The sequence below is a fragment of the Coregonus lavaretus genome, assembly GCF_964263955.1.
Source record: "Coregonus lavaretus genome assembly, chromosome: 31".
NCBI classification, from domain to species: domain Eukaryota; kingdom Metazoa; phylum Chordata; class Actinopteri; order Salmoniformes; family Salmonidae; genus Coregonus; species Coregonus lavaretus.
Window position 1 is genome coordinate 15,442,105 of NC_140018.1, and position 67,415 is coordinate 15,509,519.

The 67,415-nt window shown below is 44.9% G+C and overlaps 1 protein-coding gene across 2 annotated transcripts; it reads left to right on the top strand.

Moving 5' to 3' along the window:
* The first annotated feature begins 2,471 nt into the window (after positions 1–2,471).
* Positions 2,472–59,986, top strand: LOC311107084 (utrophin-like). 2 transcript variants are annotated; one of them, XM_084149549.1, is made up of 40 exons: positions 2,472–2,549; positions 5,272–5,364; positions 7,457–7,534; positions 9,829–9,921; positions 10,873–11,048; positions 15,900–16,015; positions 18,366–18,532; positions 24,675–24,902; positions 29,161–29,342; positions 31,147–31,297; positions 31,547–31,666; positions 31,913–32,014; positions 32,380–32,487; positions 33,088–33,267; positions 35,924–36,120; positions 36,224–36,335; positions 36,484–36,571; positions 37,351–37,592; positions 37,768–37,936; positions 39,146–39,360; positions 40,145–40,282; positions 40,421–40,534; positions 40,642–40,797; positions 45,105–45,275; positions 45,653–45,844; positions 45,995–46,129; positions 48,049–48,198; positions 48,548–48,709; positions 51,054–51,185; positions 51,341–51,514; positions 51,626–51,781; positions 51,980–52,150; positions 52,359–52,538; positions 53,719–53,847; positions 55,421–55,591; positions 55,719–55,955; positions 56,456–56,593; positions 57,396–57,500; positions 59,341–59,505; positions 59,700–59,986. In XM_084149549.1, exons 2-40 carry the CDS (start codon positions 5,281–5,283, stop codon positions 59,874–59,876), a joined length of 5,961 nt encoding a protein of 1,986 aa, XP_084005675.1. In that variant the 5' UTR covers positions 2,472–2,549; positions 5,272–5,280; the 3' UTR covers positions 59,877–59,986. The 2 variants fall into 2 exon arrangements, with proteins under 2 accessions (XP_084005675.1, XP_084005674.1); XM_084149548.1 differs by having other exon boundaries at positions 2,493–2,549; positions 59,344–59,505.
* Positions 59,987–67,415: the final 7,429 nt, after the last annotated feature.

Here is a 67,415-nt window from a genome sequence, read left to right on the forward strand (position 1 = left end):
ACCGAGCCCCTCTCCCCTCTAGCTTAAACTGACAGATTTTGATTGGGATTTTTTTATTATCTTACTTAGATTGACGCACCAGTACGTCAATTGACTCTAGGGGGTTATATAATATTGTGTGCTATAGCTTGGAAAATAAATCAATGTGACTCTGGATGACAACATAATGATGTTTGTTTCCAAAATTAGGGCTGTTTTTCTAAAGATGTTAAATCCGCTTTGTGTTTTGTTTCCTTGCCACGATACTAACGAGTGTCGCGATACTGGTATCGTCCCAGCCTCTCACCCCTCTCACCCATCCCCTAGCCTCTGTCCTCTCACCCCTTTCGCTGCTCTCACCCTTCCCCTAGCCCATGTCCTATCACCCTCCCACCCTTCCCCTAGCCTCTGTCCTCTCACCCCTCTCACCCTTCCCCTAGCCTCTGTCCTCTCACCCTCTCACCCTTCCCATAGCCTCTGTCCTCTCACCCCTCTCACCCTTCCCCTAGCCCCTGTCCCCTCACCCTCCCACCCTTCCCATAGCCCATGTCCTCTCACCCCTCTCACCCTTCCCCTAGCCCCTGTCCCCTCACCCTCTCACCCTTCCCCTAGTCCCTTCCCCTCACCCCTCTCACCCTTCCCCTAGCCCTTGTCGCCTCCCCGGGGCACATTCCTGTCTTTATACCCCTGCTCTGTGAGCCAGTGGTGCTCACACACAGTCCACACACCCTGAACAAAGGAGCTGCCGACACTTCGGGCTGGCGATCATAATCTTTGACCTCTGGTGTTCTTTCTGCTGGTTTACACCCCCCCCTCCCCAAATACATGGATGTTGTTTAACACACCCCCAAATACATGGATGTGTCTGGGTGGGGGATGGGGGTAAATGTAGGGTGATTGCACACACGATTGCACATGCAAGCACACACACACACACACACACACACACACACTAGGAGTAGGTGGTACACAGAAGCTGAGTTGAATGAACTCCTCTGACAGACAGCCTGTGGTGGTCAATATTGAGACACGACTGACAGCTCAATGAGGGGCTAATATTGAAAAGAAACTTGCAGCTGACTGACAGGTGTGGAATAGAACCAACTTAACTGATGGATCAGGGAAGTGGACTATGACACATTAGAGTGGGGTGGATTTAGCTGAGCTCCACTGTGATTGACAGCTGAGAGACCCCTGAGGGTGTAGGGATTGAACCATGTGATCAAGGACATAATATAGTCATAAAACATATCATCTGGCCTACTGCTTCTACTACACAATGAGACCTTAGTAGAAAACCTGACCTACTGCCTTCTACACAATGAGGCCTTAGTAGAAAACCTGACCTACTGCCTTCTACACAATGAGGCCTTATTAGAAAACCTGACCTACTGCCTTCTACACAATGAGGCCTTAGTAGAAAACCTGACCTACTGCCTTCTACACAATGAGGCCTTATTAGAAAACCTGACCTACTGCCTTCTACACAATGAGACCTTAGTAGAAAACCTGACCTACTGCCTTCTACACAATGAGGCCTTAGTAGAAAACCTGACCAACTGCCTTCTACACAATGAGGCCTTATTAGAAAACCTGAACTACTGCCTTCTACACAATGAGACCTTAGTAGAAAACCTGACCTACTGCCTTCTACACAATGAGGCCTTATTAGAAAACCTGACCTACTGCCTTCTACACAATGAGACCTTAGTAGAAAACCTGACCAACTGCCTTCTACACAATGAGACCTTAGTAGAAAACCTGACCTACTGCCTTCTACACAATGAGACCTTAGTAGAAAACCTGACCAACTGCCTTCTACACAATGAGGCCTTATTAGAAAACCTGACCTACTGCCTTCTACACAATGAGGCCTTATTAGAAAACCTTGCTGGAGAGAACAGAAGAGAAGAGAGGAGGGGAGGAAAGAAGGAAGAGAATGTGAAATATTTGTTCTGATGGACTGAGACACAAATAGTTGGTGTGTGTGTAAGTGCATGTAGCTTCAGCTTTTTCCTCTGCAGAGGTGAATGCAGACCGTGTGTGTGTGTCTGCGTGACTGATTGTGTGAGTGTTTTTGGAGTTCGGACGTTACAGTCTCACCTTTCTGGATCTCTCTCTCCAGACTGACATGTTGTTTTGTTCCCAACCTTTTAGTAGGTTACATGGTCATTTTCTGTACATCAATCTTCTCTCCAGCTCCTGTGGTCTCATCTCAGGTACAAATAGTGCAGCAATCACCTCAGAACGGGACTTTTAGTCTGGTTTCAAAGACTTGCAGGTACACCTAATAACATGTCAGTGAGTCTAGTCTCAGAGGTGGGGTCCTCAAATGTAGGCACAATTTATCTGCATCTGCTCTCTGCTGAGTGATGTTGCAGACCTATCTGTCCTGTTCTCCTCTGATGTTGAAATAGTGACCGGTCCAACATTATGTTTTGTTCTGTTTGGAACTAAAAACAAGGTTAGTTGCTCACCGTGTCTCTCTTTCTCTCCTCTCTTTCACAGATGAGCACGATGCAGTACAGAAGAAAACCTTCACCAAATGGATAAATGCACAGCTCTCTAAGGTAATGCCAAAGTTTAGTAGGCTATATCCGGGCTCTTCACATAAAGGTTGCTTAGTTAAACCCACCAATAACTTTAGTTAAACCCACCAATAATTTAAATTAAACCCACCAATAACTTTAGTTAAAGCAAGCAATAATTTAAGTTGAACCCACCAATAATTTAAATTAAACCTGCCAATTTATTTTATTAAACCCACCAATAATTTAAATTCAACCCACCAATAATTTTTGTTAAATCCACCAGTACCAGTAAAGAAAATATAATTGTGGAAAAGTCAAACACTCGATGCTGAAGACTGGTTGAAGTGAAGTGGTGTGAGCAGTTTATTTCTGTCCAAACAGACTGTTTTGTTTGACTGTTTCAGACTAATAACTTCCCTGGAGACCTTGAACACTACCCTTGACCTTCTCTTCCCCAGGCCCGGGAGAGTAACAGACTCACTGCAGGGAAGAATAGATAGCCTAGCAGAGCACTAAGAGGTTGTTAGCATGGCTGACTCTCCTATTACAGTTTATACAGGGAAAATGCTTAAACGCTAACTCGATATAGCTATTGTCTTCTTGATAAATTAATTGGTCATCACTTGAGTCAGGTTCATCTTCTCTGTGTTAATCAGAAACATGCTAATTAACAGCTTCCGTCCCTCTCCTCGACCCTCTGAACACATCAACAACTGTCTCCCACAAAGCATCGTTACCTATCACTACATAAAAGCCCCGGCCCTTGAAGAGCAAGAAAAACAACTACTTCAAGGTCTCAGAGCAAGTGACGTCACCGATTGAAACACTACTAGCGCGCACCGCTAACTAGCTAGCCATTTAACACCGGTTACACTAACGCGCTAATGCTAGTCTGATAATGGACCTTGTGTGTGTGGTGTGTGGTCCTCTGTAGCTCAACTGGTAGAGCACGGCGCTTGTAACGCCAAGGTAGTGGGTTCGATCCCCGGGACCACCCATACACAAAAAAAAAATGTATGCACGCATGACTGTAAGTCGCTTTGGATAAAAGCGTCTGCTAAATGGCATATTATATTATTATATTATTGTTTTAGCTGTTGCCTTACTCCCCCAGGGTAGTTAACATAAATATTCTAAACATGCTAATACAATTTCACTAAATGGGTTTTTCGATAAATACATGTATGAACTCTCTAGGTCTTTCATTCTCTTTCTCTTTCCCTCCCCTCTGTGTTTGCTCTGTGTGTTTCTTGTTGAGTTGTTCTGTTTTCAGGTCATATCTGAGGTATTTATAGTAGGTGGAGAGTGGTTGTTAGAACGAGCCAAATCCTTTCTCTTGATTTCTCGATATAGCTCGATATAGCTATTGTCTTCTTGATAAATTAATTGGTCATCACTTGAGTCAGGTTCATCTTCTCTGTGTTAATCAGAAACATGCTAATTAACAGCTTCCGTCCCTCTCCTCGACCCTCTGAACACATCAACAACTGTCTCCCACAAAGCATCGTTACCTATCACTACATAAAAGCCCCGGCCCTTGAAGAGCAAGAAAAACAACTACTTCAAGGTCTCAGAGCAAGTGACGTCACCGATTGAAACACTACTAGCGCGCACCGCTAACTAGCTAGCCATTTAACACCGGTTACACTAACGCGCTAATGCTAGTCTGATAATGGACCTTGTGTGTGTGGTGTGTGGTCCTCTGTAGCTCAACTGGTAGAGCACGGCGCTTGTAACGCCAAGGTAGTGGGTTCGATCCCCGGGACCACCCATACACAAAAAAAAAATGTATGCACGCATGACTGTAAGTCGCTTTGGATAAAAGCGTCTGCTAAATGGCATATTATATTATTATATTATTGTTTTAGCTGTTGCCTTACTCCCCCAGGGTAGTTAACATAAATATTCTAAACATGCTAATACAATTTCACTAAATGGGTTTTTCGATAAATACATGTATGAACTCTCTAGGTCTTTCATTCTCTTTCTCTTTCCCTCCCCTCTGTGTTTGCTCTGTGTGTTTCTTGTTGAGTTGTTCTGTTTTCAGGTCATATCTGAGGTATTTATAGTAGGTGGAGAGTGGTTGTTAGAACGAGCCAAATCCTTTCTCTTGATTTCTCATGGCTCTGTTCTCTGTTACGTCACAAATTACCCAGAAATCTCTCAAGTTTAATCCTATCCTCTGGTTTCCATTTCCCAACCGTTTGCCCAACTTCATATGCTATTATAAACTGGGTGGTTCAATCCCTGAATGCTGTGGTATATCAGACCGTATACCACGGGTATGACCCCAAAAATATTTGTACTGCTCTAATTATGTTGGTAACCAGTTTATTATAGCAATAAGGCACCTCGGGGGTTTGTGGTATATTACCAATATATCACGACTAAGGGCTGTATCCAGGCATTCCGCGTTGCGTCGCGTCGTGCATAAGAACAGCCCTTAGCTGTGGTTTATTGGCCATATACCACACCTCCTTGGGCCTTACTGCTTAATTATATACTGTACATGATGCACGTACCCTTCTACCCAATTGTCAACACAAACCTTGTCTACCATCCCCAGTGCATAAACTGTAGGATGTTCAGGATTTTTGAATAACTTGAAAATGTACTGTTGATTTTCCATAACATTTTGCATGCAAAACATTCCACAGCATTATGTACTCTGAATACAGGTTTGTATGTAGACAAAACGACACACTACACACACATGAGTAGTGTCCTTACACACATGACGAGTGTATTTTCTGTGTTTCAGACGGGAAAGATGCCCATCAAGGACATGTTCTGTGACCTGCAGGACGGCAAGAAGCTGTTGGAGCTACTGGAGGGACTCACAGGAAATGTCCTGGTGCGTGTGTGTGTGTGTGTGTGTGTGTGTGTGTGTGCGTGTGCGTGTGCATGCGTGTGTGCGTGCGCTCATGCCTGCCTGCGTGTGTTTACAGTTTGTGTGTTTGTGTTATGTGTGTGTCCTATACATGCTTATTCATATGTATTATCTCACCCCACTCCCCCAATTCACCCCTCATTCCCCCTACCAGTGTATCTGTTTTCTATCACCTGCAGCCCAGCCCAGTCCCCAACACCTCGCCAGCCCTCTATCTGATACCATGATACTAATGCCATAATTGGGTGCTAATGCCCTGTTGTGGTATGTAAGGCTAGGAAGGGTTTTTAAATTGGCACCGGTTCAACCCAGTCCCCATTCTTTCCATATGTCCCTTATAGAGGGTGCTGAAGGCATAGTGGCTAGATTGATTTATAGTGTGGAATGCCATGTTGAGTGATAAGTGGGAAATGTATTAAGCACAGAGACTGTGGCCCTTGGCAACGGCAAGCACTGCAGTTCAAGTCTGAAAGTCTCTCTGTCTGGATAGATTTAGCTGCCTCTTTAATTGCAGGCCACTGCCCGTCATTAGTGCAGTATTGTGCGAAGAACTGTGTCTGCGTACGTGTGGTGTTAAAAGGAACTGAAATCTTGCGAAGTTTTACCCTCATAGCAAACCTTCACATTAGACAAGAGGAACAACTAGCACTACCTCAGAAATAATGTCATATCAACTACATGAACTGCTGACCCTGTATGAGTCTCAACTCCTCTTGAGGGTTGTGTGCAGGATAGGCTACATGTGGAAAAACAACATGTTATCTTGAACCAGATACTCTCTATATACACTATGATACTCTTGATAATCTATGATAGTCTTTGCTATGATAGTCTTTGTGTGTGCTGAGGTCAGGAAGGATCCTTGCATTAATGTACAGTACAGTTTGGACACACCTACTCATTCAAGGGTTTTTCTTTATTTTTACTATTCTTTACATTGTAGAATAATAGTGAAGACATCAAAACTATGAAATAACACATATGGAATCATGTAGTAACCAAAAAAGTGTTAAACAAATCAAAATAGCCACCCTTTGCCTTGATGACAGCTTTGCACATTCTTGGCATTCTCTCAACCAGCTTCATGAGGTAGTCACCTGGAATGCATTTCAATGAACAGGTGTGCCTTGTTAAAAGTTAATTTGTGGAATTTCTTTCCTTCTTAATGCGTTTGAGCCAATCAGTTGTGTTGTGACAAGGTAGGGGGGTATACAGAAGATAGCCCTATTTGGTAAAAGACCAAGTCCATATTATGGCAAGAACAGCTCAAATAAGCAAAGACAAACGACAGTCCATCATTACTTTAAGACATGAATGTCAGTCAATACGGAACATTTCAAGAACTTTGAACGTTTCTTCAAATGCAGTCGCAAAAACCATCAAGCGCTATAATGAAACTGTCTCTCATGAGGACCGCCACAGGAATGGAAGACCCAGAGTTACCTCTGCTGCAGAGGATAGGTTCATTAGAGTTACCAGCCTCAGAAATTGCAGCCCAAGTAAATGCTTCACAGAGTTAAAGGAACAGACACATCTCAACATCAACTGTTCAGAGGAGACTGTGTCGTTTCTCTTTGCTTATTTGAGCTGTTCTTGCCATAATATGGACTTGGTCTTTTACCAAATAGGGCTATCTTCTGTATACCCCCCTACCTTGTCACAACACAACTGATTGGCTCAAACGCATGAAGAAGGAAAGAAATTCCACAAATTAACTTTTAACAAGGCACACCTGTTAATTGAAATGCATTCCAGGTGACTACCTCATGAAGCTGGTTGAGAGAATGCCAAGAATGTGCAAAGCTGTCATCAAGGCAAAGGGTGGCTATTTGAAGAATCTCAAATATAAAATATATTTTGATTTGTTTAACACTTTTTTGGTTACTACATGATTCCATATGTGTTATTTCATAGTTTTGATGTCTTCACTATTATTCTACAATGTAAAAAATTATGAAAATAAAGTAAAACCCTTGAATGAGTAGGTGTCCAAACTTTTGACTGGTAGTGTATGTTCTGCCTAACATGCCCTGTTTTTCTGTATTGTTGGTCTCAGACCAAAGAGCGAGGGTCCACCAGAGTTCACGCCCTCAACAATGTCAACAAAGTGCTTCAGGTCCTGCATCAAAACAAGGTGAGTGCCTACCATTAGGGCTTTACACAGTACCTCACTTTCATCTCTTCCCTTTTCCTTCTGTGTTCCTCTTGCATGCTCTTAAATTGTATTATGTTGATCTCTTTACCCCTCTCTCTCTCTCTCTCTCTCTCTCTCTCTCTCTCTCTCTCTCTCTCTCTCTCTCTCTCTCTCTCTCTCTCTCTCTCTCTCTCTCTCTCTCTCTCTCTCTCTCTCTCTCTCTCTCTCTCTCTCTCTCTCTCTTTCCCCCTGTGTCTCCATACAATGGCAAGTGTTCATGTTGTGACCTTGGCTGTGGGAGATAAGACGGGGTCTTTGCATGAGGAGCTCACTGGGGTAGGGGTGGCATGCTAGTTGCTATCCTCCTCCACACTGGCAGAAAAACAGCAAGCCATCGTATGTGTGTGTGTGTGTGAGAGAGAGTTTGTTAGTGACCTCTTCTGTATTGTGTGTCTCTCTTTGTCAGCCTGACATATCCACAGTTGTGTCAAGTTGGCTGGATGTCCTTTGGGTGGTGGACCATTCATGATACACACAGGAAACTGTTGAGCGTGAAAAACCCAGCAGCGTTGCAGTTCTTGACGCACTCAAACCGGTGCGCGTGGCACCTACTACCATATCCCGTTCAAAGGCACTTAAATATTTTGTCTTGCCCATTCACCCTCTGAATGGCACACATACACAATCCATGTCTGAATTGTCTCAAGGCTTAAAAATATATTTTTAACCTGTCTCCTCCCCTTCATCTACACTGATTTGAAGTGGATTTAACAGGTGACATCAATAAGGGATCTTAGCTTTCACCTGGTCATGTCATGGAAAGAGCAGGTGTTCCTAATGTTTTGTACACTCAGTTTAGATCTCTGCGTCAACCTATGGTCTTGTGTGGCCTCTCCCCTCTCCCCCCTCTGAGCGTACATGGCTTTAAGGCGTCTGCATGCTTCCCAGCCGAAAGAGTTTGTATATATATTATGATGATATTTTGTGACTTTATTTGTTTGTTTTGTTCGGGCACACAACATTTTTACTGGAGGCAAGCCGAAGTTCGGAGCTGAAGTCTACGCCCCTTCGTCGCTGATTGGTCAACAGTAGGGATTCTTCAATAAAGTCTTTGTTGTCATTCATCGAGAGATGACTCGTTTTCATGCACGTTTTCATTGAGGAATTCTGCACCAAATAGTTTAGCTATGTAAAATTGCGCGACTGAGATTTCCTCTGCAAAAACGTCAAAATTAATGACAGATTTCTTGAGTTATTTTGGATTAATTCTGACTATTTTGAGGAAGCTGGCTACGGTGTCTCAAAATGGACAAACAGTACTATAGCCGCTTTTTTCTCATTTTTCAAGCAGACTCGTTCGGTTTACCTAGCCGACTTTGGCTAGCCACCAGCCGAACTGAAGCATGCTGACTGAAGCATGCTGACGCCTTTACAGAAGCCCCCAAGCCCTTCAAGACACTGCCCCCCCCCCCCCCACACACACACTCTTTGCGTAATGACAGGCTGTGTGATTGATGGTTGGGTGTCACTAACACGCAACGCTCCCAAGGCCCTTTGGAGGAATCCTTAAAAGAAGGTGTGACTGTTTAGAGAGGTTTATATGGCCAGGATTAGTAGCTCTGGGGTCGACACCGTCTCATAAACAACTAGCCACCCAGACAGTAGAATGATAGAAGGTATAGTTTACTGCTGCTTTATTTTAGTTACAGTACTTCACTTTTGTGTGTGCGTGTGTATCTCTATCTGTACTGTGGCGTGTGTGTGTGTGTGTGTGTGTGTGTGTGTGTGTGTGTGTGATAATGGCAGGCGTGATTGGGTTAATGGAGGGTGTGGTTAAGAGTTTAAGGGTCATGTTATTGGCTGAGAGGTCACTCGTTGCCACCCCTGACCCCAGGAATAGTGTTCCAGAATGTTCCATTCTACCCCCTGTGTGTTTGTAATCACTCCTTCACTCCATGAATGGAAGCTTTTCACATGATTAGGCTGGTGTCATGGGGTGTTGGGGATATCGTTAGACACTTTTAATCCACTTTAGCACTTTTTACATGTGGGGTTTCTGGGTTTCACTTGGTCACACACAGCAGCCTACAGCAGTAGAGGTGAGGACAGATAGCTGTGGGAGACTGAGATCAGTTATTGTATCATAGGAAAACCCCTAAAGCTGTTTAAGGGTACAAGTTGTTAATCTTCAGTAGTACAGCATGTTGAACTTTCTATAAGGGAAGGTAATAAAAAGTATTCTGTCTTTACTTTAATATTTCTACTCTCTCTCTCTCTCTAACTCTCTAACTCAGGTGGATCTGGTAAACATAGGAGGAACAGACATTGTTGATGGAAACCACAAGTTGACCCTGGGTCTCATCTGGAGTATTATCCTCCACTGGCAGGTGAGCACATACACACACCACAAACCACCCACACACACACAGATGAGTTTGCTTTGAGTGTACTGATGCCGTAGCTATGAACGATCAACAAAAGAGCTGTAGAAAAGGCGTAGATTTTTCTGTGTCTCTGTCTTTTAAATAGTAGGCCTGGTTAGGGTTTCAGACGTGTGACAGGACTTGTATAATTGGTGTTCTACTTACAAACCCTCATATTTTGCCTGTCCCTGTGTCTCTACCATGTCCCTGTGTCTCTCACCTGTCTCTGTCTCTCTTGCCTGTCTCTCTTGCCTATCTCTGTGTCTCTTCCTGTCTCTCTCTCTCCCTTGTTCCTGTCTCTGCCTGTCTCTCTCTCCCCCTGTCTCTCTCTATCCCCTGTCCCTGTGTCTCTCCCTGTCTCTCTCTCCCCTGTCACTGTGTCTCTCCCCTGTCTCTGTGTCTCTATCTGTCTCTGTGTCTCTATCTGTCTCTGTCTCTCCCCTGTCTCTGTCTCTCTCCCCTGTCTCTGTGTCTCTATCTGTCTCTGTCTCTCCCCTGTCTCTGTCTCTCCCCTGTCTCTGTCTCTCTCCCCTGTCTCTGTGTCTCTATCTGTCTCTGTCTCTCCCCTGTCTCTGTCTCTCTCCCCTGTCTCTGTGTCTCTATCTGTCTCTGTCTCTCCCCTGTCTCTGTCTCTCCCCTGTCTCTGTCTCTCTCCCCTGTCTCTGTGTCTCTATCTGTCTCTGTCTCTCCCCTGTCACTGTGTCTCTCCCCTGACTCTGTGTCTCTATCTGTCTCTGTCTCTCCCCTGTCACTGTGTCTCTCCCCTGTCTCTGTGTCTCTCTGTCTGTGTCTCTCCCCTGTCTCTGTGTCTCTCCCCTGTCTCTGTCTCTCTCCCCTGTCTCTGTGTCTCTATTTGTCTCTGTCTCTCCCCTGTCTCTGTCTCTCTCCCCTGTCTCTGTGTATGGTCCGTCTCAGGTGAAGGACATCATGAAGGACATCATGTCCAACCTGCAGCAGACCAACAGTGAGAAGATCCTGCTGAGCTGGGTGAGGCAGTGTACCCGCTCCTACCAGGACCACGTCAACGTGCTCAACTTCACCACCAGCTGGGCCGACGGACTGGCCTTTAACGCCATCCTGCACCGCTTCAGGTCAGGGATCAGGGGGCAGGGGGGACAGGGGAAGTTCCGGTAGCAACAGTGTCACCCTAATTGTTGTATATCTATCCAACAGTATACTGTCTAGATCAGGGCTCTCCAACTCTGTTCCTGGAGAGCTACATTTCTGTAGGCTTTCACTCCAACCCCAGTTGTAACTAAACGGATTCAGTTTATCAATCAGATAATTATTATACTGAACAAAAATATAGGTGTGGCATATCAAGAAGCTGATTAAACAGCATGATCGTTACACAGGTGCACCTTGTGCTGGGGACAATAAAATGCTACTCTAAAATGTGCAGTTTTGTCACACAACACAATGCCACAGATGTCTGAAATTTTGAGGGAGCGCGCAATTGGCATGCTGACTGCACGAATGTCCACCAGAGCTGTTGCCAGATAATTTCATGTTAATTTCTCTACCATAAGCCGCCTCCAACATCGTTTTAGAGAATTTGGCAGTACGCCCAACCAGCCTCACAACCGCAGACCACGTGTAACCACGGCAGCCCAGGACCTCCACATCCGGCTTCTTCACCTGCGGGATCGTCTGAGACCAGCCACCTGGACAGCTGATGAAACTGAGGAGTATTTCTGTCTGTAATAAAGCCCTTTTCTGCAGAAAAACTCATTTTGATTGGCTGGGCCTTGCTCCTCAGTGGGTGGGCCAGGCTCCCAAGTGTGTGGGTCTATGCCCTCCCAGGCCCACCCATGACTGTGCCCCTGCCCAGTCATGTGAAATCCATAGATTAGAGCCTAATGAATTCATTTCAATTGACTGATTTCCTTTATATGAACTGTAACAGTAAAATCATAGAAATTGTTGCATGTTGCATTTATATTGTTGTTCAGTATAGAATCAGGTGCTCTAGATTAGGGTTGGAGCGAAAACCTACAGGACGGTAGCTCTCCAGGAACAGGGTTGGAACAAAAACCTACAGGTCGGTAGCTCTCCAGGAACAGGGTTGGAACAAAAACCTACAGGACGGTAGCTCTCCAGGAACAGGGTTGGAGTGAAAACCTTCAAGATGGTAGCTCTCCAGGAACAGGGTTGGAGTGAAAACCTACAGGACCGTAGCTCTCCAGGAACAGGGTTGGAGTGAAAACCTACAGGATAGTAGCTCTCCAGGAACAGGGTTGGAGTGAAAACCTACAGGACGGTAGCTCTCCAGGAACAGGGTTGGAGTGAAAACCTACAGGACGGTAGCTCTACAGGAACAGGGTTGGAGAGCCCTGGTCTAGATGTTGTCTCGTTCTGTATGCCAAGACCTGGAACAGTGGCCATGTTGACCTTTTTGTTTTGTGGACATTTTCAGTTTAGAGTCAAATCTGTACAAGTGAAATTCTAAACCTTGCCCCTAAAAGCTACTGCTTTCACGTCATTCCAGCAGCAAGCAGCTCATTCAACACAGTGATCAGACCATGCTTACCTCAGCATTTAGATAAGGCCTATTCCACCTCACTGGAGTTGAGAAAGAGGGTCTAAATAGCAGTCTATGAGGCCCTATCTGGCCCCTTGGCTGTGTTTTCTCTGAGGGTCTCTCTGTGTGTGTGTGTGTGTGTGTGTGTGTGTGTGTGTGTGTGTGTGTGTGTGTGTGTGTGTGTGTGTGTGTGTGTGTGTGTGTGTGTGTGTGTGTGTGTGTGTGTGTGTGTGTGTGTGTGTGTGTGTGTGTGTGTGTGTGTGTGTGTGTGTGTGTGTGTGTGTGTTGGCCCGGGGCTGTGTCACTGGGGAAAGGTCACAGCAGCCATTGGCGGGGTAACTGCTTGCCTGGCGTGTGTGAACACTGCTCACCTCGCCATGTTTACGCCTGTCATGTCACAGATTGTGTGATTTTGACCCTGTGTGTGTGTATCAATCAATCAAATTTAATTGTTGCATGCTTCGTAAACAACACGTGTAGACTAACAGTGAAAATGCTTACTTACGGGTCCTTTTCCATCAATGCAGAGTGTGTGTGTGTCTGGAAGAGCAGGGAGCATGGTTATTCCACCTTACCCCCTAGACACACACACACACACACACACACACACACACACACACACACACACACACACACACACACGGCCAGCCCAGGGGCTGTGAAAGGGGGCCAGTGTTGGTTTTGACTCAGGGTTTAAGTGGATCAGTGAACACACACACACATTCCCAACAAGATCTCATAGTTTCAATTAGAAATTCAATGTATTATGGATGAACGTCTATTCTTGACACATTATTTTTGTGTGGTTACATGGTTAATTCAGCGTTGTTACAGGGTTAAAAAAGAAACAACTCAAAGGGTTAAGTTTAGGTATTAATTCCAAGTGGTTAAGGTAAGGGCTATGGTTTGGGGAAGGCTTAAAACAAAATAATTAAAAACAATGCGCTGTTTCCATCAACTATCATCAAGTATTTTCCTGACTTTCTAGAGCATTGTGAACTGCTGTGGTGCAGTTATCAGAGCAGCAGGCTTCGCCCCCGAGCATCATGAGTTCATGCCAGTGCTGGACAATGGTTTCATTTTTTTGGTGAGCACCGAGAAAGGCATTCTCAGGACCTTTTCAAACGTCCAAAATCAAAGTCTATTTTTGGTGATCAGCCTGCACATTCCACACCCATCAATGCTATCTGACTCAACAAGGCCCCCTGAACCAATGGAAGACCGATCCATGTAGGCCTACATGAAACCTATTACATAGCCCATAGATGCATTATGATGCATACCCTAAATGAGGCTTTTGTACAACAGACTTGAAAGTCCATAACAAATCAAATCAAATTGTATTGGTCACATACACATGTTTAGCAGATGTTATTGCGGGTGTAGCGAAATGCTTGTGTTCCTAGCTCCAACAGTGCAGTAATATCTAACAATTCACAACAATACACACAAATCTAAAAGTAAAAGAATGGAATTAAGAAATATATAAATATTAGGGTGAGCAATGTCAGAGTCCGGAGTATAAATATATATACAGTGGGGAAAAAAAGTATTTAGTCAGCCACCAATTGTGCAAGTTCTCCCACTTAAAAAGATGAGAGAGGCCTGTAATTTTCATCATAGGTACACGTCAACTATGACAGACAAAATGAGATTTTTTTCTCTCCAGAATATCACATTGTAGGATTTTTAATGAATTTATTTGCAAATTATGGTGGAAAATAAGTATTTGGTCAATAACAAAAGTTTCTCAATACTTTGTTATATACCCTTTGTTGGCAATGACACAGGTCAAACGTTTTCTGTAAGTCTTCACACACTGTTGCTGGTATTCTGGTCCATTCCTCCATGCAGATCTCCTCTAGAGCAGTGCTGTTTTGGGGCTGTCGCTGGGCAACACGGACTTTCAACTCCCTCCAAAGATTTTCTATGGGGTTGAGATCTGGAGACTGGCTAGGCCACTCCAAGACCTTGAAATGCTTCTTACGAAGCCACTCCTTCGTTGCCCGGGCGGTGTGTTTGGGATCATTGTCATGCTGAAAGACCCAGCCACATTTCATCTTCAATGCCCTTGCTGATGGAAGGAGGTTTTCACTCAAAATCTCACGAGAAAAACAGCCCCAAAGCATGATGTTTCCACCCCCATGCTTCACAGTAGGTATGGTGTTCTTTGGATGCAACTCAGCATTCTTTGTCCTCCAAACACGACGAGTTGAGTTTTTACCAAAAAGTTCTATTTTGGTTTCATCTGACCACATGACATTCTCCCAATCCTCTTCTGGATCATCCAAATGCACTCTAGCAAACTTCAGACGGGCCTGGATATGTACTGGCTTAAGCAGGGGGACACGTCTGCACTGCAGGATTTGAGTCCCTGGCGGCGTAGTGTGTTACTGATGGTAGGCTTTGTTACTTTGGTCCCAGCTCTCTGCAGGTCATTCACTAGGTCCCCCCGTGTGGTTCTGGGATTTTTGCTCACCGTTCTTGTGATCATTTTGACCCCACGGGGTGAGATCTTGCGTGGAGCCCCAGATCGAGGGAGATTATCAGTGGTCTTGTATGTCTTCCATTTCCTAATAATTGCTCCCACAATTGATTTCTTCAAACCAAGCTGCTTACCTATTGCAGATTCAGTCTTCCCAGCCTGGTGCAGGTCTACAATTTTGTTTCTGGTGTCCTTTGACAGCTCTTTGGTCTTGGCCATAGTGGAGTTTGGAGTGTGACTGTTTGAGGTTGTGGACAGGTGTCTTTTTATACTGAAAACAAGTTCAAACAGGTGCCATTAATGCAGGTAACGAGTGGAGGACAGAGGAGCCTCTTAAAGAAGAAGTTACAGGTCTGTGAGAGCCAGAAATCTTGCTTGTTTGTAGGTGACCAAATACTTATTTTCCACCATAATTTGCAAATAAATTCATAAAAAAATCCTACAACGTGATTTTCTGGATTTTTTCCCTCATTTTGTCTGTCATAGTTGACGTGTACCTATGATGAAAATTACAGGCCTCTCTCATCTTTTTAAGTGGGAGAACTTGCACAATTGGTGGCTGACTAAATACTTTTTTCCCCCACTGTATAAATACAGTGTATATATATGTGATGGGATGTATAGACATTGTGGATAGAATATATAGTATATCTGAAGAATACGTTGATAGAAAAGTATATGTACAGCAATAGTTGAATAGTATATAGACAATAAGTACTCTTATGTACAAAACACTGTATCTATCACACAGAGTATTCTATGAAAATAACTGTTCTTTACAAGGCAACTACATGGGGAATGTTGTTCACACTTTCTAGATACCTCTCTACCATATGGATCCTTTGGAGCTCAGACGCCTTGATTTAATGTTGATTTCATGTTGATTTAATGCTGATTTGATGTTGACTTGATGCTGCTGGTGTGTTGTTTCTCCAGGCCCAATGTGTTGAGCTGGGACAGGGTGCTGAGCCTCAGTCCAGTGGAGAGACTGGACCATGCCTTTACTGTAGCCAAAGACCAGCTGGCCATAGAGAGACTACTGGACCCTGAAGGTACTAATAAAAACAGAGGAGAGTGTATACAGTACCAGTCAAAAGTTTGGACACACCTACTCATTCAAGGGTTTTTCTTTATTTTTACAATTTTCAACATTGTAGAATAATAGTGAAGACATCAAAACTATGAAATAACACATATGGAATCATGTAGTAACCAAAAAAGTGACAATTTCAAGAACTTTGAAAGTTTCTTCAAGTGCAGTCGCAGAAACCATCAAGAGCTATGATGAAACTGGCTCTCATGAGGACCGCCACAGGAATGGAAGACCGAGAGTTACCTCTGCTGCAGAGGATAAGTTCATTAGAGTTACCAGCCTCAGTGATAGGCCACACAAGCTCACAGAACGGGACCGCCGAGTGCTGAAGCGCGTAGCGTGTAAAAATCGTCTGTCCTCGGTTGCAACACTCACTACCAAGTTCCAAACTGCCTCTGGAAGCAACGTCAGCACAAGAACTGTTTGTCGAGAGCTTCATGAAATGGGTTTCCATGGCCGAGTAGCCACACACAAGACTAAGATCACCATGCGCAATGCCAAGCGTTGGCTGAAGTGGCGTAAAGCTCGCCGCCATTGGACTCTGGAGCAGTGGAAACGCGTTCTCTGGAGTGATGAATCACTCTTCACCATCTGGCAGTCCGACTGACAAATCTGGGTCTGGTGGATGCCAAGAGAACGCTACCTGCCCCAATGCATAGTGCCAACTGTAAAGTTTGGTGTAGGAGGAATAATGGTCTGGGGCTGTTTTTATGGTTTCGGGCTAGGCCCCTTAGTTCCAGTGAAGGGAAATCTTAATGCTACAGCATACAATGACATTCTAGACGATTCTGTGCTTCACACTTTGTGGCAACAGTTTGGGGAAGGCCTTTTCCTGTTTCAGCATGACAATGCCCCCGTGCACAAAGCGAGGTCCATACAAAAATGGTTTGTCGAGGTCTGTGTGGAAGAACTTGACTGGCCTTCATAGAGCCCTGACCTCAACCCCATCGAACACCTTTGGCATGAATTGGAACGCTGACTGCGAGCCAGGGCTAATCGGCCAAAATGAATGTCCGACCTCACTAATGCTTTTGTGGCTGAATGGAAGCAAGTCCCCGCAGCAATGTTCCAACATCTAGTGGAAAGCCTTCCCAGAAGAGTGGAGGCTGTTATAGCAGCAAAGGGGGGACCAACTCCATATTAATGCCCATGATTTTGGAATGAGATGTTGGACGACCAGGTGTCCACACACCTTTGGTCATGTAGTGTATATATTTAGACATTTCACAGACATACGTATACAGTGCATTCAGAAAGTATTTAGACCCCTTGAGTTTTTACACATTTTGTTACGTTACAGCCTCATCTACACACAATACCCCATAGTGAAAACTGGTTTTTGACATTTTTGCAAATTTATAAAAAATATTCAGACCCTTTGCAATGAGACTCGAAATTGAGCTCAGGTGCATCCTGTTTCCAGTCCTTGAGATGTTTCTAGAACTTGATTGGAGGCCACCTGTGGTAAATTCTATTGATTGGGCATGATTTGGAAAGGCACACACCTGTCTATATAAGGACCCACAGTTGACAGTGCAAGTTAGAGCAAAAACCAAGCCATGAGGTCGAAGGAATTGTCCATACAGCTCCGAGACAGGATTGTGTCGTAGGCACAGATCTGGGGAAGGGTACCAAAAAATGTCTGCAGCATTGAAGGTCCCCAAGAACACAGTGGCCTCCATCATTTTTAAATGGAAGACGTTTGGAACCACCAAGACTCTTCCTAGAGCTGGCCGCCCGGCCAAACTGAGCAATCGGGGGAGAAGGGCCTTGGTCAGGAAGGTGACCAAGAACCCGATGGGCAAAATAACGTAACAAAATGTGGAAAAAGTCAAGGGGTCTGAATACTTTCCGAATGCACTGTATCACAGTCCTATGTTTTTACCGGCAAGTGATGGGTTTTGTCTCTTTACCAGTTCTTAAATTAGCCTCCTATTCTCTACATGTGTGGATACACACGGTTTAGTGTGTAGTTCTGGGTATACACACACACACACACACACACTGTTATGTCATTCCAGAAGAGCAAGCTGACCTGAACCATGTCAAAGCTAGCGTGGAACTACACAGCATGCCTCGACCTGCCTGACTCTCTCTCTCTCTCTCTCTCCCTCTATCACACTCCATCTCTCTTTCCCCTGACATTCTTCTTCTCCTACTGTTCTTTTTCTCCTTCACCTCCCTTTCCCTCTTTAATTTACCTGTTCACCTTGTCTGATCCTCTTATATCTGTCTCGCTCCTCTCCTCTCTCCTCCCTCCCCCTCCCCCTCTACCCCATCTCCTCCTCTCCTCTTCCTCTCTCTCTCAGACGTGGCAGTGCAGTTGCCAGATAAGAAGTCTATCATCATGTATGTGACGTCCCTGTTTGCTGTCCTGCCTAAAGACGTGACTATGGAAGCCATCAGAGAGGTGGAGACCCTGCCCCGCAGATACAAGGTGGAGCCTGACGAGAGCCAGGCCCTCAGCAGAGCACAGGTACAATCAGTTCAACAGGCTAGAGCTTACATTAGCTGTTTACCGCAGATGGTATTACATGGTAATATAACATGATAATAAACTGACACGAGCCATGACCTCAGTTTTATAACATGGCAATACACTACTTAAAGGGTCAATGAGCCATGACCTCAGTTTTATAACATGGCAATACACTACTTAAAGGGTCAACGTGAGTAGAGGTAAGGCTAATGCTAAAACCTACCTTCATACATCGTATAACATGCGCTTCATAAACTAGAGTTGTATTACAAAGAACATGGTGTGAATCCACCACTATCAGTCCCAGCTTCTCTCAGTGTCTCTGGCTGTATCAGAATGAGTGAGTTCAGCTGACAGACCCCGCCTCTCTCTCTGTGTACTGTAACTGGCTAGAATGAGTCACCCTTCTGCTTCAAAGACCCACTCCGCCAGTCCTCCAGTCCAGTCCACTCCCAGTTACTCTGCTAATGAAAAGCTCTGCTGGAGCTCCCTGGCTAGAGTAGGAACGGGGAAGTGACTCACCCCTCTCCCCTCCTCATTCTAAAAATGGCCTTCAATGTTGAGAGAGAGAGAGAGAGAGAGAGAGAGAGAGAGAGAGAGCGAGCCTGCATTGTGGGAATGTCTCCAAAGTAGTAGGGAATAATATATAATTTCTCAAAATTCGATTGACATGCATTTCTAGTGCCATATGTAACATACAGTGAGGTACAGGTGTAGACCTTACAGTGAAATGCTTTCTTACAAGCCCTTAACCACCAATGCAAATAGTCTGGGTAGCCATTTGATTAGATGTTTAGGAGTCTTATGGCTTGGGGGGTAGAAGCTCTTTAGAAGCCTCTTGGACCTAGACTTGGCGCTCTGGTACCGTTTGCCGTGCGGTAGCAGAGAGAACAGTCTATCACTAGGGTGGCTGGAGTCTTTGACCATTTTTAGGGCCTTCCTCTGACACCGCCTGGTATAGAGGTCCTGGCTGGCAGGAAGCTTGGCCCCAGTGATGTACTGGGCCGTACACACTACCCTCTAGTGCCTTGCGGTCGGAGGTCGAGCAGTTGCCATACCAGGCAGTGATGCAACCAGTCAGGATGCTCTCGATGGTGCAGCTGTAGAACCTTTTGAGGATCTGAGGACCCATGCCAAATCTTTTCAGTCTCCTTAGGGGGAATAGGTTTTGTCGTGCCCTCTTCACGACTGTCTTGGTGTACTTGGACCATGTTAGGTTGTTGGTGATGTGGACACCAAGGAACTTGAAGCTCTCAACCAGCTCCACTACAGCCCCGTCGATGAGAATGGGGGGGCGTGCTCGGTCCTCTTCTTTTTCCTGTAGTCCACAATCATCTCCTTTGTCTTGATCACGTTGAGGGAGAGGTTGTTGTTCTGGCACCACACGGCCAGGTCTCTGATCTCCTCCCTATAGGCTGTCTCGTCTTTTTCGGTGATCAGGCCTACCACTGTTGTGTCATCGGCAAACTTAATGATGGTGTTGGAGTCGTGCCTGGCCATGCAGTCATGAGTGAACAGGAAGTAATAGTTTGCAAGCCCTGCCATATTCGACGAGCGTCGGAGCCGGTGTAGTATGATTGGATCTTAGTCCTGTATTGACGCTTTGCCTGTTTGAAGGTTCGTCGAAGGGCATAGCGGGATTTCTTATAAGCTTCCGGGTTAGAGTCCCGCTCCTTGAAAGCGGCAGCTCTACCCTTTAGCTCAGTGCGGATGTTGCCTGTAATCCATGGCTTCTGGTTGGGGTATGTACGTACGGTCACTGTGGGGACGACTTCAACAATGCACTTATTGATGAAGCCAGTGACTGATGTGGTGTACTCCTCAATGCCATCGGAAGAATCCCTGAACATATTCCAGTCTGTGCTAGCAAAACAGTCCTGTAGCTTAGCATCTACTTCATCTGACCACTTTTTTATTGACCGAGTCACTGGTGCTTCCTGCTTTAGTTTTTGCTTGTAAGCAGGAATCAGGAGGATATAATTATGGTCAGATTTGCCAAATGGAGGGCGAGGGAGGGCTTTGGACACGTCTCTGTTTGTGGAGTAAAGGTGGTGTAGAGTTTTTTTCCCCCTCCGGTTGCACATTTAACATGCTGGTAGAAATTAGGTAAAATGGATTTAAGTTTCCCTGCATTAAAGTCCCCGGCCACTAGGACCGCCGCCTCTGGATGAGCGTTTTCCTGTTTGCTTATGGCCGTATACAGTTCATTGAGTGCGGTCTTAGTGCCAGCATCGGTTTGTGGTGGTAAATAGACAGCTACGAAGAATATATATGAAAACCCTCTTGGTAAATAGTGTGGTCTACAGCTTATCATGGGATACTCTACCTCAGGCGAGCAAAACCTTGAGACTTCCTTAGATATCGTGCACCAGCTGTTGTTTACAAATATACATAGACCGCCACACCTTGTCTTACCAGAGGCTGCTGTTCTATCCTGCCGATACAGTGTATAACCCGCCAGCTGTATGTTATTCATGTCTTCGTTCAGCCACGACTCGGTGAAACATAAGATATTACAGTTTTTAATGGTAGGATATACGTGCTTGTAGTTCGTCCACTTTATTATCAAGCAATTGTAAGTTGGCCAATAGTATCGATGGCAAAGGCAGGTTAGCCACTCGTCGCCGGCTCTTTACCAGGCACCCCGATGTCCTTCCGCGATATCTCCTTTTCTCTCTACTGCGAATGATGGGGATGAGGGCCCTGTCGGGTGTCTGGAGCAAATCCCTCTCGTCCGACTCATTAAAGAACAATTATTCGTCCAGTTCAAGGTGAGTAATCGCTGTTCTGAGGTCCAGAAGCTCTTTTCGGTCATAAGAGACAGTAGCAGCAACATTATGTACAAAATAAGTTACAAACAATGCGATAAAACACACAAAATAGCACGGTTGGTTAAGAGTCCATAAAACGGCAGCCATCCCCTCTGGCGCCATTTTATCCTTCTATCATATCAGTCATTTCTCCGACATATCACTGAATTTAGCAGGGGAATAATGCATTTTTTTGGGTAAGTACCCCTGGCATGCACGTGTTATGGAGGGGAGACTACCTCTGTGGAACCTCCTGCTCTTAACTTCCACCATTTAAGTGTTTTGTGGACTAGATCTCTCCCAGGTGGACGTCGAATGGCCCTAAACCTCAGTCTTTATTGCCCTCGGGTGAAAACTTCCCACGCTTGGAGAGAGCGCTGGAAAATTATATTTTAATAGGGCTAGAGTGGTCCAGTGAGGGTTGACTTTCCTGGCACACATGCTGTCCCCACAGGAAGTGATGCGTAATATTGTTGGTTGGATACAGAAGGAAGGATGAACAGGGAAAACCTTTGTGCTTTTCTGTGTATGTTTTACCACATCATAGTGACTTTTTATGTAGTTTTAGAGTCTAGTTAATGCTTTCAATGCAGAGCTTAAAAATTAGTTTAGACTTTTACTGCCATAACATTGTTTATTTCTCATCAGAGGTTATTTGCTTGCTGAAAACATTGAACAATCTATGCACCCTGGACTGAATGTCTTACAGTGAGCATTGTGATGCATTACAAGCTATATTAACACTTCTATATTACATTAAGCTATGAATGCAGCAACACAGTTGAAGAATATCATATGGAGATAACTAAGTGTCCTCCACAGCCAAACCACATATATTTTATAGCCATTAAAGTGAATAAGTAGAGCCAGGCTTCATAGACTCTCTCTCTCGCTCTCGCTCTCTCTCGCTCTATTTCTATTTCAATTCCATTTCAATTTAAGGGCTTCATTGGCATGGGAAACATATGTTTACATTGCCAAAGCAAGTGAAATAGATAGTAAACAAAAGTTAAATAAACAATTAAAAATGAACAGTACATTTTACACTCACTAAAGTTCCAAAAGAATAAAGACATTTCAAATGTCATAATGATGTTATAATGATGTGCAAATAGTTAAAGTACAAAAAGGAAAACAAATAAACATAAATATAGGTTGCATTTACAATGGTGTTTGTTCTTCACTGGTTGCCCTTTTCTTGTGGCAACAGGTCACAAATATTGCTGCTGTGATGGCACACTGTGGTATTTCACCCAATAGATATGGGAGTTTATCCAAATTGGATTTGTTTTCGAATTCTTTGTGGGTCTGTGTAATCTGAGGGAAGTATGTGTCTCTAAAATGGTCATGCATTTGGCAGGAAGTTAGGAAGTGCAGCTCAGTTTCCACCTCATTTTGTGGGCAGTGTGCACATAGCCTGTCTTCTCTTGAGAGCCAGGTCTGCCTGCGGCGGCCTTTCTCAATAGCCAGGCTATGCTCACTGAGTCTGTACATAGTCAAATATTTCCTTAATTTTGGGTCAGTCACAGTGGTCAGGTATTCTGCCACTGTGTACTCTCTGTTTAGGGCCAAATAGCATTCTAGTTTGCTCTGTTGTTTTGTAAATTCTTTCCAATGTGTCAAGTAATTCTCTTTTTGTTTTCTCATGATTTGGTTGGGTCTAATTGTGTTGCTGTCCTGGGACTCTGTGGGATCTGTTTGTGTTTGTGAATAGAGCCCCAGGACCAGCTTACTTAGGGGACTCTTCTCCAGGTTAATCTCTCTGTAGGTGATGGCTTTGTTATGGAAGGTTTGGGAATCGCTTCCTTTTAGGTGGTTGTAGAATTGAATGGCTCTTTTCTGGATTTTGATAATTAGTGGCCTAATTCTGCTCTGCATGCATTATTTTGTGTTTTACGTTGTACACAGAGGATATTTTTGCAGAATTCTGCATGCAGAGTCTCAATTTGGTGTTTGTCCCATTTTGTGAATTCTTGGTCGGTGAGTGGACCCCAGACCTCACAACCATAAAGGGCAATGAGTTCTATATTTATTTCTCTCTATTTCTCTCTCTCTCTCGCCCTCCCTCCCTATACTCCTGTACTCCCAGGCTCTGCACTAACAAAGACATTTAAAACATGTGGGCGCCTCTTCCAAATCTCCAAATGCCATGGAATATTTTCAACAAATGACCTTTTCCTTTCTGCCGCAGAGATTTCTGGGTAATTTCATGGGGATAAAACAAAGGTCTGTTTGAGTTGGGGCGATTCGAGTCCTAGCATCTATTAACATCTCTCTCATCTTTGTCTTGGCACGCCCGGCGGCTGTACTGATTTCTATCCATCTACTCTTCCATTCATCTCTGGTTACAGATGAAAGTGTTGTTCCGTTATGGCTCTTCTCCCCAAAGTATATTAGTTAGAATCTACAGGTGCCACTTGGGACATAAAGTACAGTACATTGGTAGGAACTAGAAAAGTACAGTACATTGGTAGGGACCAGAAAAGTACAGTACATTGGTAGGAACCAGAAAAGTACAGTACATTGGTAGGGACCAGACCACCACTTCTCACCTCTCACTCCTACTTTCTCACTCTCTCTTTCTTGTTTGCAGTTAATTGATCATTTACCATTTCTTTATATTCAATCTCATTCTTTCTAACTTTAAGTGTGCAGCTTTTCCTTTTCTTCTATTGTGTCTGAAATGGCATCCTACTTTTGACTACAGCCCTATAGGAATAGGATGCCATTTCAGACGCAGCCCATGTCTACCCCAGCCAGCTCCAGTACAGTGTTTGTGTTCAGCCCAGTCAGAGAGTATTATTCCTGGAATGAGGGTTGACCTGCCCGGCTGGCCAGGCCAGTGGCACCACACCTTCCAGTGTCTGGCTCTGGGCTGGGGCCTTTATTTAGCTAGGCTGCCTGCTGTTTGTCTTCCAGGTCCTGGGTAGATCACTGATCCCCAGTCTAATCTGCCTTCCTCTTATGAAGCAGAACCAGGCTCCTCCCAGTCGTCTGGGCCTATTTTAAGACCAACAGTAACACTGATGGTGAAGATGACATTCACACGGAAGGTGTTTTGATCAAGAGTTTTTCACTTTAATTGGTTTTGATGATAATGTTGTGAAAATGTCATCCGAAAGGGATCATAGCATTTATGGGTCTTGTGATTGATTTAGAGTTTTTACCATTGTGAACAGCCAGTACTGTAGAATATTTTAACCAAACCCACAATTCAGTTTATAAGAGAAAGCACCGTGCTCTTACCTACTAAACCACTATATAACCTATGAGTGTTTGGCCCTTAACCCACCCTCCCACTCTCTTCCCCTCTCTCCCTCCATCTTTAGGCTCAGGTTGAGATGGAGGAGGCCGGCTCCCCCCGGGCAGAGACCCCCAGCACGCTGACGGAGACGGAGGAGGAGGTGGGCATGGAGGTGGAGGTGGATCTGGACTCATACCAGGCCACCCTGGAGGAGGTGCTCACCTGGCTCCTCTCTGCTGAGGACTCCCTGCAGATGCAGGAGGAGGTGTCGGACGACGTGGAGGAGGTCAAGGAGCAGTTCCACACACACGAGGTGAGGACGGGAGAAATATGTGCATGCAGACATAGATACATGAAGCAGGTCCAGACAAGACAGGCACAAATGCATGAACAAGGTAGGCTGGGACAGACAGATGCATGCAAACACACTTGTAAGGTCGTCATGCTCTGACGCACACAAAACACACATATGGACATGCAATCTTGCATGAAGAACGCAATGCCAGTCCACAGACATTAACACAGATATTCACATACAGTACAACTCTCTCAGAACAGTTGTCACTCAGTAAGTAAAATCTCACGGTATCTCATGTTTTGAGATGTATTCTGACAACAGGTTAAATTAGTACTCTAATAAGGCAGTGTGTCTGCGTGAGCTTCTCCATGAGGAGAGTATGGATAGTTCTATCCCAGGGATGGTGCCTCCCTCCCACGTCCCAGAGAACATGCTCCGTACATGTCGGGAATGTCAGGAATTCTGCCAAGCAGAGCACATCGCTCCATGGAGCTGGAGCCGTGTCCTGGCTGGGTGCTTACTGCTCCAAATCCTGGCATGGCAGGGAGTTACATGGCAGGGACGGGTGTGTGTATGTCTGTGTGTAAGAGGTGGGGCTTTGGCTGTTGTTGCTTGGCAGAGATGTGAATATTTGAAAGTTTAATGTTCTAATGGAATCCAGGTCAGAAGCAAAAGCTGGTAGCAAAAACAAGTAAAGGCCCAAAGCCTCTTTAAGGAATACCCTTTCATGTATCCAGGTAATTTCCACAGTTAAGCTATAACACTTCAAAACAATTTGTTTCAAGTTTCAAAGTTTATTTGCCACGTGCACAGGAGATAACAGGATTAAAAAAGTACAGTCAAATTTTTCCTTGAGAGCTTTTTCCCAACAATGCAGTGATAATAATAATTATAATAATATAGGTAATAATAGAAAATAGAATAACAAATAAATAAATAAAAACACACAAGAAGTACGATATAGGTTGAAGAAACACGAGAATGCAACTATATTATCACAGCTCAGGCTAAGACCCAGATGCAGACACAGGAGGCGGATAGTATGAGTCTCAGAGTTTATTACAGTAAAAGGGGCAGGCAATCGGTAGGTCAAGGCAGGCAAGGGTTGTAATCCAAATCAGAGTCAGGCAGGTACAGGACGGCAGGCAGGATCAGGGTCAGGACAGGCAGAAAGGTCAGACCTGGGACGACTAGAAAAAGTAAAACTAGAGCACAGGAAATACGGGAACACGCTGGTAGGACTTGACGGGACAAGACGAACTGGCAACAGACAAACAGAAAACACCGGTATAAATACACAGGGGATAATGGGGACAAATGGGAGACACCTGGTGGGGGGTGGAGACAAGCACAAGACAAGTGAAACAGATCAGTGCGTGACATATATAAAGGTCAGTGCCAATACCTTATTATAAAAAGTGACTGGTAGTAGGATATACATGTAAACAGGGGTAATAGTGACCAGTAGCAGGATAAATAGATACACTGAGTGTATAAACATTTACATTTTAGTCATTTAGCAGACGCTCTTATCCAGAGCGACTTACAGTGCATACATTTTTCATACTGTAAACATTAGGAACACCTACTCTTTACATGACATAAACTGACCAGGTGAATTCAGGTGAAAGCTATGATCCCTTATTGATGTCACTTGTTAAATCCATTTCAATCCGTGTAGATGAAGGGAGGAGACAGGTTAAAGAACGATTTTTAAGCCTTGAGACAATTGAGACATGGATTGTGTATGTGTGCTATTCAGAGGGTGACTGGGCAAGACATAATATTAAACGGGGTAGGTGCCAGGTGCACTGGTTTGAGTGTGTCAAGAACTGCAATACTGCTGGGTTTTTCACGCTCAACAGTTTCCATGTGTATCAAGAATGGTCCACCACCCAAAGGACATCCAGCCAACTTGACACAGCTGTGGGAAGCATTGGAGTCAACATGGGCCAGCATCCCTGTGGAACGCTTTCGACACCCTGTAGAGTCCATGCCCCAATGAATTGAGGCTGTTCTGAGGGCAAAAGGGGGTGCAACTCAATATTAGGATGGTGTTCCTAATGTTTTGTACACTCAGTGTAGGTACTAATGGTGATGGCAATCAATAATCAATGAACAGCAGCGTAATGGTAGTAATAAATCAAATCAATAATAATTTTACCAACAGCATAGGTGTGAGGGGGTGTGTGCATGTCAGTGTAAGTGTGTGGCGTCAGTAATGAGAGCCTCCTGAGGTAGAAGAGGCTCTGCAATGCCTTTTTCACAACTGTGCTGGTGTAAGAGGACCATGTAAAGTCCTCAGTGATGTTGACACAAAAATTTGCCTGGCAGTACCAAGGCAGAAAGTGCTTACTCATCCCAGTCAGAAGAGAGAAGAGAAACAGACAGTAACTCTCAGGCCTGCTCATGACTCCCACCAAGAGCTAATGCGATTCAGCCTCCTACATCTTTCACTTTTTTAGCTCCTCTAAGTTCTGGCAACGCCACCCTAGTTTTGACTATCTTCCCTTTTCATTTCATAGTAGCCTCAACTGGCAAGAAGCTAGAACCCATGAACTCATGCTGTTTGTCCTATACAGCTAGCTTAACCGTTGCTACGGCAACCACTCAAGTCCAAGGGGCTGAGGTGACCCAGAATGCATTTGGGGAGCAGAGCGCTACTTGCTACACTGTTAGCTTTCACCACTGTGAGAAGTGGATGAGAGAAACAGGTCCAGATGTGCGCGCGTGTGTGTGTGTGAATTCCAAGTCTTCCTGCCAACTCCAGAAGCCCAGCCAGTGGGTGGTTATGGGGTTTTGTTAGGTCCTCTATAGAACACTGTGGATCTTCTCAAGGCTGCAGAAAACACTCTACTACTGGAAGATCATAGCAGAGCAGAACTACCATGTTATGCTGTACAGCAGAGCTGAACTACCATGTTATGCTGTACAGCAGAGCTGAACTACCATGTTATGCTGTACAGCAGAGCAGAACTACCATGTTATGCTGTACAGCAGAGCAGAACTACCATGTTATGCTGTACAACAGAGCAGAACTACCATGTTATGCTGTACAGCAGAGCAGAACTACCATGTTATGCTGTACAGCATAGCAGAACTACCATGTTATTCTGTACAGCATAGCAGAACTACCATGTTATTCTGTACAGCAGAGCTGAACTACCATGTTATGCTGTACAGCAGAGCTGAACTACCATGTTATGCTGTACAGCAGAGCAGAACTACCATGTTATGCTGTACAGCAGAGCAGAACTACCATGTTATGCTGTACAGCAGAGCAGAACTACCATGTTATGCTGTACAGCAGAGCAGAACTACCATGTTATGCTGTACAGCAGAGCAGAACTACCATGTTATGCTGTACAGCAGAGCAGAACTACCATGTTATGCTGTACAGCAGAGCAGAACTACCATGTTATGCTGTACAGCAGAGCTGAACTACCATGTTATGCTGTACAGCAGAGCTGAACTACCATGTTACGCTGTACAGCAGAGCCGAACTACCATGTTGTTATATTGTGCAGCAGAGCTGAACTACCATGTTATGCTGTACAGCAGAGGTGAACTACCATGTTGTTATATTGTGCAGCAGAGCTGAACTACCATGTTATGCTGTACAGCAGAGCTGAACTACCATGTTATGCTATACAGCAGAGCTGAACTACCATGTTGTTATATTGTACAGCAGAGCTGAACTACCATGTTATGCTGTACAGCAGAGCTGAACTACCATGTTGTTATATTGTACAGCAGAGCTGAACTACCATGTTGTTATATTGTACAGCAGAGCTGAACTACCATGTTATGCTGTACAGCAGAGCTGAACTACCATGTTATGCTGTACAGCAGAGCTGAACTACCATGTTGTTATATTGTACAGCAGAGCTGAACTACCATGTTGTTATATTGTACAGCAGAGCTGAACTACCATGTTGTTATATTGTACAGCATAACACACACTGTCCCTTTGTCCTACCATAGAGAGCTGCTATCATCACTGATCTGAAGACCAATATCTTGTCCTTTCACTTTAGTGTCTATGTAGTGCTTTTCATTATATGACCTATGATTTGACCCCAAATAGGCTATGTGTGCGTGAGAAAGACAGAAGCAACATGTGGACCTCTTGTAGAGTTCTTTAGTGACTGTGTTTGTCAATGTTTTAGTATTTATGCTTTGGCTGCAGACTACCATTATGATATAAGTACTTCACGCTCTTGTAACCTTCTCACCCCTGACCTCTCACCTCTGACCTCTCTGACCCCTGCAGGACTTTATGATGGAGCTGACGGCCCACCAGAGCAGCGTGGGGAACGTGCTGCAGGTGGGCAACCAGCTCATCTCCCAGGGCAACCTGACAGAGGAAGAGGAGGATGAGATCCGGGAACAGATGACTCTGCTCAACTCCCGCTGGGAGAACATCCGCGTGGTCAGCATGGACCGACAGGCCAGGTACTGGATACACACACTGGAACACACGCATCCATGACCCCCCCCCTCCCCCACAAACCCCCTTTCCTCCCCCCCCCCACACACACACACACACACACACACACACACACGCATGAACCCCCCTCACACATAATGCACACATACGATTTAGTATTTAGTGTTTTATTAGGATCCCCATTAGCTGTTACCAAGGCAGCAGCTACTCTTCCTGGGGTCCAAACAGAAATAAAACATGACATCATACAAAACATTGTGCATCATACAAATTTACATTGCTCCATTATTACATTACAATTTTACATAAAAATGTACATTGCTCCATTATTTCATTACAATATTACATTACTAAGAATAATGTGTGTGTGTGTTAGAATGTGTATGTGTGTCTCTTAACAGTCTATGTTGTGTGGTGTGGTTTTATGTTTTTTAAAATCTGATTTTATTGCTAGCTTGAGTTACCTGAGGTGGGAGAGAGTTGCATGTAGTCATGGATCTATATAGTACTGTGCATTTCTTAGCCTTTGCTCTGGACTTGAGGACTGTGACCCTTGGTAGCATGTCTTGTGGGGTATGTATGAGTGTGTGAGCTGTGTTAACTGATTGAAGAGATAGTTTGGTACTTTCAATACATCAATACCTCTCACAAAGACCAGTAGTGATGCAGTCAAAGTCTATTTTACTTTGAGCCAGGAGAGATTGACATGCATGTTGTTGATGTTAGCCCTCTGTGTACTTTTAAGGGCCAGACATGCTACTCTGTTCTGGGCCAACTGTAAGTTGCCTATGTCCTTCTTTGCAACACTTGACCATGTAACTGGGCACTAGTGTAGGTGTGATAAGACGAGGGTCTGTTTGGTCGATTGTGATGTCAAGAAAGCAGAGCAGCGCTTTATCACGGACATACCTCTACCCATCTTAGCAACCACTGAATCAATATGTTTTGACCATGTCAGCTTACAATCTAGGGTTACACCAAGCAGTTTAGTCTCCTCAACTTGCTCAATCGCCACGTTATTCATTAATAGATTTAGATATGCTAAGGGTTTAGCAACGTATTTGTTACAAATACAGTGCTTTTAGATTTTTATATACGGTATTTAGGGCTAGCTCATTACTAGCCACCCATTCTAAAACTGACTGCAGCTCTTTGTTAAGGGTTGCAGTGTTTTCATTTGCTGTGTTAGCTGGCATGTATAATGTTGAGTCAAAAGTGCACATAGACACACACTGGCTTTATTCAAGGCTAGTGGTAGGTCATTAGTAAAAATAGAAAATAGTAATGGGCTAAGACAGCTGCCTTGAGGTATACCAGACTCTACCTGGTTTACGTTAGAGAGGCTTCCATTAAAGAAAACCCTCTGTGTTCTGATGGATAGGTAGCTCTCAATCCACGATATGGCAGAGTTTGTAAAGTCATAACACATTTGTTTTTAATGTCAAAAGCTGCGCTCCCACAGTCTTCTTATTATCAATTTAATAATGTCCTTGTCCTTGACCAGTTTATTTTGAGGCTCGGCTCACATGCCACACACACACATGGTTGGTTGAACGTGTGTGTGTGCCCGTTGTGACTTGTGAGTACAGTATGTGTGCTGCAGTGTCATCCCCCTTAGTGTATTATGAGGTAATTAATTATCACATGGAGTCTATGCTGAAGCAGCTGAATAGACTGCTATCGCGTGCTCTGTTAGTCACACAGTTGGCCTTTCACCATTCACAGCACACTCTCCCCTCACTCTTTCTCTCTTTCCCTCCCTCTCTCTCTTCCCCCTTTCTTTCTCTTTTTATATTTATCTCTCTCCAGGCTCCACGAGGTTCTGATGGACCTTCAGCAGCAGCAGCTGCAGCAGCTCTCTGATTGGCTGACAAAGACGGAGGAGCGAATCAGAAAGATGGAGATAGAGCCAATGGCGGGAGACGTGGAGGGGTACAAGGCCCAGATAGAGCAGCACAAAGTAAGGGAACATTTGATTGACTGGCACAAAGTAAACAAATGGTTTGATTGGGCATCACAAAGTGAAAATATAACTAGACAATCTGATAGGACAGCTGTGTTCACAGTACTCCCAATAGGGCTGTTTTTAAGCCGTATTACCTTTTAAATATGTGGCCACCATAAATGGACCCCCATAAAGCTTGATGGTGCCTGTGCTATGATTGCCCTGTACTGGGCTGTTAATAGTTAATGGTTTGTGTTGGTCCAGGTGTTGCAGAATGACCTGGAGGCAGAGCAGGTGAAGGTCAACTCTCTGACACACATGGTGGTGGTGGTAGATGAGAACAGTGGAGAGAGCGCCACTGCTGCCCTGGAGGACCAACTGCAGGTAAGAGGAAAGCTTAAATTAAGTTGTGTTAATTGTTCAAATCAAATCAAATCAAATTGTATTGGTCACATGCGCCGAATACAACAGGTGCAGACATTACAGTGAAATGCTTACTTACAGCCCTTAACCAACAGTTGTTGATTTCAATTGATTGTATAATGGCTCAATCTCTGTCTCTCTCTGTCTCGCTCGCTCTCTCTCTCTCTCTCTCTTTCTCTCTGTCTCACCCTCTCTTCCTCCTCTCAGTCTCTGGGAGAGCGCTGGGCAGCGGTGTGTCGGTGGACAGAGGAGAGGTGGCACAAGTTACAGGACGTCCTCCTGGTGTGGCAGCAGCTGCTGGAGGACCAGGTGAACACACACACACAATCTTTATTTTGACCTGAATGCTACTAAACTGAGAAAAGTCCATTAATTGAGAATGCGCTCCAATCTGAAGGCTGATTGAAAGTTCCTTTACTCTAGTTGGAGTAGTGGAGAAAGCCTTATATACACAGACATGGGATCTCAGTCTAGCGAGGCATGAGTTTGACTGTTTGTTTTGAGGTTCAGGTAATTCAATAATGTCAGGTAATTGTGTTCCCTAATTCAATTTCTGGCTCTAAAATGAGCTCACACATCAACTAGTCCCATAGCTCCAGAACTCATCCCTTTGCTTGTGTTATGTCAGAACCATAAAAAAATAAAGTTAACATATTCACTCGTTCCTCTTTCAGAGTTTGTTCCAAGCGTGGCTGACAGAGAAAGAGGTGGCCTTAGGTGAGGTTCAGACCAACGCTTTCAAGGACCCGGGAGAGATTAATGCTAATGTCCGCAGTTTAGCGGTAAGTGGTGTGCCGCAAGATGCTACGTCGCGCTAATTGCTAGGCTACGCTTATCTTGCTATGCCTCAAATAGACACAGACGCTAACGACGTTAGCATTTACCTGGATTTAAAGCACTGCTGTTATTTCTGGGAATTAAATGATAGCAGGGCTAGATCAAGTGTGAAATCAAATTACCGTATGCTTTCTAAGAGCTCTTTGATTTAAAGAGTGGGGTTGTTTTTGCGGAAGTGCAGGTGGACGAGGAAATTAATATTTGACATGGATTAGCTACTATTTCATATTTGCCTTCATGTGCCATTACCAACTATATTATCAGGAATGTCAATGGTAATATAAGGCAATCAAAAAGTTCATCCTGAGTTTTAGAGCTTTAGGAAATGTTTTCTTATCATTTATAATACATTTATAATGTGAATCTCTATGGTTGCCGTAGGCTACAGTATAGACTAGACACACGGAAATGCCCGCAGGAAACTATTAGCAACACCCCACATCTTTTCTATTCTGTTTATTATTACTTTGCGAACCACATGCTAACTGCAGATGCATTTGAGGTTAGCTAGTAACCTTTGACCCCTGTGGCTTGCCGTGCACTAGCTCCTGAAGGAGGACATGGAGAAGAAGCGGCGGACGCTTGACCAGCTGAGGGACGCGGGACAGGATGTGAGGTCACTGCTAAGAAGCGCCGAGGCGGGGGTGAGGATCGAGGGAGATACAGAGGAGCTGACCCAGAGATGGGATAACTTGGTCCAGAGACTAGAGGACTGCTCCTACCAGGTGTGTGTGTGTGTGTGTGTGTGTGTGTGTGTGTGTGTGTGTCAGTCCCAATATCATAACACCTCAACAGACCTGAGCTCGTAGAGACACAGACACACACCTGTGTGTAGGCAGCTCCATTCCTGTCCTCATCTCACTTACTTACCATGGAGACCAAATGCCCCAATTCTTTAATCTGGCATGAAAAACATTCAGCTGACACATTCAACCATTTCCATCACTATTCACACGGCCCTAACACATCTGGACAAGAGGAACACCTATGTGAGAATGCTGTTCATTGACTACAGTTCAGCATTCAACACTATTGTTCCCTCCAAGCTCAACACCAAGCTCAGAACCCTGGGTCTGGACACTACCCTCTGCAACTGGATCCTGGACCCTGACGGGGGGACCACAGGCTGTGAGGATTGGCAACAACAACTCCTCCACACTAACTCTTAACACAGGGGCCCCCCAGGGGTGTTTCCGCAGCCCTCTGCTCAAATCAAATCAAATTGTATTTGCCACATGCGCCGAATACAACAGGTGTAGACAATACAGTGAAATGCTTACTTACAAGCCCTTAACCAACAATGCAGTTAAAAAAAGAAAAGAAAAAAAAAAGTTTAAGGAAATAACTAAAGAGCAGCAGTAAAATAAAATAACTGTAGGGAGGCTATATACAGGGGGGTACCGGTACAGAGTCAATGTGCGGGGGCACCGGCTAGTCGAGGTAATTGAGGTAATATGTACATGTGGGTAGAGTTAAAGTGACTATGCATAAATAATAAACAGAGTAGCAGCAGCATAAAATATGGGGTGGGGTGGGGGGGCAGTGCAAATAGTCTGGGTAGCCATGATTAGCTCTTCAGGAGTCTTATGGCTTGGGGGTAGAAGCTGTTGAGAAGCCTTTTGGACCTAGACTTGGCACTCCGGTACTGCTTGCCATGCGGTAGCAGAGAGAACAGTCTATGACTAGGGTGGCTGGAGTCTGACAATTTTTAGGGCTGTAATCCCTGTTCTCCCTGTTTGCATGACACAAACTCCATCATCAAGTTTGCTGACGACACCACGGTTGTAGGCCTGATAACCAACAACGAGTCAGCCTATAGGGAGAAGGTAAGTGAACTGGCATTGTGGTGCCAGGTCAACAACCTCTCCCTTAATGTCAGCAAAACTAAGGAGTCGATTGTTGACTTCAGGAAGCAGAGGAGGGAACATGCCCCGATCCACATCAACGAGACTGCAGTAGAGAGAGTCAGCAGTTTTAAGTTCATCAGCGTCCACATCACCGAGGACTTGACATGGACCAAAAACACTACCACTCTTGTCAAGAGGGCGTAACAGCGTCTCCAATTCCTAAGGTGGCTGAAGAAATTCGACATGCCACCCCGGGTCCTCTCCAAATACTACCGCTGCACCATCGAGAGCGTCCTGACCGGTTGCATCACGGCCTGGTACGGGAATTGCTCCATCCACGACTGCAAGGTCCTCCAGCTGGTGGTGAAGACGGCCCAGTACATCACTGGGGCCGTGTTCCCACCCATCCAGGACCTACTTCAAATGATGCCTGAGGAAGTCCAGCAGCATAATCATGCACCCCACACACCCCAGCCACAAGCTGTTCACTCCCTTACCGTCAGGCAGACGGTATCGGAGCATGAGATCTGATACCAGCAGGCTCAGAGACAGTTTCTATCTACAAGCCATCAGACTGCTGAACACTTGAACTGGACTGACCACCACTTCTCTGTGACGTTATTGCAGAGCCTCCAAAGGCTTGCGGAGGCCAAATCGAGCTCCATACCGCATCGCTGTGCGCCTCCCAAGTTTTATAACAATCCGGAGGGCTCCATATAATAATAATAATAATAATAATAATAATAAAATGCCATTTAGCAGACGCTTTTATCCAAAGTATGTGTGCATACATTTTTACGTATGGGTGGTCCCGGGGATCGAACCCACTACCCTGGCGTTACAAGCGCCATGCTCTACCAATTGAGCTACAGAGGACCACATATAGCTCTGCATTGACATGATTGGTTGACTTCCTTGACAACTTCCTTCACAACTGTTCTGCTCCGCGAAGCACAAGAAGTATGAATGCCCTGACTTCTGCAGAGGCCGTATCGCATAAATGCTGTACTGCCACTGCAGACGACAGATTGACCATGCAGAGCCTTTTACACTTATGCTAAAACGTTTATTATTTTCTACTGAACCATTTACTTTATTTTCGTATTCTTATCTTTTCTTATTTCTTATTGTTGTTGCATTGTTGAGAAGAAACCTGCAAGTAAGCAATTTCGTTGGATGGCGTATACCATGTTTATCTTCTACATACGACAAATTAAACTTGCAACTTGAAACAGAGCCAGCAGGTCTCAGTTTTTCTCTGGTCTGTCCAAAGAGCCATTAGTGGATGGAAACCTCCAAACAAGAGAAGAACAACAGGATTAAAAAGCAGTCAAGCCACTGCATTGTCTTGTGCAGAAGATGTTAATGACTATATACCTGTATACCAAGGTATGGTAGTGTCGGACTGGCCATAGGCATTTACTAGTCACAATACCATAGTGGGCATTTTGATCAGTTCATTTGTCCTTTTGGGTTCTCTGTTCAGCCCGGTTCCAATCAGTCGCTCACACGCATGTTCTGAACCATTGCCAAGGTGACGGAGGCCGTGACGAAGGCTGCTGGGATGCCTCAGACTGAGGAACGCGTCGTAATGGAGACGGTCGTGATGGAAACGGTCACTATGGTGGCAGCACAGCCTGAGAAGGTGCTTGGCGACCAGGAGCTGGCCCCGCCCACTCCTCCCAAGAGACGACTGGTGGAGACGGATGAGTCGGGAGAAGTCAGGAGAGGGTAAGGACTGGAACACACACACACACACACACACACACACACACACACACTCACATACAGACACCTACATCAGCACAGAACCAAACTCTCTCTGCTCCATCAGGTTGGAGAGTGACCTATCTGACCTCCTGAGATGGCTGAACAAATGGAAAGCTTCAGCTCAGACCCTGGCCTCTACAGACCCTGAAACCCTTGATCTTCAGGAAAAACTACAGGTAGGTCCATTAAAAACTACAGCTTCCATGATCCCTTTACAGGTAACATTAGGTGCTCTCAATTTGGCGTTGGCAAAAGTTTGTACTTTAGGATCAATGGAAAACTTTTCGATAAATTGATATCATGTCTGTCATCCAATCACTGTAGGCTTTGGAGGCGGAGCTGTCGTCAAAGGAGGCTCAGGTTGGTCAGGTGACCCAAGGAGGGCGGCGCCTGATTGAACCACTGGCGAAAGGTATGGAATCCTTTTAGATATTTTTGTATTTTGTGTATAACATTAGTAACATTGAAGCAATGTCCTTCAGTTTTTACTACAGTTACCCATTATTTTATGAATAATTTATGTAGATATGTTTGGATATATTTGTTCACTCTACTTGACCTTCATTTCATAAAGTACCAATCTCCTAGGTGAGGTTTGTTTTAAAAGCTTGTATGTACACATAGTTTGAAGTACAATACCAACATAGCTACTGTAGTAGATCAGAGCTGTGTGCTGGAAAACCTTGGTAGAGCATGGGTGGAATAGTCATTGTGGTGCTCATGTGAATTTCCTTTCTTTTTCGGCTTCAGACCAATGCCTATTCTCACTTAAAACATAGTTTTTTGTTTTTAATGTAGTTATTGGCTCTTCCAGAAATATCCTGTTCCTCAGTATTTACTAGTGTTGGTCTCGTAAGATCATTTTTCCACAGCTGTTGTATATTTGGGGGGTATTTTTAAACCAGATTTTTACACTGATGCATGCAGCCCTGTTTGCCAGTAAGCATGACTTGTGTGTTTGCAGATATTGTCATAAAAACCTGCAGCAAGACTTGAGGCTCCTGACTTCATTTACAGTGCAGTGAAATGCTCAGGCACTCCTGCTTTATTTGTTTACAGCATGACAACAGTAAGGAAAGATGGAGAAGTAGTGGTGTTATAGTGTTGGTGTGGTTTTGTTTAACCTTTCCATCTATCTCACCCTTCTCCCCCTCCCTCATACATCCTTCCCTACCCCCTCCCTCTCTGTAGAGGGAGTGAGTGTGGACTCTATCAGGTGTGATATAGACGTGGTGGAGGCTGAATGGGAGGTGTGTGTGAGTGAGCTGAAGGCTCTATGTGACTGGGTCCAGGTCCAGACCCGGGTCAGGAGCCTCTGCTCTGAGTTGGCTGATGTGGACCGGGTTCTGGGAGAACAGGACCAGTGGCTGAGTGGAACAGACAGTACCAGAACTGATGAGGCTGCCCTTAGAACCCTCAGGACAGAGTGCCAGGTTAGAACCCAACCCTTAGAACCATCACCCTCACCCTGACCCCTGGCTTGATTATCGCCATGGAGACAACCCTCACTGAAACTGATAAACATCACAAATCATATCAACATATCAACAGATGTGTCGTGAAGTCTGTTTACCCTTTCGTCTTCTCTGTTTGTATCTCCGTCTCCAGTCGCGGTTGGCCCAGCTGACTGCCCTGAGCCCACGATTGGACCAGCTCTCTGCAGAGGTGGAGTCAATAGATGGCCAGCCCACTCTCACAGCCAACATGGCCACTGTCTCTGCCCACCAGGCTTCCACACTGCAGCGGCTACAGAGCAGGGAGCAGGAGGTCAATGCAGGTACGGGACCACAACACTGCTTTAACATTTGCTAGAAATCAATGCAGGGACTTGACCCATTCTCTGACAACACTGTATAAACATTTAAAAAATTATTGGTCGCCATTGGGTCAAAGCTTTATCAATGCTCTATGAATGGACTTATGCTCTTTCAGCACTTCATCAGTGATGGAGGTCCTAAACCTTCCATAGTTTTTACTGAGGCTACAGGATTGATGCCGGATCAATGAACTCTACTGGCTCTTACTGCTGGAGCTATGACATCAGCTTTATATCCAGCCTAGGTTAGACAGAAGTAATCGATGATGCCCTTATATGACCACTGAATATGCAGGACTGTGTGTGTGTGTGTGTGTGTGTGTGTGTGTGTGTGTGTGTGTGTGTGTGTGTGTGTGTGTGTGTGTGTGTGTGTGTGTGTGGTCTATGCCAAGCTCCCAAGGACCAGGTTTAGAGTTTTAGGAGTTCTGAAATCAATCAACATTTTTCTCCTGGAATTTATGAGTGCTGCTCAAAAAAATAATGTAAAAGTAGATTAGAGAGGCCTATTTGCCTTCTGACCCTAAAAGGAAATTGTGTGTGTGCCACTGCCGCTTGGGCTTTTAGAACTCTGAGGTACTGGATGGGAGCCTAGGAAAACCATTTTGTTTCTGCTTCAGAGAGTCAGTCTTTCACTGGGCCTCTCTCTTTCTCTTTTTCTCTCTCTCCCTTTTTCTCCCCCCCTGTCTGCTGTATATAAACACAGGCAGATTATGCGAGAGAACTCATGCCCATAAGAGCAGTGTGCGTTGTGTTAATCTTTGCCTAACAGGGTTGAATTTAGCATATTCTGTTAAAGTATGTTGATGCATTTTTCTGATTTAATTGTGTTTACTGTGGCATATTGAAGGTTCAGCGGGTATGAACCACTGGCTTGCATTAGTTCAGAAACCTCATTTAGGCTTGCCATGATGAGGCACACACAGCCAAACATCTGGACCCCCTGGGCAAATGCACACACTCTCTCTCTTGACATACAGTGAAATGGAAGGCACACATGCACGCACAAACACACCCACCCACACACAGAGAGCTCAGTGAGTTCATAACAACCACAAATTATAACAGCCACTACCTATGGGAATTCCCAAAACAATACTCTGACCCCTTGTGGCAACTAGATACTATAACCCTTTACTTACAGTGTCTCCTCTCCCCATGTCTGTGTTCCAGCGCTGGCCAGCCTCCAGTATGTTGATGGCCAGATGGCCCAGATGATACAGGTGGTTCAGGGTCACCAGATTCCTGTGGTCAGTGTGGATGCTGTGTCTGGGGACACTATGGAGGCTGGGACTGACCTCATAGATTGCCTGGAGGCTAGACTGGGCACACTGCAGGAAGTTATCATGGATGTGCCTACAGTGGAGGGGGCAGTGGAGCGGGCACAGGCGAGTGGCATCAGGGCTTTTATCTATCTCTCTCTCCCTCTCTCTCTCTCCTCTCTCTCTCTCTCTCTCTCTCTCTCTCTCTCTCTCTCTCTCTCTCTCTCTCTCTCTCTCTCTCTCTCTCTCTCTCTCTCACTCTCTCACTCTCTCTCTCTCTCTCTCACTTTCTCTGTATTTATCTTTCTCTGTACTATGTTCCAGTTGTCTGTGTGTTGTTATCGTGTAGCAGTGTATTTGTGGTTTATCTGTTAATGGCTGAGTCCAGACCTGCTCTGGTTACAACATACAATGGGCCCCAGTCTCACACCCATATTTCTCTCTTTACTGTTTCAACCACAACGGAGGAGAGGGAGGGGTGTGTGTGTGTGTGTGAGAGGGAAAGAGAGAGTGTGTGTGTTTAATAAAGTTTTGTGTGTGTGATTGAGAGTCTGTAGGAATGTGGGTTGGTTGTAGGCCTCGTTATCGTGGTAGATAAAGCATGGTGCCAGGGCAGCCTGGGAACATTCTGGGCACCCTGCCTGCTGCCTGTGGCTCAGAACTCTAACCCTCAGACTGCAACCAGTCTACCATGCACTTTCCTACTGCTGCAGGCTGCAGCTGCTGTCTCGAATGCTGCTCCTAGCCCTGAGGTTTAAACACCCTGCAGACTGACTGTCTCAGATCAGCCTACTCACCTCTATCGCCCCCTAGGCTACCTACCACACCTGACAACTGTCCTATAATTTGTCCCTCAGCTGCAGATGTAATGGGTTATGGGTAATGTCGTTTTTTCTCCCTCCCCCCTTAGGCTCTTTGTATAGAGATAGAGCAGATTCAGCAGGCCTCGGACCCTGCAGAACTACAAAGATGGAGTCAGCTCTCCTCCAGGGCACGCGAGGAGCTGGGCACGCTGCAGTGCATCCTGGGTAGCCTGAAGGACAATCAGGTAGAAAACTGTCCTATAGAATATCCTGCATCTAGTCTGCTTAAACATCAATGGCACTTTTATAGGACCCAAGCAACGACAAAAGAAGGTAGTGATTGTTGTCAATAACGTTGACGATAACATTGTTGTTGTTTCCAGGTGCGTGTGGTGGAGGTGGAGCGCTGGTTGGACGGCGTACAGGAACTGATGTCACGGGATGCCACGGGCCAGGGAGACGCAGAGAGACTACAGGAAGAGCTCAACCAGTGCAAGGTCATAGGTCACACCATTCCAAAACAAACAAAACTTTATTGAACTGTTACACCTGAAGTACTGCAATGTTATAACCCATGCCCCTCTCTCCCCCATCTCCGTCTTAGGAGTATGTGAGTGAGATGGAGTCAGTGGAGAGTTTAGTGAAGCAGATTGGAGAGAACGTATCGGCGGTGCAGGGGGCTGCAGTACCAGAGTTGGCCCACTGGGGGCAGGCTAAACTGGAGGAGTGCCAGGGGAGGTGGGAGACGCTGAGCAAACAGGTGAGGAAAAAGAGGACAGTTCAAGCAACACTGGATAGTGAATTACAGTGTCATAAAATCTCTATAAACAAACAATAAAGCCTGCAATGTTGTGATAAATAAAAAAGTACACCAGTTTCATTGAAGGACCAACAAATTGAAAGCTGTGCCATACAGGTTGCAAAATAGTTGGGAGGAGATTTTCGATGTACCGATTCCATGGCACATGGTTTATGAATGGATACACAAATCGAATGTTACATTTTGTTACGTTACAGCCTTATTCTAAAATGGATTAAATAAAACTTTTCCTCATCAATCAACACACAATACCCCATAATGACAAAGTCAAAACAGGTTTTTAGAATTTTTTTGCAAATGTATTAAAAATAAAAAACAGAAATACCTTATTTACGTAAGTATTCAGACCCTTTGCTATGAGACTCGAAATTGAGTTCAGGTGCATCCTCTTTCCATTGATCATCCTTAAGATGTTTCTACAACTTGATTGGAGTCCACCTGTGGTCAATTCAATTGATTGGACATGATTTGGAAAGGCGCACACCTGTCTATATAAGGTCCCACAGTTGACAGTGCATGTCAGAGCAAAAACCAAGCCATGAGGTCGAAGGAATTGTCCGAAGAGCTCAAAGACAGGATTGTGTCGAGGCACAGATCTGGGGAAGGCTACCAAAACATTTCCTCAGCATTGAAAGTCCCCAAGAACACAGTGGCCTCCATCATTCTTAAATGGAAGACGTTTGGAAGCACCAAAACTCTTCCTAGAGCTGGCCGCCCAGCCGAACTGAGCCATCGGGGGAGAAGGGCCTTGGTCAGGGAGGTGACCAAGAACCCGATGATCACTCTGACAGAGCTCCAGAGTTCCTCTGTGGAGATGGGAGAACCTTCCAGAAGGACAACCATCTCTGCAGCACTCCACCAATCAGGCCTTTATGGTAGAGTGGCCAGACGGAAGCCACTCCTCAGTAAAATGCACATGACAGCCTGCTTGGAGTTTGCCAAAAGGCATCTAAAGGACTCTCAGACCATGAGAAACAAGATTCTCTGGTCTGATGAAACCAAGGTTGAACTCTTTGGCCTGAATGCCAAACGTCACGTCTGGAGGAAACCTGGCACCAAGCCTACGGTGAAGCATGGTGGTGGCAGCATCATGCTGTGGGGATTTTGTCAGCGGCAGGGACTGGGAGACTAGTCAGGATCGAGGGAAAGATGAACGGAGCAAAGTACAGAGAAATCCTGCTCCAGAGCGCTAAGGACCTCAGACTGGGGCGAAGGTTCACCTTCCAACAGGACAACGACACTAAGCACACAGCCAAGACAACACAGGAGTGGCTTTGGGACAAGTCTCTGAATGTCCTTGAGTGACCCAGCCAGAGCTCGGACTTGAAGCCGATCGAACATCTCTGGGGAGACCTGAAAATAGCTTGAGAGGATCTGCAGAGAAGAATGGGAGAAACTTCCCAAATACAGGTGTGCCAAGCTTGTAGCGTCATACCCAAGAAGACTCGAGGCTGTAATCGCTGCCAAAGGTGAATAAAAGGTCTGAATACTTACGAAAATGTGATATTTCAGTTTATTTTATTTTGTAAATTTGCTAACATTTCTATTAAAAGAAATATGCTTTGTCATTATGTGGTATTGTGTGTAGATTGATGGGAAAATCCCCCAATTTAATCAATTTTAGAATAAGGCTGTAACGTAACAAAATCTGGAAAAAGTGAAGGGGTCTAAATACTTTCCGAATGCACTGTATATGGGGAATACAACCATCCCAGCTCTGCAGATTTTGCTGCGAAGAGACAGAATCATTAGATCACTTGTTTTGGTACTGCCCATATGTAGCTTGATTTTGGTCGCAGGTTCAGGAATGGCAAAAAAAATTGCAACATTTACTTGGAGCTAACTTTGCAAATAGCACTGCTGCGTGAAAAAAAATATAAAGAAAAATAATTTGAAAAGTCATAGACAATCGATCGATAATATAATAATACTCTTAGCAAAAATGTTTATCTTTACTTTACAATCTGTAGAAACTATAAGAATAGAAAGATTCAGAACTTTTGTGAAACATCACAGCACAGTGGAAAAATAAATGGCAGCTAGAAATCAAAACTGGATTGTCTTCAGAGATAGATGGGAGGGGTTGAGGGTAACTGAATGCTGGGACTAAAACAAACAAAAGATAACTAATGTAAAATATACTGTCTGTGAAATGTAGATAGTATGTATAAGCTGGAAGTAGAAGCCTAAGTATTGTTGTCCATTAGTTTACTCCAATTAGGGGAGGGGTGGTAGGGTTAGGGGAAAATAATAAAGAAGGAAAATATATTTAAAAAATATATATTTAAAATAATATATATACACTGCTCAAAAAAATAAAGGGAACACTTAAACAACACAATGTAACTCCAAGTCAATCACACTGTCCACTTAGGAAGCAACACTGATTGACAATAAATGTCACATGCTGTTGTGCAAATGGAATAGACAACAGGTGGAAATTATAGGCAATTAGTAAGACACCCCCAATAAATAACTGGTTCTGCAGGTGGTGACCACAGACCACTTCTCAGTTCCTATGCTTCCTGGCTGATGTTTTGGTCACTTTTGAATGCTGGCGGTGCTTTCACTCTAGTGGTAGCATGAGACTGAGTATACAACCCACACAAGTGGCTCAGGTAGTGCAGCTCATCCAGGATGGCACATAGCATGGAGGCGCTACCAGGAGACAGGCCAGTACATCAGGAGACGTGGAGGAGGCCGTAGGAGGGCAACAACCCAGCAGCAGGACCGCTACCTCCGCCTTTGTGCAAGGAGGAGCACTGCCAGAGCTCTGCAAAATGACCTCCAGCAGGCCACAAATGTGCATGTGTCTGCTCAAACGGTCAGAAACAGACTCCATGAGGGTGGTATGAGGGCCCGACGTCCACAGGTGGGGGTTGTGCTTACAGCCCAACACCGTGTAGGACGTTTGGCATTTGCCAGAGAACACCAAGATTGGCAAATTCGCCACTGGCGCCCTGTGCTCTTCACAGATGAAAGCAGGTTCACACTGAGCACATGTGACAGACGTGACAGAGTCTGGAGACGCCGTGGAGAACGTTCTGCTACCTGCAACATCCTCCAGCATGACCGGTTTGGCGGTGGGTCAGTCATGGTGTGGGGTGGCATTTCTTTGGGGGGCCGCACAGCCCTCCATGTGCTCGCCAGAGGTAGCCTGACTGCCATTAGGTACAGAGATGAGATCCTCAGACCCCTTGTGAGACCACATGCTGGTGCGGTTGGCCCTGGGTTCCTCCTAATGCAAGACAATGCTAGACCTCATGTGGCTGGAGTGGGTCAGCAGTTCCTGCAAGAGGAAGGCATTGATGCTATGGACTGGCCCGCCCGTTCCCCAGATCTGAATCCAATTGAGCACATCTGGGACATCATGTCTCGCTCCATCCACCAACGCCACGTTGCACCACAGACTGTCCAGGAGTTGGCGGATGCTTTAGTCCAGGTCTGGGAGGAGATCCCTCAGGAGACCATCCGCCACCTCATCAGGAGCATGCCCAGGCGTTGTAGGGAGGTCATACAGGCACGTGGAGGCCACACACACTACTGAGCCTCATTTTGACTTGTTTTAAGGACATTACATAATAATAATAATAATAATATGCCATTTAGCAGACGCTTTTATCCAAAGCGACTTACAGTCATGCGTGCATACATTTTTGTGTATGGGTGGTCCCGGGGATCGAACCCACTACCTTGGCGTTACAAGCGCCGTGCTCTACCAGCTGAGCTACAGAGGACCACCACATCAACGTTGGATCAGCCTGTAGTGTGGTTTTCCACTTTAATTTTGAGTGTGACTCCAAATCCAGACCTCCATGGGTTGATACATTTGATTTCCATTGATAATTTTTGTGTGATTTTGTTGTCAGCACATTCAACTATGTAAAGAAAAAAGTATTTAATAAGATTATTTCATTCATTCAGATCTAGGATGTGTTGTTTAAGTGTTCCCTTTATTTTTTTGAGCAGTGTATTTGCCAAAAAATATATGGGGGATTGGAAATTCTGCAGATAATTACATTGATAGAAGCCACAATCTATCTGCAATATTAAAGCTGATCTACCCGCTAAAATTATAATAAAAAAAAATAAGCCTGCATACTGTACTACTCATACACTTTTCTGTGTATCCCTTTTGTCAATGTCAGAGTCTTATTTAAAACCTGACATGTTAAGACACTCTGTGTACTTGCTACCCTGTGTAACCTGACAGTGGTCTGTGTTATCTCTGTGTTGTCTCTGGGTAGCTGCTGAGCCACCAGGAGCGTGTGAGTGAGAGCCAGGAGAGGCATGTGAACCTAAGGAAAGACTTGGCAGAGATGCAGGAATGGATGGCCCAGGTGGACGAGGAGTTCCTCATGAGAGACTTTGAGTACAAGAGTCCTGAGGAGCTGGAGGGGGCACTGGAAGAGATGAAGGTGGGGAACAGAGGACAGAACTTTGACATAAAAAAAAAAAACCTGGACAATTAGGAAGTCCTCAAACCTTCTAGAAAAAATACAAATACATAAAAAAAAAAAAAAAAAAAAAACATATTGTAAAGTGGTTGTCCCACTGGCTATCATAAGGTGAATGCACCAATTTGTAAGTCGCTCTGGATAAGAGCGTCTGCTAAATGACGAAAATTAAAATGTAAATGTAGAAAGAAAGTTCCACCAACTAAACCAAAAAATACCACTTTAACCCTATGTAGCCAGTTATGTCCCCTCTTATGTGAAAATACTATCCTGATTATCTGGTATGGCTCTTTCTTTTCCCAACTCTTCCCTTCTCTATCTCTCCCCTCCCTACTTAGAGGGCAAAAGAGGATGTGTTACAGAAGGAGGTGAGAGTGAAGATATTGAAGGACAGCATTAACATGTTGGTGGCCAAGGCTAAGACGCCACCTGGTGGTGGTGGCCAGGACCTTACAGAGGAGCTGGGGAGAGTCCTGGGGAACTATCAGAAACTATGTGACCGCTTCAAGAGCAAGTGTCACACCCTGGAGGTAAAGAGTTTGATAAGACTAGTCCAAACAACTTATGAGGCACTGCTTCTTTGGAGTATTTGTGTTCATATCATACAGTAATGTGGTTGTAGGCATATGTGTCCGTGTCTCATGGTGTCTCTGACCGTGTTTGTGTGGTCTCCTCTGTAGGAGGTGTGGTCGTGTTGGATGGAGCTGCTGCAGTACTTGGACCTGGAGCAGGGCTGGCTCAACACCTTGGAGGAGAAGCTTCAGGCTACAGAGAACCTACCGGAGAGCACTGAGGCTGTCAACAAGGCTTTGGAGGTACTTTTAAACCTATCCATTCTTCTGTCTTTCCTTTTTCATCTCTCATTCTCTCTCTTCCACTTTATATTATGCTGTCTCCTTTAATCCCTCCATCCCCCATCCATCCCACCACTCTGACTCACCCTTTTTATCTCATTTTCACTTTCTTTCATTTTATTAGCTTGTCTTTTCCTTTGGACCCTAGAAGTTTTGTGTTCTCTCTGTTTCTCTTACTTTTATGATATCACCAGTCTTCTTTGAGCAGACTCCAGCACTCTGTCTGCCTACCTCAGGTACTGTAAGAGTGACACCGACCTACACTACATGACCAAAAGTATGTGGACACCCACTCGTCAAACATCTCATTCCAAAATCATGGGCATTAATATGGAGTTGGTCCCCCCTTTGCTGCTATAACAGCCTCCACTCTTCTTGGTCCTCTGTAGCTCAGCTGGTAGAGCACGGCGCTTGTAACGCAAAGGTAGTGGGTTCAATCCCCGGGACCACCCATACACAAAAATGTATGCACGCATGACTGTAAGTCGCTTTGGATAAAAGCGTCTGCTAAATGGCATATTATTATTATATTATATTCTGGGAAGACTTTCCACTAGATGTTGGAACGTTGCTGCGGGGACTTGCTTGCATTCAGCCACAAGAGCGTTAGTGAGGTAGGGTGATTAGGCCTGGCTCGCAGTCGGTGTTCCAATTCATCCCAAAGGTGTTCGTTGGGGTTGAGGTCAGGGCTCTGTGCAGGCCAGTCAGGTTCTTCCACACCGATCTCGACAAACCATTTCTGTATGGACCTCGCTTTGTGCACGGGGCCATTGTCATGCTGAAACAGGAAAGGGCCTTCCTCAAACTGTTGCCACAAAATTGGAAGCACAGAATCGTCTAGAATGTCATTGTATGCTGTAGCGTTAAGATTTCCCTTCACTGGAACTAAGGGGCCAAGCCTGAACCATGAAAAACAGCCCCAGACCACTATTCCTCCTACACCAAACTTTACAGTTAGCACTATGCATTTGGGCAAGTAGCGTTCTCCTGGCATCCACCAAACCCATATTTGTCCATCGGACTACCAGATGGTGAAGCGTGATTCATCACTCCAGAGAACGCGTTTCCACTTCTCCAGAGTCCAATGACGTCGAGCTTTACTCCACTCCAGCTGACACTTGTTGTTGCGCATGGTGATTTTAGTCTTGTGTGCAGCTGCTCGGCCATGGAAACCTATTTCATGAAGCTCCCGACGAACAGTTCTTGTACTGACGTTGCTTCCAGAGGCAGTTTGGAACTCGGTAGTGAGTGTGGCAACCAAGGACAGAGGATTTTTCAGCAGTCCCATTCTGTAAGCTTGTGTGGCCTTCCACTTCGCGGCTGAGCCGTTGTTGCTCCTAGACGTTTCCACTTCACAATAACAGCACTTACAGTTGACCGGGGCAGCTCTAGCAGGGCAGAAATTTGACAAACTGACTTGTTGGAAAGGTGGCATCCTATGACAGTGTCACGTTGAAAGTCACTGAGCTCTTCAGTAAGGCCATTCTACTGTCAGTGTTTGTCTATGGAGATTGCATGGCGGTGCGCTCTATTTTCTACACCGGTGAGCAACGGGTGTGGTTGAAATAGCCAAATCCACTCATTTGAAGGGGTGTCCACATACTTTTGTATATATAGTGTGTATAAACATTGACACTTTCTTTTTAATCATCTCTGTCTTTCTATTTTCCTCTTTCTCCACTCTCTCTCTTACTGCTGCTTTTATTGTTTGGTCTCCTGTTCCGTCTCTCTCATACACACTGTCTTTCTCCCTCCTCTCTCACCCCATTACCTTTATTCTCTCCCTCTCTCCTCCTCTCTTTCACCATCACCTCTCTCTCTCTCTCTCTCTCTCTCTCTCGCTCCTCTCTCCTCTCTCCTCTCTCTCTCTCTATCTATAGTCGTTGGAATGTGTGTTGCGCCACCCAGGTGACAACAGGACTCAGATCAGGGAGTTGGGTCAGACCCTGATAGATGGGGGCATCCTGGACGAACTTATCTCAGAGAGACTAGAGACCTTCAACTCCCGCTACGATCAGCTCAGCCACCAGGTCAGAGAGTGTGTGTGTGAGAGAGGATGAGAAAAACAAGAGTCTTTGTACTTGGCCATCAAGTGACTGTCTGTCCTCGTCGATCCTCAACAACAATTTGTTTTCTATTTGTGAATTGTGTTTATGGTAGTAGATAATAAGTCAAATGTAATTGTGTTTGTCACATGCTCCATAAACAATAGGTGTAGACCAACAGTGAAATGCTTACTTATATATGTCATGAACATATCAGCATTATGTTAGTTCCTATATTTTCTAGGCTGTGAACAGGCAGATCAGTATATGTTTGGTAATGTACTGGTCTATATATTCTGTATGTTGACTTAATGTTGATATTACATCCATCTAGGCTGTGAACCGTCAGATCAGTCTAGAGCAGCAACTGGCCACTCTGAAGGAGAATGAGCAGGTTCTCCAGGCTCTGCAGGAGTCACTGACCCAGCTAGACCACACACTCACCTCCTACCTCACTGACCGCATAGACGCCTTCCAGCTACCGCAAGAGGCCCAGGTACTCACATACATACAGACAGACAAAGAAACACACCACACACACACACACAAACTCACCTTCTATCTGACCGACTACATTGATACATCCCACAAACACACACACACACTTGTAGCGAATGCCGACAATTACTTATTGGATGTCAATCAATCAATCAATTTTATTTTATATAGCCCTTCTTACATCAGCTAATATCTCGAAGTGCTGTACAGAAACCCAGCCTAAAACCCCAAACAGCTAGTAATGCAGGTGTAGAAGCACGGTGGCTAGGAAAAACTCCCTAGAAAGGCGAAAACCTAGGAAGAAACCTAGAGAGGAACCAGGCTATGAGGGGTGGCCAGTCCTCTTCTGGCTGTGCCGGGTGAAGATTATAACAGAACCATGCCAAGATGTTCAAAAATGTTCATAAGTGACAAGCATGGTCAAATAATAATCAGGAATAAATCTCAGTTGGCTTTTCATAGCCGATCATTAAGAGTTGAAAACAGCAGGTCTGGGACAGGTAGGGGTTCCATAACCGCAGGCAGAACAGTTGAAACTGGAATAGCAGCAAGGCCAGGCGGACTGGGGACAGCAAGGAGTCACCACGGCCGGTAGTCCCGACGTATGGTCCTAGGGCTCAGGTCTCTCAGTTGGCTTTTCATAGCCGATCATTAAGAGTTGAAAACAGCAGGTCTGGGACAGGTAGGGGTTTCGTAACCGCAGGCAGAACAGTTGAAACTGGAATAGCAGCAAGGCCAGGCGGACTGGGGACAGCAAGGTGTCATCATGCCCGGTAGTCCTGACGTATGGTCCTAGGGCTCAGGTTCTCAGAGAGAAAGAGAGAACGAGAGAATTAGAGAGAGCATACTTAAATTCACATAGGACACTGGATAAGACAGGAGAAGTACTCCAGGTATAACCAACTAACCCCAGCCCCCCGACACATAAACTACTGCAGCATAAATACTGGAGGCTGAGACAGGAGCGGTCCGGAGACACTGTGGCCCCATCCGAAGAAACCCCCGGACAGGGCCAAACAGGAAGGATATAACCCCACCCACTCTGCCAAAGCACAGCCCCCGCACCACTAGAGGGATATCCTCAACCACCAACTTACAATCCTGAGACAAGGCCGAGTATAGCCCACAGAGGTCTCCACCACAGCACAAACCAAGGGGGGGCGCCAACCCAGACAGGAAGATCACGTCAGTAACTCAACCCACTCAAGTGACGCACCCCTCCCAGGGACGGCATGAAAGAGCACCAGCAAGCCAGTGACTCAGCCCCTGCAACAGGGTTAGAGGCAGAGAACCCCAGTGGAGAGGGGAACCGGCCCGGCAGAGACAGCAAGGGCTGTTCGTTGCTCCAGAGCCTTTCCGTTCACCTTCACACTCCTGGGCCAGACTACACTCAATCATATGACCTACTGAAGAGATAAGTCTTCAGTAAAGACTTAAAGGTTGAGACCGAGTCTGCGTCTCTCACATGGGTAGGCAGACTGTTCCATAAAAATGGAGATCTATAGGAGAAAGCCCTGCCTCCCGCTGTTTTCTTAGAAATTCTAGGGACAATTAGGAGGCCTGCGTCTTGTGACCGTAGCGTACGTATTGGTATGTACGGCAGGACCAACTCGGAAAGATAGGTAGGAGCAAGCCCATGTAACGCTTTATAGGTTAACAGTAAAACCTTGAAATCAGCCCTTGCCTTAACAGGAAGCCAGTGTAGGGAAGCTAGCACTGGAGTAATATGATCAAATTTCTTGGTTCTAGTCAGGATTCTAGCAGCCGTATTTAGCACTAACTGAAGTTTATTTAGTGCTTTATCCGGGTAGCCGGAAAATAGAGCATTGCAGTAGTCTAACCTAGAAGTAACAAATGCATGGATTAATTTTTCTGCATCATTTTTGGACAGAAAATTTCTGATTTTTGCAATGTTACGTAGATGGAAAAAAGCTGTCCTTGAAACAGTCTTGATATGTTCGTCAAAAGAGAGATCAGGGTCAAGAGTAACGCCGAGGTCCTTCACAGTTTTATTTGAGACGACTTTACAACCATCAAGATGAATTGTCAGATTTAACAGAAGATCTCTTTGTTTCTTGGGACCTAGAACAAGCATCTCTGTTTTGTCCGAGTTTAAAAGTAAAAAGTTTTCAGCCATCCACTTCCTTATGTCTGAAACACAGGCTTCTAGCGAGGGCAATTTTGGGGCTTCACCATGTTTCATTGAAATGTACAGCTGTGTGTCATCCGCATAGCAGTGAAAGTTAACATTATGTTTTCGAATAACATCCCCAAGAGGTAAAATATATAGTGAAAACAATAGTTTAACCCCTGACCTCTAAACCCCTCTCCACCCCTTCCAGACCATCGGGGCAGAGATTGCGGCCCATGAGGTGACAGTGGAGGAGCTGAGGAGTAGGAACGTGGGTAACCTGCCTCCTGCCACCCCAGAGGGCAAGGCTGCCCGCAGTGGAACCATGTTGGACCTGCTGCAGGTACTGACCCCTAGTGGACAGGGGATGACATTATTCTCATTAAAGCCTGTAGGGATAACATAGGATTTATTCTCAAATTTGTGGGGTCCGCACTTCAGTAAAAAATAATTATGGTTGGTCATTACGTCGTTAACCCTTTAATTTCCCTCTTTCAGCGGAAGCTGCGAGAGATCGCCACTAAGTACCAGCTGTTCCAGAAGCCTGCTAACTTTGAGCAGCGCATGCTGGACTGCAAGAGGGTTCTAGATGGAGCCAAGGAAGAGCTGCACATTCTAGACGTCAGGGAGGTGGAACCTCAACAGATCCAGGCCTGCCTCATCGGCTGCATGGTGAGACCTAGAACTAAAACACTTTGAGAAGTCTCTTACAGGTGTGCATGTATGTGCGCACACACACACACACACTCCCTCACACTCCCTGTCTGTCTCCTTACCCTTCAGAAGCTGTATAAGGTTCTGAGTGAGGTGAAGTTAGAGGTGGAGACAGTGATAAAGACAGGAAGACAGATCGTCCAGAAACAACAGACTGACAACCCCAGAGGCATGGACGAACAACTGACAGCACTTAAACTGCTCTACAATGACCTGGGAGCACAGGTAAAACACACAGAAGTGACTATAGTAGTTTAACCTGAGGACGTAACAGTCTTGTCTTCTCACTTTGTCAGCTGTGCCATCATGAATAGTTGCATTCCTAAAAAAAACAAGATACTTCGACCTGATTTCAAAATGATGAGGATATCGTCATTTTGACCAACCAAACAGCGAGCCCATCGTCTCTTCTTCTCTCTCCAGGTGACAGAGGGGAAGCAGGACCTGGAGAAGGCTGTGTCTCTGTCTCTGAGGCTACATAAGGACAATGCCGCCCTACAGGACTGGCTGACCACCAACCAGACCCTGCTGCAGCAGAAAAACTCCTCTGGAGACATGCCCGCTGATATAGACGCTGAGATCGCCTGGGCCAACGTGAGTCACGTGTGTGTGTTTGAGATGTGTGTTTTCTGTGTTCACCGGGCTTGCTAGAAGAGTTAGTTTGTTGGAATGTTTATTTGGCTTTTGTGTGTGTGTGTGTGTGTGTGTCTGTGTAACGTGTGGGTGAACAGAGGATTTGTGTAACGTGTGTGTAACGTGTATAATGTGTGTATAATGTGTGTGTGTGTGTGTACTCCCCCAGGGCCTGCTGAAGGAGTCGGAGCGTCGTAAGGCAGACCTGGCTGTACTGATGGAGACCAGCGCTGAGCTGCAGGGGCTGGTGGAGGGGAGCGAGGTTCCTCTGGAGGACAGGCTGTGTGGCCTCAACGAGGGCTGGGGACAGGTCCGCACCTGGACCGAGGACTGGCTGAGCACCGTACTGGTGGGTTTACACTTCACTTTCTTAGAGACAGAATTAATAGAGAGGTTATCCTATCTAAAGTAATGGTTGAGTAAAGTGATGTGTACGTGACAGCAAAAACATCATGTCAGAAGGGACATTTTGAATTATTCCTGCAGCTTGCATCAACATGCCGTTTCTCTAGAGAGAAATCAAATCATTCACTAGAGAAATCGGAGAAATCAAGTCAAGAACTATGTGGGATGCTAGGCTGAAGGGAGTTGTAGTTTTCAGTAAGCAAATATTGAACCTAGTTCAGCGCAGAAACATGGTAATTAACTACAATGATCCTAATCCATTGCGGCATTTTGTTCCGGCTCAGAGATGGATCAGAGAGGAAGAGGCGAAGCGAGAGGTTTCACTCTCGCCATAATCTGTCCAAAATAAGCCCAATGCGTTTCTATGGGCTTATTTTGGACCTAAATGTATCACCTGCCTTCCCACCTTTGGGACAACGACTCCCATTGTTAGGGCATAGACATGAGCATCTCGTAATTATATACAGATCTCTGGGCGGATACTCTTTTACGTCTGCTACGTTAGGTTAGATAGACATAGACCGCATGAGAGAGGAATGTACACAACACAACAACGAGAGGGACAGTTTGCGAAATATACCTTATCTACTTTGAAGAACTAGTAAAATGATTTTGTCAGACAGCTCTGCAGTATACTTAGGCAGGCTAGCTAAATAGGATGACTAGACAGTGCTTTATGAGGAGAACAGAGTTAACGATAGATGGCCTGGCTGGCTGACTGCTACTGCCTGAGCAGAGATGAGATTATTTATTTCAGGAATTAAAAAATAATAAAGTAATCAAATAAAAACAAAGTGATATACACAACTGAAATATTTGGTTATTTATTAGTAATTTCCTATTTTTCTATTGATGTTTACCCATTGTGGACCTGACAGAGACAATGGAATATTTTATATGTTTTGGCAATTGAATGTTCACTATTGTTGGCTTAGGAATTTCCATTAAAAAGCTCTAAAGTTATTGTAACGTCATTATTTCATAATACATTTCATGTTTAAAAAAATTATCAAAACCGAAATCGAAAGACCGTGATTATTTTTAATAATCGAACCGAAACCGAACTGTCCTCAAAAAGCTCTAATCGCTCAGCGCTACCATCTTTTTACCTCTGCCCCCTACAGAGCCACCAGAACGAGGTGGAGATCTTTGATGAGAACCTGGCCCACATCAGCACCTGGCTGTACCAGACCCAGATCAACCTGGATGAGACGGAGAGACGGCCCACAGTGGAGAGGGAGATAGTAGTTAAGGTGGTAGAGACAGAGAGACGGCCTACAGTGGAGAGAGAGATAGTAGTTAAGGTGGTAGAGACAGAGAGACGGCCTACAGTGGAGAGAGAGATAGTAGTTAAGGTGATAGAGACAGAGAGACGGCCCACAGTGGAGAGAGAGAGATGGTAGTTAAGGTGATAGAGACAGAGAGACGGCCCACAGTGGAGAGAGATGGTAGTTAAGGTGATAGAGACAGAGAGACGGCCCACAGTGGAGAGAGAGAGATGGTAGTTAAGGTGATAGAGACAGAGAGACGGCCCACAGTGGAGAGAGAGATGGTAGTTAAGGTGATAGAGACAGAGAGACGGCCTACAGTGGAGAGAGATGGTAGTTAAGGTGGTAGAGACAGAGAGACGGCCTACAGTGGAGAGAGATGGTAGTTAAGGTGGTAGAGACAGAGAGACGGCCCACAGTGGAGAGGGATGGTAGTTAAGGTGGTAGAGACAGAGAGACGGCCCACAGTGGAGAGAGAGATAGTAGTTAAGGTGATAGAGACAGGGAGACGGCCCACAGTGGAGAGAGAGAGATGGTAGTTAAGGTGATAGAGACAGAGAGACGGCCCACAGTGGAGAGAGAGATGGTAGTTAAGGTGATAGAGACAGAGAGACGGCCCACAGTGGAGAGAGATGGTAGTTAAGGTGGTAGAGACGGAGAGACGGCCCACAGTGGAGAGGGAGATAGTAGTTAAGGTGGTAGAGACAGAGAGACGGCCTACAGTGGAGAGAGATGGTAGTTAAGGTGGTAGAGACAGAGAGACAGCCTACAGTGGAGAGAGAGATAGTAGTTAAGGTGGTAGAGACAGAGAGACGGCCTACAGTGGAGAGAGAGAGAGATGGTTTTTAAGGTGGTAGAGACAGAGAGACGGCCTACAGTGGAGAGAGATGATAGTTAAGGTGGTAGAGACAGAGAGACGGCTTACAGTGGAGAGAGATGGTAGTTAAGGTGGTAGAGACAGAGAGACAGCCTACAGTGGAGAGAGATGATAGTTAAGGTGATAGAGACAGAGAGACGGCCCACAGTGGAGAGAGAGAGATGGTAGTTAAGGTGATAGAGACAGAGAGACGGCCTACAGTGGAGAGAGAGATGGTAGTTAAGGTGGTAGAGACAGAGAGACGGCCCACAGTGGAGAGAGAGAGAGATGGTTTTTAAGGTGGTAGAGACAGAGAGACGGCCCACAGTGGAGAGAGAGAGAGATGGTTTTTAAGGTGGTAGAGACAGAGAGACAGCCTACAGTGGAGAGAGATGATAGTTAAGGTGGTAGAGACAGAGAGACGGCCTACAGTGGAGAGAGATGATAGTTAAGGTAGTAGAGACAGAGAGACGGCCCACAGTGGAGAGAGAGTGGAGGAGAGGAGGGGATGAAAGCATGGGGAGGGAACTGAAGGACGAAAATACAATATTGGTTGATTACAATTGAATTTTTAATTAGATCCTATTACCAGAGTTTAGGATATAATTAGCCTGTGTGGGGAAATAATAATTTGAGTAATAGCTATTGATGTTGAACCTGTTAATGTATAAATTGTTTGATTGATGTGTTGTGTGTGTATAGACCCTGCTAGAGGAGCTGGATGACATCAGTCTGAGAGTGGACAGTGTGAGAGACCAGGCCATCATCCTAATGACCAGTAGAGGTCCTGCCTGCAGAGACGTAGTAGAACCCAAACTGGCCGAACTCAACCGCAACTTCCACAAGGTCTCCCAATGCATCAAAGCTGCCAAGGTACAAATACTCTCACAACACTGTTTCAGTGTATTACAATCACAACTGTTCAGAGCTTTATCATTCAATCTGTAGATAGATGCGTACAGTGGGGTAATTCTCTTTCTCTTTTGTTTCTGACACCCAGATGTCCACCACTCTGGAGCCTGGGACTGTGGATATGATTCAGCAGATACAACAGATCTCTCAGATCCCTCACCAGATCTCTCAGCTCCAACAGGACCAGATTGCTGAGCTCCAGCAGAGCCAGTCAGAGGAGGCCCTGAGCTCCAGCCTGATGCAAACCTTTGAGGGGGAACTAGAGGCAACACTCAGGGCCCTGGAGGACCAGCAGGACCCCACACACACCCTGGATGGTGACAAGGTATATATTGGGCAGATACTCTCTCACTCACGCGCACACACACACACACACACACACCAAACACACACGCGCACACACAGTGGTTAAGTTTATGACTGATAAAACAAAGCACACAAAGTGCTATAAGCTATATTCAATGTCACAGACAAACAATGGTGTGATTGGTCAGTCTGGCCTCAGAGTGTGTTATCAGGGACTTATTATTGTGTAGAGCGGCTGAACAAATCACACCAGCACAGACCAAGGTCAATGTCAGTCAGGAAGCAGAGTGTTTTTCTTACTCCTGTCTGTCGACCCTCGGCTGTCTGGAAAAGGACTTCGTTTAGGATTCTTCAAGCAACTTTTGGTTTGGATTCACAGTTTAATTTCTTTTTTGGTTTTGATTATGGGCGTAATGTTCATTTTATAACCCTGGAAAACCCTAGTTCAGTTTTTTGATTGAAAGGGAGTCTTTGTTTCCGTGACAACGTTCACTCTGACCCTTTGTGTTGACCGGTCAGATGGACGAGGAGAAGGCTGGCATGGAGGAGCTGCTGAGGAGAGGAGAGGAGGTGCTGCTCCAGACTGCAGATGAGGGCCAGAGGGAGGAGCTGAGACTCCGACTGCTCCGGCTGCAGACGCAGTACACCACTCAGAGGGTGAGAGAGAATGATACACAATCTCTACAATAACTCAACAATCATGTAACATGTATATCCTAACACTGTAATAATACAATAATAGTATTAACAACAGTACATCACACAGATTGAGAGAGTAAGAGTAAAAACATTATATTTCATTTACCTCTACAAACTAAATGTGAGAGAGAGAGAGCACAGATACTCAAACCAGCTTTTAATATGAATATAAAGTGCAGTGCAGCATTTCAGATGTAAATGTATTCCCGTCTCGTAGCATAGTAGAGATCTGTTTAAGATCTGGAGGACCGTTGGCCTTGGCAATGTTATGCAGGCTCTCTGTTTGAGATTAATTACACACAGTATGGCTTTGTCTGGTGTTTGTGTGTGTGTGTGTTTGTGGGGGGGTTGTGTGTGTGTGTGTTTATGGGGGGGTTGTGTGTGTGTGTTTGTGGGGGGGTTGTGTGTGTGTGTGTGTGTGTGTGTGTGTGTGTGTTTGTGGTGGGGTTGTGTGTGTGTGTTTGTTGGGGGGTTGTGAGTTTGTTTGTGGGGGGGTTGTGTGTTTGTGGGGGGGTTGTGAGTGTGTTTGTGGGGGGGTTGTGTGTGTGTGTGTTTGTGGGGGGGTTGTGTGTGTGTTTGTGGGGGGGTTGTGTGTGTGTTTGTGGGGGGGTTGTGTGTGTGTTTGTGGGGGGGTTGTGAGTGTGTTAGTGGGGGGGGTTGTGATTGTGTTAGTGGAGGGGTTGTGAGTGTGTTAGTGGGGGGGTTGTGAGTGTGTTTGTGCGTGTGTGTGGGTGTCTTAATCCCTATCTTATCTCTACAGGAGTTGAGGGTGCTGAGAGTGAGACAGGCGGAGGTCTCCATGGACTCTTCTTCTTCTTCAAACAGCTTCACAGAGCAGAGAGACAGACAGGACCTGACTGTAGAGGTGAGACACATTCTATACTAAACAAAAATATAAACGCAACATGTAAAGTGTTGCTCCCATGTTTTATGCGCTGAAATAAAAAATCCCAGACATTTTCCATACGCATGTTTACATCCCTGTTAGTGACAATGTATCTTTTGCCAAGATAATCCATCCATCTGACAGGTGTGGCATATCAAGAAGCTGATTAAACAGCATAATCATTACACAGGTGCACCTTGTGCTGGGGACATTAAAAGGCCACTCTAAAATGTGCAGTTTTGTCACACAACACAATGCCACAGATGTCTCAAGTTTTGAGAGAGTGTGCAATTGGCATGCTGACTTCAGGAATGTCCACCAGAGCTGTTGCCAGAGAAATGAATATTCATTTCTCTACCATAAGCTGCCTCCAACGTCGTTTTAGAGAATTTGGCAGTATGTCCAACCAGCCTCACAACCACAGACCACGTGTAACCACACCAGTCCCGGACCTCCACATCCGGCTTCTTCACCTGTGGGATGGTCTGAGACAAGCCACCCGGACAGTTGATGAAACTGTGGGTTTGCACAACAAAATAATTTCTACACAAACTGTCAGACACCGTCTCAGGGAAGCTCATCTCTGGGTGCTCGTCATCCACACCAGGGTCTTGACCTGACTGGACTTCGGCGTCGTAACCGACTTCAGTGGGCAAATGCTCACCTTTGATGGCCACTGTGCTCTTCACGGATGAATTCTGGTTTCAACTGTACCGGACAGATGGCAGACATGTGGGCGAGCGGTTTGCTGACGTCAACGTTGTGAACAGAATGCCCCATGGTGGCTGTGGGGTTATGGTATGGGCAGCCATAAGCTACGGACAACGAACACAATTGCATTTTATCGATGGCAATTTGAATGCACAGAGATACCGTGACGAGATCCTGAGGCCCATTGTTGTGCCATTCATCCACCGCCATCACCTCATGTTTCAGCATGATAATGCACGGCCCCATGTCAGGATCTATACACTCCTTGAAGCTGAAAATGTCCCAGTTCTTCCATGGCCTGCATACTCACCAGACATGTCACCCATTGAGCATGTTTGGGATGCTCTGTACGACAGCGTGTTCTATTTCCCACCAATATCCATCAACTTCGCACAGACATTGAAGAGGAGTGGACAACATTCCACAGGCTACAATCAACAGCCTGATCAACTCTATGCGAAGGAGATGTGTCGCGCTGCATGAGGCAAATGGTGAAATCTTTTTTGTAATGTATCTGTGACCAACAGATGCATATCTGGATTCCCAGTCATGTGAAATCCATAGATTAGGACCTTATTTATTTAATTTCTATTGACTGATTTCCTTATATTTTTTACATTGTAGTCATTTAGCAGACGCTCTTATCCAGAGCCACTTTGAGTGCATACATTTTCATACTGGCCCCCCGTGGGAATCAAACCCACAACCCTGGCGTTGCAAACGCCATGCTCTACCAACTGAGCTACACGGGCCTACGTGAAATGAAATGTAATTCAGCAAAATCTTTGAAATTGTCAATGTTGCGTTTATATTTTTGTTCAGTGTATCACTAGTATTACACATCACTTATTATCTTATTCACTATGTCCTTTTAATGACCTTGTTTTGTTGTGTGACGTATTTATGATAGTCATGTTAAATGTGATATGAAAATGGTGACATTTGATGCTTCCCCCACAGACTCATGTGGTTGTGTTACCTACCTTAGTTGAATGTACTGGTTGTAAGTCGTTCTAAGAGTGTCTGCTAAATGTAATTGCAAAATGTCAGATTCACACACCCATACACACGCATGTACTTTTTCTAACATAATACCGTCTCTTGCCAGCAGATGGAGCCAGAGGAGAGGGCACCCTCTCTCAGTTCCTCAGACTACCTGCTGAATATCAACAAGGTTCTGCTGGCCATGGCCGACAACGAACTGCTGCTCAACTCCTCCGAGCTCAGCAGTGGTCTCTACGAAGACTTCTCCAGCCAGGAGGACACACTGAGGGTGAGAGAGGGAGGAGGAGGGAAAGGGGGAGGGAGGAGGGGAGATATATGAGGGGAAGGGAATATCTGTATTGTCCTTTAGATCTGAACGGCTACCTCTCACTCTTTTACTTACTTCTCTCCTCCTCTCCTCTCTCCTCCCCTCTCTCTCTTGTCCCCCTCTCTCTCCTACCCCTCTCCTCCTCTCTCTCCCAGAGTATAAAGAAGAGTCTGGAGCGTGTGGGGGAGCAGGTGACGGTGATCCATGAGCGCCAGCCTGATGCCATCCTGGAGGCGTCGCAGAGAGAGGTGGCACAGATAAGAGACGCCCTCACCCAGCTCAACGCAGAGTGGGACCGCCTCAACCGCATGTACAACCACCGCAAAGGGTGAGGTGACGCACGGTCAACATTGTTACTTAAGTACCTGTCAGGTCTTCATACACAATGAGAACTAAAGTGGAAAAAGATGCTCAGTGTAGCAACACAATAGAGGGAAGAAGAGCAGCTATGTAGTCTTTGATTGTCCAGTATTGCATGTGAGAGGATATGTTTGTCGCTTCTAACAGGGTATTAGATTAAGCTTGAGGTAACTCTGATCACTGATCTGAGAGAGAGAGAGAGAGAGAGAGGAAGAGAGAGAGAGAGAGAGAGAGAGAGAGAGAGAGAGAGAGAGAGAGAGAGAGAGAGAGAGAGAGAGAGAGAGAGAGAGAGAGAGAGAGAGAGAAGAGAGAGAGAGAGAGAGAGAGAGAGAGAGAGAGAGAGAGAGAGAGAGAGAGAGAGAGAGAGAGAGAGAGAGAGAGAGAGAGAGAGAGAGAGAGAGAGAGAGAGAGAGAGAGAGAGAGAGAGAGAGAGAGAGAGAGAGAGAGAGAGAAAAATATATCCTGTCTCTGTACTAGTCTGTCAGGGAGTTTCATCCCCCACTGACCTAGCCTGTGTACAGAGTAAATGTCAGTTATCAGATATTGACCACAGACGAGAGAGGATGAAGAGATATGCCAGGGCACGCAACTTATTCCCGCAGTGCGCAGTGGTCTAAGGCTGTGCCACTAGAGATCCTGGTTCGAATCCAGGCTCTGTCGTAGCCGGCCGCGACCGGGAGGCCCATGAGGCAGCGCACAATTGGCCCAGCGTCGTCCAGGGTAGGGGAGGGAATGGCCCAGGCAGGGATGTAGCTCAGTTGGTAGAGCATGGCGTTTGCAACGCCAGGTTGTGGGTTCAATTCCCACAGGCCAGTATGAAAAATAAAATAATGTATGCACTCACTAACTGTAAGTTGCTCTGGATAAGAGTGTCTGCTAAATGACTAAAATGTAAATGTAAAACTTAGTCCTCAGCACACACACACTGATCCACTCTGCCCAAGGTGACTGGGAGCACATATACACACACACACATGTTATGTTCTTCTATCCACGTGGGGACCAAAATACATTTCCATTCAAAATCATATTTTGCCTAAACCTAACCCCTACACTTACAGTGAGGGAAAAAAGTATTTGATCCCCTGCTGATTTTGTACGTTTGCCCACTGACAAAGAAATGATCAGTCTATCATTTTAATGGTAGGTTTATTTGAACAGTGAGAGACAGAATAACAACAACAAAATCCAGAGAAACGCATGTCAAAAATGTTATAAATTTATTTGCATTTTAATGAGGGAAATAAGTATTTGACCCCCTCTCAATCAGAAAGATTTCTGGCTCCCAGGTGTCTTTTATACAGGTAACGAGCTGAGATTAGGAGCACACTCTTAAAGGGAGTGCTCCTAATCTCAGCTTGTTACCTGTATAAAAGACACCTGTCCACAGAAGCAATCAATCAATCAGATTCCATACTCTCCACCATGGCCAAGACCAAAGAGCTCTACAAGGATGTCAGGGACAAGATTGTAGACCTACACAAGGCTGGAATTGGCTACAAGACCATCGCCAAGCAGCTTGGTGAGAAGGTGACAACAGTTGGTGCGATTATTCGCAAATGGAAGAAACACAAAAGAACTGTCAATCTCCCTCGGTTTGGGGCTCCATGCAAGATCTCACCTCGTGGAGTTGCAATGATCATGAGAATGGTGAGGAATCAGCCCAGAACTACACGGGAGGATCTTGTCAATGATCTCAAGGCAGCTGGGACCATAGTCACCAAGAAAACAATTGGTAACACACTACGCCGTAAAGGACTGAAATCCTGCAGCGCCCGCAAGGTCCCCTGCTCAAGAAAGCACATATACAGGCCCGTCTGAAGTTTGCCAATGAACATCTGAATGATTCAGAGGAGAACTGGGTGAAAGTGTTGTGGTCAGATGAGACCAAAATGGAGCTCTTTGGCATCAACTCAACTCGCCGTGTTTGGAGGAGGAGGAATGCTGCCTATGACCCCAAGAACACCATGCCCACCGTCAAACATGGAGGTGGAAACATTATGCTTTGGGGGTGTTTTTCTGCTAAGGGGACAGGACAACTTCACCGCATCAAAGGGACGATGGACGGGGCCATGTACTGTCAAATCTTGGGTGAGAACCTCCTTCCCTCAGCCAGGGCATTGAAAATGGGTCGTGGATGGGTATTCCAGCATGACAATGACCCAAAACACACGGCCAAGGCAACAAAGGAGTGGCTCAAGAAGAAGCACATTAAGGTCCTGGAGTGGCCTAGCCAGTCTCCAGACCTTAATCCCATAGAAAATCTGTGGAGGGAGCTGAAGGCTCAAGTTGCCAAACATCAGCCTCGAAACCTTAATGACTTGGAGAAGATCTGCAAAGAGGAGTGGAATAAAATCCCTCCTGAGATGTGTGCAAACCTGGTGGCCAACTACAAGAAACGTCTGACCTCTGTGATTGCCAACAAGGGTTTTGCCACCAAGTACTAAGTCATGTTTTGCAGAGGGGTCAAATACTTATTTCCCTCATTAAAATGCAAATTTTTTGACATGCGTTTATCTGGATTTGTTTGTTATTCTTTCTCTCACTGTTCAAATAAACCTACCATTAAAGTTATAGACTGATCATTTCTTTGTCAGTGGGCAAACGCACAATATCAGCAGGGGATCAAATATTTTTTCCCTCACTGTAGCATAACCCAACCTGTAACCCTAATTGGTTTTTCAACCACTCCACACATTTCTTGTTAACAAACTATAGTTTTGGCAAGTTGGTTAGGTTTTCTACATTGTGCATGACACAAGTAATTTTTCTAACAATTGTTTACAGACAGATTATTTCACTTATAATTCAATGTATCACAATTCCAGTGGGTCAGAAGTTTACATACACTAAGTTGACTGTGCCTTTAAACAGCTTGGAAAATTCCAGAAAATGATGTCATGGCTTTATAAGCTTCTGGATAGGCTAATTGACATCATTTGAGTCAATTGGAGATGTACCTGTGGATGTATTTCAAGGCCTACCTTCAAACTCAGTGCCTCTTTGCTTGACATCATGGGAAAATCTCAAGAAATCAGCCAAGACCTCAGAAAAACAATGCCTGGTTCATCCTTGGGAGCAAGTCTGGTTCATCCTTGGGAGCAATTTCCAAATGCCTGAAGGTACCACGTTCATCTGTACAAACAATAGTACGCAAGTATAAACACCATGGGACCATGCAGCTGTCATACCGCTCAGGAAGGAGACGCGTTCTGTCTCCTAGAGATGAACGTACTTTGGTGCGAAAAGTGCAAATCAATCCCGGAACAACAGCAAAGGACCTTGTAAAGATGCTGGAGGAAACTGGTAGAAAAGTATCTATATCCACAGTAAAACGAGTCCTATATTGACATAACCTGAAAGGCCGCTCAGCAAGGAAGAAGCCACTGCTCCAAAACCGCCATAAAAAAAACAGACTACGGTTTGCAACTGCACATGGGGACAAAGATTGTACTTTTTGGAGAAATGTCCTCTGGTCTGATGAAACAAAAATAGAACTGTTTGGCCATAATGACCATCGTTATGTTTGGAGGAAAAAGGGGGTTGCTTGCAAGCCGAAGAACACCATCCCAACCGTGAAGCACGGGGGTGGCAGTATCATGCTGTGGGGGTGCTTTGCTGCAGGAGGGACTGGTGCACTTCACAAAATAGATGGCATCATGAGGAAGGAAAATTATGTGGATATATTGAAGCAACATCTCAAGACATCAGTCAGGAAGTTAATGCTTGGTCGCAAATGGGTCTTCCAAATGGACAAGGACCCCAATCATACTTCCAAAGTTGTGGCAAAATGGCTTAAGGACAACAAAGTCAAGGTATTGGAGTGGCCATCACAAATCCCTGACCTCAATCCTATAGAAAATGTGTGGGCAGAACTGAAAAGCGTGTGCGAGCAAGGAGGCCTACAAACCTGACTCAGTTACACCAGCTCTGTCAGGAGGAATGGGCCAAAATTCACCCAACGTATTGTGGGGAGCTTGTGGAAGGCTACCCGAAATGTTTGTCCCAAGTTAAACAATTTAAAGGCAATGCTACCAAATACTAATTGAGTGTATGTAAACTTCTGACCCACTGGGAATGTGATGAAAGAAATAAAAGTTGAAATAAATAATTCTCTCTACTATTATTCTGACATTTCACATTCTTAAAATAGAGTGGTGATCCTAACTGACCTAAGACAGGGAATTCTTACTAGGATTAAATGTCAAGAATTGTGAAAAACTGAGTTTAAATGTATTTGGCTAAGGTGTATGTAAACTTCCAACTTCAACTGTGCATATATACATACATACATACACACCACATACAGAACACACCAGAGCCATATATCTAAATGCATGGCTCTGGTACACACCACACTCTCAGCATGTCAGACAGTGAGTGAAATAACCTCAGCTCCGCTAAAACCATTGACAATTGCGTGGCGATTTGAAGGGAATTTGAAATACATGTTAACTATTTGGTTGTTATATCATCACCTCCTTGAAGCCCATAGTCAGAAATAACAAAAAAAAAACGATTGCGCACATTTAGCTCTATCATCAGAGTTATACAGAAAGTAACTGAATGCTTTTCATGGTCAGTAAACATCAATTTTTCATGTAAGTTCAGATACCTGAGGGTAGCCTTATGATATTTCTCAATATTGGCCACCATTAATTGGATATTTGAGTGATATACAATAAAAGGGAGCTATACCTGCCAAGTATGAATAGTTTAGGTTAATTTCCTATCCTTTGTGGGCTCTGTCTGTCAAGCAGTAGAAGGGCGCATTTGTCAATTTACTGTTAGCTGATAATATTTACTCTGCAAGCTACCGGTAGAAACTTTGTACAGTTGGCTAAACATAGTGGTAAGTAGATGTACTTTTTTCTCTAACCAACATAGGCCTACCTAGAAAATTAGCAAACATTATCCCCTATTCAACATTGTTTTTAAGAGTGTTTAATCCCGATTGCTGCTGACAGACAAAATGGGCTACATTGATTGATGGACCACGTCAAATTGACTAGCTAGCTAATAACAGATCAGGTCAGTATGGCTAGTTAACAAGCTAACTTTCAGGGGATAAACTAGATGGCTTTATCCAAATAGTGTTTGATTTACTTGACATCTATAGTGATGATGACAGAAGTCCAACTGACAACTTTACCAGGACGAGGACTTGCCGATGTCGAGCTCTTTCCAAAAGCCTTATCTCTGATGAAGCAAGCTAAATGACACGTGTTGTTTCCTTAGCTAGCTAGCTAGCTACGTGCCAAATGGATAGGCTATCCTCATGTATCTGAAAATACATAATCAATTAATGTTTACTGGTCATGAAAAGCATGCAGTTACTTGCTGTATAACCCTGATGATAGAGCTAAGTGTGGAATAATCGGAAATGCGTCGTTCTGACTATCCTCTTCAAGACGTGATGATATTAAAACATTTATTTAACAATCCCTTGAAAATGGCATGTAGTTGTCAATGGTTTTAGCGGAGCTGGGGTCTCCTTGCCCCCCAGCAGCCAAATCAAACGCTCTGCACCGTATTGTGACATTTTATTGATAATGACCTATTCTATCTTTATTTAAGAGATATGGTGGTAGTTTATTGTGAAGTTCATTGGTAATTTCTCCAGTCATTCCCTGGCGTCCCACACATTCACTACTGCTTAATAGAGGTCAGGAATGGGGTGACGTTTTTCCTTTTCCTTTCTCTTTATCGGAAAAATAAGGAATTTCCCTAATTCTGATTCCGGACTGATTCCAGAATCCACCCGCCAACACCCACAGAATAATTAATTAATTGTTTAAAAAAACAAAACACAGGCATTGGATAGCATGAATATATTTATTAATGACTTTATTTATTAATCACTGCTGCAGTTATGATGTATATAATGCTATTTCTATTTCTATCTTTTTTTTCATTATTTTATTTCACTTAGTTCTGCATGTTGGAGCTCGGAGCCTAAGATTTTCACTGTACCCTGCAATCACACCTGCAACCCTTTACACGTGACTATTAAACACTCTGAATCTGAATAAAGGCAAATCACTTGGAGGGACAGTATTTGTCCTAAGTTCTATTTAAAATGTGGGAATCAATTAGTTCCACTATTGCTCGGAATGGTTAATATGGCCGTTCACAAAGGTTCATTTGGGAGAAATGTGAATACAGCACTAATTTAGCTTTTATTCAAAAAAGATACCAACCAGTGTTCTCACTATCGCCCCCTATCTTTAATAAACACAGATCTTAAACTGTTTTCCAAAATAATAATATAATAATAAATAATGTCCCGTCTCGAGACTTACTTACCCAACTTGATCCACACAGACCAAAGCGGTTTTAAAAAGCGTTTATCCTACGTACAGTATCTTAGATGCTTCATCAGAATCAACAGCTCCTTGGGCTGTATTATCTCTCCATGCAGAAAAAGCTTTTGATAGACTAGAATGTTCATATCTCTGGTCTGTCTTGGAACATATGGGAATTGGCTCTAATTTCATTAATATGATTAAAATACTATATGCCAATCTCTCAGCCACAGGCAATACCTGCTCTGCTCCGTTCAGAATCACTAGAGGCAGCAGACAAGGCGATCCAATTTCACCTCTGCTATTCTTATTATCCATGGAACTCCTGCCCCAGGCAATTCGTCAATCGAAGGAAATAACACCAATTTCCCTCAAATCTACTCATCACTTCATCTCATTATATGCAGAGGATATTTTACAATATCTAGACAATGTATTTCAATTGCTCCCAAATGCATTAAAGATCATAGATAAATTCAATTTCATCTCAAGTTATAAAATGTATCTAACCAAATCAGCCCTACTGCCTCTTAAGACCCTGATGTAGGACTCCATCTCTACTTATGGAATCACAATCGTTTCCCATTAAAAGTATTTGGGAGTAGATGTATTTCCTTCCTTAGATAAAATCATTGCCAGAAACTTTAACAGAACACTCAAATCAATTAAATCCGACCTCAGTAGATGGAATAATATCCAAGTTGCTTTGACCGGCAGAATATCTATTGTCAAAATTAATATATTGCCACGGCTGAATTTCTGGTTGGGGTTGTCTTTTGTATGCATTTCTTTGATTGTTTTTTGTACCTGTAACCCCCCCCCCCCCCCCCCCCCCCCCCCCGACAAAAATTCCAAAACTAAATACAAAATTGGTCACATCAGACGACACCAGTTCATAACGTGAACCCCAGTTCATAATCCTTATACAGTTATTGTGCTAAAAGGGTGTCAGGGTGTCAAGTGTGAGGGTCCCTACTACAGAAATGTATTTGGGAGAGGTCAGTCCATTATGAGGGCATTACAACTCAATGGAGCCTTCGTACTATTCACAATAGACACCATAATAATAGAGGCTACAGCCAGATCAGGGCTTGGTCAAAATTAGTTTCCACCCTAATGGTTAAGGTTAGGGATTGGTCTGGGTAAAGCTAGTTTCCACCCTAATGGTTAAGGTTAGGGATTGGTCTGGGTAAAGCTAGTTTCCAC

Coding starts and splice junctions, on each gene's coding strand:
- LOC311107084 (XM_084149549.1), top strand. CDS start 5,281: ATGCCCATCAAGGACATGTTCTGTGACCTGCAGGACGGCAAGAAGCTG. Junction 7,535..9,828: donor AGGTCCTGCATCAAAACAAG/GTGAGTGCCTAC, acceptor TCTCTAACTCAG/GTGGATCTGGTAAACATAGG. Junction 39,361..40,144: donor GGGCAGTGGAGCGGGCACAG/GCGAGTGGCATC, acceptor CTCCCCCCTTAG/GCTCTTTGTATAGAGATAGA.